This window comes from Lolium perenne, chromosome 4 (assembly GCF_019359855.2).
Source record: "Lolium perenne isolate Kyuss_39 chromosome 4, Kyuss_2.0, whole genome shotgun sequence".
NCBI lineage: Eukaryota > Viridiplantae > Streptophyta > Magnoliopsida > Poales > Poaceae > Lolium > Lolium perenne.
The window spans coordinates 86,047,556-86,119,644 of NC_067247.2; the positions used below are offsets into that span (position 1 = coordinate 86,047,556).

The 72,089-nt window shown below is 44.1% G+C and overlaps 3 protein-coding genes and 2 non-coding genes across 5 annotated transcripts; 1 reads left to right on the top strand and 4 right to left on the bottom strand.

Moving 5' to 3' along the window:
• Positions 1-3,760: 3,760 nt before the first annotated feature.
• TRNAG-GCC (transfer RNA glycine (anticodon GCC)) lies at positions 3,761-3,831 on the bottom strand. The gene has a single exon. It is a non-coding gene; the product is annotated as a tRNA-Gly (tRNA).
• Positions 3,832-5,612: 1,781 nt separating this feature from the next.
• TRNAG-GCC (transfer RNA glycine (anticodon GCC)) lies at positions 5,613-5,683 on the bottom strand. The gene has a single exon. It is a non-coding gene; the product is annotated as a tRNA-Gly (tRNA).
• Positions 5,684-5,792: 109 nt separating this feature from the next.
• Positions 5,793-7,916, bottom strand: LOC127293191 (cation/calcium exchanger 1-like). Its single transcript, XM_051322763.2, has one exon. The coding sequence runs from the start codon at positions 7,796-7,798 to the stop codon at positions 6,053-6,055; it is 1,746 nt and encodes a 581-aa protein (XP_051178723.1). The 5' UTR covers positions 7,799-7,916; the 3' UTR covers positions 5,793-6,052.
• A 30,677-nt stretch (positions 7,917-38,593) lies between these two features.
• LOC127293192 (phosphatidylinositol 4-kinase alpha 1) lies at positions 38,594-58,530 on the top strand. Its single transcript, XM_051322764.2, has 26 exons — positions 38,594-39,500; positions 39,642-39,986; positions 40,061-40,222; positions 41,828-41,998; positions 42,121-42,279; positions 42,368-42,495; positions 43,221-43,521; positions 44,031-44,199; positions 44,388-44,605; positions 45,192-45,350; positions 45,434-45,616; positions 46,168-46,632; positions 46,711-47,070; positions 47,739-47,953; positions 50,266-50,443; positions 51,337-51,473; positions 51,568-51,721; positions 53,260-53,526; positions 53,691-53,768; positions 53,925-53,972; positions 54,424-54,596; positions 54,717-54,912; positions 56,155-56,295; positions 56,927-57,135; positions 57,213-57,374; positions 57,860-58,530. Exons 1-26 carry the CDS (start codon positions 38,745-38,747, stop codon positions 58,116-58,118), a joined length of 5,793 nt encoding a protein of 1,930 aa, XP_051178724.1. The 5' UTR covers positions 38,594-38,744; the 3' UTR covers positions 58,119-58,530.
• A 2,962-nt stretch (positions 58,531-61,492) lies between these two features.
• Positions 61,493-63,234, bottom strand: LOC127293194 (zinc finger protein CONSTANS-LIKE 16). The gene is made up of 2 exons (XM_051322765.2): positions 62,166-63,234; positions 61,493-62,071 (listed from the first exon to the last, which is right to left on the bottom strand). Exons 1-2 carry the CDS (start codon positions 63,108-63,110, stop codon positions 61,796-61,798), a joined length of 1,221 nt encoding a protein of 406 aa, XP_051178725.1. The 5' UTR covers positions 63,111-63,234; the 3' UTR covers positions 61,493-61,795.
• Positions 63,235-72,089: the final 8,855 nt, after the last annotated feature.

Sequence of the window (72,089 nt, forward strand, 5' to 3'; positions counted from 1 at the left end):
AAAAGGGTTGCCGAGGGCCTCATCGGGGAGACGACTAGAGATGCTCTAAGGGCATCTCTAACGAGGCGATCCAAAAGGACGCGTTGGACCGTCTATTTTGGGACATTTGGGTGGTCGTGCGGACACGCGGACAGCGCCCTACGTCCACGTGTCCGTTTGGGTCGCACGCTGCGTCCAAAGCGGTCAGATATGGGTCACGGACATAGAAGTTGCCATTTGTCTTTAAATTCAATATAAATGCATATAAATAACTAAATAAGTTGAAATGCTCAAGATTTATTACATAAGATTGTTGTCCACCTATTCAATGACAAAGTACTTATTCAAATAAAAATGTAAATTTATACAAATGGCCTAGGCATTGTTTTATTCGGGATTTTCTTCATTGTTGTTATTTGTAGCATTGTTGCCAACATGCGCCCAATGTGCTCAACCAAATCAGCCTGAAGCTGGTTGTGAACCGCTTGATCCCGAATTTCGTGGTGCACATGGAGTATATCCTGGAATGATGCCGGACCACCTTGAGGAGCAACCAACTCCCCCTGGCCAGTCCAATCATTATCAAACAATGAATCATCAACAATAAATCATCCCCCTCTACCTCAACAATCATGTTGTGCATGATTACACAAGCGGTCATCACCTTCCATAGAGTTTGCACACTCCATCAACTAGCAGGGTGCCTGACGATAGCCCAACGAGCTTGGAGGATGCCAAACACCCGCTCGACATCTTTCCGGGCTGCCTCTTGCTCTTTGGCAAACATTGCCTCCTGCTCTGAGTTGGAACGACAAATTTTCTTCACGAGTGTAGCCCAAGGTGGATAGATACCATCAGCAAGGTAGTACCCCTTGTTGTAGTGGTGGCCATTGATCTCAAAATCCACATCAGGGACTAACCGTGCACTAGCCTATCAAACACTGGAGAACGCTGCAGCACATTGATGTCATTGTGCGAGCCGGACATTCCGAAAAATGAGTGCCAAATCCATGTGTCATGTGAAGCAACAACTTGAAGAATCACAGTGCACCCCTCAGAATGGTCGTTGTACGCCCCCTGCCAACCAAAGGGGCAGTTCTTTCACTCCCAGTGCATGTAGTCTATGCTGCCAAGCATCCCAGGAAACCCCTGGAAGCGTTGATTGACAACAGACGGGTTGTGTCCTCTGCATTAGGTTGCCGCAGATATTGTTCACCGAACACACCGATCACTGCTCTGCAGAGCTTGTACATCGCTTCCAAGTAGCTCGACTCGCTCATGCGAATGTACTCATCTACGAAATCACCGGCAACACCATATGCGAGCATCCTAATCGCTGCCGTGCATTTCTGATACGAAGAGAGGCCTACCTTGCCAATTGCATCCACTTTGGCGACGACGTCGTAGACTTTGACGCTATCCATTATCCGGGTGAACAACGGCTGGACATTGGAAAACTACGGTGAAACAAGGCCGGCGTGAACAATGCATTACGATAGAAGTAGTCGTGGAAGAGCATGTCGTGGACGCATTCTATTTTGCAATCCAAAGCCGCCGCGCGCCCCGACAAGGACCCCCGGTACACGGGGATCTGCGCGACATTGTGCTCGTGGATGATAAACACAGCCTCCATGAGAAAGTCGTCCTCGGACTCGTCGTATGAGGATGTGTCGATGAAGTTCTTGAAGAAGAACTCGTCGTCGTTGTCCGTCATGATCTACAGATGAAATGGGACAAATTTTAGTTCGCCCATTTCATTGAACACCTCACACGCGGAGGAAATCCAATACCCCCGTAGGGACCTGCAGGTAATGGTCGTCCCGGCCGACTTGCGGCCTGGAGGCACGGTGCACGAGAGCTCACCTCTGGCGGCAACGGCGAAGCTGCTGACGTTGGGATGCCTCGCGATGGCGAGAGGACAACGACGTCGGCGACGGCGTCCTCCGATGCTGCTATGAGGCCGCGAAAGCGCGGGGCCACGTCCTATGCTTCCGCACCGTTTCGATAAGTTCAAAAATATGCACACTTTATTCCAGTTTGTCACCCTTACACTGCTAACAAGATTGCGGAAGTGTTTGTCGACAATGTCTGTCGACTCCGCAGTATGCCACAGAACCTCATATCCGACCGTGACATAGTATTCACTAGTTAGTTCTGGTAGTCCATTTTCAAAGCAACTGGAACAAATTTGAAGATGAACACATCAAATCATCCAGAGACCAATGGTCAAACGGAACGAGTCAATCAATTTGTGGAGTATTACCTCAGGTGTTTCATCAGTGCACATCTTCGTTTTAGTACACCACCAATTGGCATGCTTCGTAAATCTCCTTTTGAGTTGTTGTACGGTCGCCAGCCCGCTACTTTGGAATTACTTCTTCCGATACAATTTCTTCTGGGGGTTACATGAGCGTATTATCATTTTTGACTCAGTACGCCAACACTTGATGAGGATGCAGCAGCGTATCCGCACAGAACAGAGCGGGAATTTGCTATCGGCGAGGAAGTGTTTCTGAAGCTGCAACCGTATATCCAGTCTTCTGTTGCTTGTCGAGCAAATCACAAACTTGCTTTCAAGTTCTTCAGTCCATACCAGATAATTGAGCGAATTGGCAAGGTTGCTTACAAATTGGCGTTACTTGCATCTAGCAGTGTTCACCTAGTATTCCATGTGTCTCAGTTGAAGCCCTGTATTGGCCCGCCGCGTCAGGTATTATCTCAGCTCCCTTCTCCTGATGATTTGTTCTGGTTTCTGTCCGTGTTCTTCAGCATCGTGCTCGGCAAGTGGGACACCGGACAGTCGCTCAGGTATAACTTTTCTGAATACAAAACAGCAGAAAACAACACTGTGGCATCTTGTTAATAGGTTAGTGTCGGAAAATATATAAAAGTAAGTAAAACATATATAAATTGGTCTAAAACAAACATGGAGTATCAAAAATTATAGATACGTTTGCAACGTATCTCTGCTTTAATATCAACACTATATATCTGTAGTATTAAGCAATACATGTGTTTTTATTTCAATGATATTTTTTAAGCAACGTAAAATAAGCAAATTTGAAAACCAAAATTCTGAAACACAATGAAACATGATGATTTACAATGAAACCCAATAAGCAACATTAAAGTGTTGGCTATTTGATATGTTTATCAAAAACATCGAATACAAGTTTTAAAAAATATGGTGAAACACAAAATTTAAAAAAATTAAAAGATTGTTCAATAAGCTGTTTTCAAATAAAAATTTGCTAGGTGTCATAAAGGTTTACCAACTACTACCTCCGTTTTCCAAATGAATAAGGCTTATATTTTTCTAAATAGTCAAAGTATGTAAACATTGACCAAGTATTTTGAATAAATTATTAACATGCAAAATACAAAATCAATATCGTTAGATACATCATGAAATGTATTTTGATATGTATACAATATTAATGTTGTTAATGTTTTTTTCTAGAATTTTGGTAAAAGATTATTTAGCTTGACTTTTCAAATAAAAAAGAATTCTTATTCATTAATGGAAGGAGTATCTTTTTTCAATATTGGTAAAATGTATTCAATATTAATCTTGTTTTAAAGCTCATATATTCAAACAGTTTTTTAAACCGCCTGGTTTAAAATCTACAAAAAAGAACGTTCAAAAAAATCTACAAAAAATAAAATTACTAAAGGAGAGAGTAGGTTGATAGAAATTCTTTTCTACGTAAAAAATGTACGCGAAAGAGATAAAAATTCTTTTCTACGTAGAAAATATACATAGCTTGAACTATAAAACAATTGCACCAGCCGGGAATCGAACCCGGGTCTGTACCGTGGCAGGGTACTATTCTACCACTAGACCACTGGTGCTCATTGATTTTAATTGAAAGATTATTCGTCTACTGAGATAATGTTTAGCTAGAGAATCACTTCATCATTTTTGTCTTAATAACTGACAATTCACAACACACAGCCAACGTTTGGCATTACATATCTATGCACCGATGCACGTAACCACGCGAAGTAGTAACAGCTGATGAAGTCACCAGTGACAGCAGAAGAAGAAGCCAAACAAAAGAAAATAGCTTCAGACAAACAACACGTAATTAAGCATCCATCGATCGATGTACTCCTGTAGTTAGTTAGCCCTACATTCTAGTACTACCACCAGGTCACCACCACCAGCAGCTCCAATCTTCTTCCTCATCCTCCTCGATCTTGTCCCGTCGATCTTTTATTGCTTCAGCATCAAATCTTACACGATCGATCAACCATGCACGCTGACACCGGTCACGTTAAGAGAGAGCGAATTCAAGCTGAAGACGCCGACGGCACTTCTTGTGTGTGTGTGCGTGTGGGGAGGGGGAGGGGGGGGGGGCTCGAGGCGGCGGCTAGTGTTCCCTCCCATGTGGCTAGAGGAGGGCGACATAGGGGTCGAGACTTGGTTACAACCATATTGAATTATTGTTAGGCGTCAATTTCACAGTGGAGGCTACAAACAAATTATTTCCGAGTTTATTTTCTCAGTTTTATTAACCAGGTTGACTCATGTTTGACTACGCAATTAGATAACCAACCGTGATGCATTATGTTCAACCCTCCTTCTTTAAATAAATCATAAATATTCTCATTGCTGATGCAAGTTTGAAGGATTGCTCAACTTCGAGCATCTCTACCCCTCCCCCTCCCCCGAACCAGAAGAAAAGAAGCAATCCCCCTTTGTTGGGGTAAACATTGATCCATCCCAGAGTAGCCACCGACTAGGCGACAATGAACGAGTGGTGGTGGTGGGGAGGGGGGGCGAGGGGACTCCTCAAAACGATATTTGTGTGTCAATATAGAGGAATCCGAAGTGCAAGACAATTTGCAGAGGCAAGCTTTGAAGGAAATAGGCAGGCAGAGGTACTGCAAGCATTCGAGGCTTCTCCTTTTGTGACCACAAAAGCAGAGCTGGTTAACGGAATTGTGGCTAATTTTGAGTTTTAGCTGACATTAAATAGGTATCTCCATGTCAGCCCCTTGATAGGGCAACGAGGCGCTCTTGAAAAGAGGAGAGGCCATCTTGCAATGCCAACCACAAACTCCCTATCGTACTTACTAATCTTAAATGTGATCTTGATAACCCCAAAAAAGTGAAGACCACTCTCCATCCATATTTAGAATGTTCAGTCGGGTTTATAAGGAATAAAAACCTATTTGTACACAAAAGTGTTCGTCCTGTCCAAGCAGCTGAGCATATCTAAAAAAGAGAGCTAATCTTTGTAAGTGTATATGGTGATGAGACCATTGCTTGAAAATTCCCAGCTTAGAGCGGAGACGCAATAGATATTGCTTGTAATTGTGAAGTTTGTAACGGTAACTGTTTGACATAAAAAATAAACTACAGGCAACTACAATATTTGTTATCTACAAAAAGAACTAATCATTTGTAATGTTACTAATGTATATGGTGATGAGACCATTGCTTGAGAATTCCCAGCTTAGAGCGGAGGCGCGATAGATATTGGTTGTAATTGTGAAGTTTGTAACAGTAACTGATAGACATAAAAAAATAAACTACATGCAACTACAATATTTGTTATCTAAAAGAACTAATCTTTGTAATTGTAAATGTTGATGAGTGATGATACTCTTAGTCCGCACTTAAAAATTGCACCAGCCGGGAATCGAACCCGGGTCTGTACCGTGGCAGGGTACTATTCTACCACTAGACCACTGGTGCTTATTGATTTTATTTTAAATATTATACTACTACTACATATAACCTTTTTGCTAGAGAATCACTTCATCATTTTTGTCTTAACTGTCAATTCACAACATATACAGCGAACAAATTACACATTTGGCATTACATACTATGCATATTGAGAAGTCACCAGTGACAGCAGAAGAAGAAGCCAAACCAGAAAAAACAGCTTCAGACAAACCACACGTAATTAAGCATCCATCGATCGATGTACTCCTGTAGTTAGTTAGCCCTACATTCTAGTACTACTACCAGCAGCAGCTCCAATCTTCTTCCCCCTCGATCTTGTCCCGTTCGTCGCTTCACCGTCAGATCTTACAGCGATCGATCAACCATGTATGCCGGTCACGTCACGGTATTCTTGGCAAGAGAGAGTGAATTCAAGCTGAGGACGCCGACGGCGTCGGCCAGCCTGACGGCGAGGAAGCAGAGGTAGAGTGCGAGCAGCCCGCCCCCGAGCACGGCGTCCAGCCGCATCCCCCGCGCTGGCAGCACGACCAGCGCCCACGCCAGCCCGGCCACCAGGAACCCCACCGTCACGTACGTCGACGCCTGCACCGGCACCTCGTACGGCTCCGGGTACGTCCCCGCCGCCGCGATCGCCATAGACAGCCCCAGCCCCACCACCATGTTGAACGCCGGCCCCGCGTAGCAACCCGCCACCGCTGTCTGCGCGCCCGCCTTGCCTTCTTGGGTTGCCATGGCCACGTCCGAGACCAGGTCGCCGAGGGAGTTGCCCCACGCGAGCACGGTGACGCCCAGCACGGAGGCGGGAATGCCGGCGATGATGCCAGTGGACACGAGCAAGGACACGAGCTCGCGTGCGAGGACGTAGGACCAGAGGACGGACATGAGGAACCCGCCCACGAGCCATACGAGGCGCGCGTACCGGCCGCGAGGGGGTGCTGCGGCGTCCGTGGTCGAGGCCGCTGCGATGGCGAGGAGGGCGCCGGTGAGGGCGGCGCCGAGGAGGAAGGTTGGGGTGAGCGGGCAGGTGACGGCCGCGAGGAGGAGAGGGGCGAGGAGCGCGGAGGTGACGGCGTTGGCACGTGACCAGCGGTGCGCGGCGATGTCCGGGATGGTGAGGCGGCGCGGGAGGTAGAGCGGCGCGGCGAGGAGCTGGCGGGCGAAGGCTGCTAGTTGTTGCGTCTTATTATTCTTGGAGGAGACAACGGGGAGAAGCGGGGCGGCGAGGTCGTCGGAGTGATCGGCGCTGCTGGTACTGTTGTCTGCGGCGGAAGTGGCGGCGCAGGGGCAGCAGTGTGATGCCGACACGGCAAGAACGTAGACGGCGTAGAGGGAGAGGAAGGCTGCGGCGGACCAGACAGTGACGTTGCCGGCGAGCAGGATTGCGAGGAGGTAGCAGAGCGCGACGAGGAGGAAGCCCACGTCGCGCACGAAGCCGCGCCGCTCGATGACGACGGCGTCCTCCACGCCTCCGCGGCGACGAGCCGAGACGATGGAGACGAGGCCGGCGACAACCGTGGACACGAACAGCGCGCCGCCGAGCGCGCCGCTGAGCCCCACGTCCCCCGCCCCGTCCCCGGCGCCTCCCGACGCGAATGCGACGACACTGGAGAGCACGTCGGGCGCGCCGTTCCCGAGCGAGAGCAGCGTGACCCCGGCCACGGCCGGCGGGAGGCGGAGCGCGGCGGAGAGGCCCTCGAGCGAGGCGCAGAAGTACTCGGACGCGGTGTCGCCGAGGAGGTAGAAGAGCAGGAGGAGCCAGAGCCCGATCGTCGCGCCGCCCAGCCACGGCGACCACCAGAGCTCCATCTGGCCGTCGCCGCACGCGCAGTAGAAGAGCACGAGGTAGTCGACGTACCCCTGCGGCCCGCATGGCGGGTGGCTGGACTGGAGGTACCGGCATCGCGCGGCGCGGCCGTCCAGCGCCAGCAGCTCCTCCTCGCAGATCCCCTCCTCTGCATCTCCAGCACCTACGCCGGAGCCTAAGAAGATGCCACCCCGCCTCCCTCGAGCCCCGCCGCCGGAGAGGGAGAGGACGAGCAGAAGCAGCAGTATCAACGAGGCGCTCCCGGCGGCGGCGGCATTGCGGCTGCTCTTGTTGTACAGCCTGCGCAAGACAGCCATTTCCTTTTCTTGAATGTCTGGCAGCAAAGCAGAGTAGAGAGATGTGTGGAGCTCGATCGGCTTCAGGCAGTGGTGTAGGCTGCCGTGACGATGCTATCACCATGGGCCATGCTCCAGCGATGATGGAGCTATGTACTGTTTGTTCTGTGACGAGACGCGGCCGTGATCAATTTTGTTTTCGTATCATCATCTATGAACACGTGGAAGGTCGGCAGGTCCCCTTTAGGAAGCTGAATCATTACCCTTCTCCGTCGTGACGGTGCAGCCATGTCATACCTGCTGGTATTTTCAATTGCTCCATGCCATTAGCTTAGTCACAGATGGAACGATGACGACGATGATGAAATTGTTGTATTTAGGCAGAAAGTATCGATCGGTGGCACGCTTGGACATCTAGTATTTCGGATAGCAATTAGAAGTCGTTTGGAGACAAGGCTTTCATTTCGTTTGTAGCATTTTGAAATGAACACATGTATTTATTCTATTTACATTGTAATTCTAGAAATGGACAGTTGTTTGGTTGCCACAGGAATTGCAATGACAACAGAATTCAATATTGAATTTGTAAATAGCTTCCATACACAAACGCAAATGACATGTTTCAGCTTGGAATTGTGTTTACCCATGGCGTTATTTTGCTGGATTTCCTAAATGAAATGACGGCCCAATTCTGTGACAACCAAACAGCCCACCTATGGAATTTCAAAATAAATTTCAGAATAGATACCAAACGACTTCTAATATCATTTTTGGTTTATTTAGGTCCGGCCGTGGACATGTGTCTGTTTGGATGGAGTAACTTGGGCACGATGCATTTTGTCCGCCCTGTATGTAGTAACCCTTCTTCCAAACAACCTTGAAGTACTCCAAAGAACATGCCGCAGACATGTGTCTGTTTGAATGGGGTGTCTTTTGGATTGAAATTTAACCGCGGTCACTATAAAATTGGAAGGGAGAAAGTCGCTGGAGCTCGTGGAATTCTTGGGTAACCTTCCTCCAGTAAAAATTGCCTTTTTGCTCAACACCCTAAATGGGATCTTCGTTAATTGCAACCTAAGATTTGCAAAGGCACTAATCCTCTTTTCCAGTGTAGTGTGTGGTCCTTTGGCTTACCTTCTTATTTCCATCGGTGGCGTGGCCAACGACTTCCTCGTCGCCTAGGCCAAGGCCATCACCATCGGCATCGCCGTCGCCCTCGGCATCGTCATCCAACGTGGTATTTTGGCCTGTTGGCCGGCCATATTGCCTGAACAATGGCTCCACATCGATGTTGTACCCTTGAGTCGTTCCCTCCATCCCAAGGCCATCGTCCGGGATGAAGCCGCCACCTTTGATCATCGCGTGAATGTAGGCATCACCATCTCGACATAGTACACCTTCCGATCATTGGACATCACATGCCATGTGCGTATGATATTGTACGAGTAACCAAATGGGTTGAGGGTGTACCTCATCGGCTGGCGTAGGGGCGTGCATTCCCTGGAACAGCTTGCAGGGCACGAGCATGCTCTCCGGTGGTATTGCCCGTGTCTTCTTGCTAGGCGCCAGTCTCAAATCACCGCCAGCAGGCGTGCAATTGAGGTTAAGAACAGATGTCACAAGATCACACTGGTAGAACGGGAGCTCAGGGGACGGCAACCGCGACCCACCAAGCCGGGAGTGCGGAACTTAGGTGTACGTGACTGGGCACGGTGTAGCCGGCTGCCCATTGGGCGTGTGACGTACCATAGGCGGCCTTGCGGCCTTGCGGCCTGGGACATCACTGAGCTTGTTGAAGAGGATCAGACGGCGGCCTAAACCTGGGCGAGCGCTTCCTGCTTGATTACGAGGATGGCATGCCGTGGCGGTTGTAGAGGTCATAATCTTGGCGTCGGCGTAAATGACCTTGGACAGCTCGGCGGCGGCCTTAGCAGAGGCATCGGCTGCTATCTCGGCCTTCCTTTACCTAGCGACGGCGCGCCCTTAGATGCGCTTCTTGGTCTCGATGACCCTCTCCGCCGGCATCATCTCTTTCTTCGGTGTTGTGGCCTTCTTCTTGCGGCCGGAGGCAGGGGCCAGTGTGGGTGCGGGTGTGGGGAAGGTAAGGGTGGCGGATGGGGCGGCGGGGTTGACGCCTATCACATGCTAGGGGTTTGGCGACGACGAATTTTAACTTTTTCGGTGATGGGAGATGATGTGACACTGTTAGGTGGGCCCTGGGGTATAGGAGGGGAACACGCGAGGATTTGCGCGGACAAGCTTATTGTTTCCGTTGACGCATTTTATGCCCAAAATTTAGACCGCGAATGAACCTCCGCGGACAGTCCATTTATGTCGGATGCTCGGCTGGGGTTTTGCTTCCCTCGTGTTCACGCGGATCAAAATAGACAAACGCGGTCGGCGTCAATCCGCTAGAGATGATCTTAAAACTCATGATTAACATGAGAGCAAGCAAGTTTCATCGTCCGTGTCATGACCTTAAAACTCATTTGTTGAGTAACGTGCAGGCAACGAACTCGGTCTCGATTCACATGAGAGCAAGCAAGCTTCACCGTCCGTGTCATGAAGATGATGATTAGCCTAGTTTAATTAACACGATCGACTTCACGCGTGAGGCGCGCACAATTTATTTCGGTCAGAATACTTACCTTAGTACTACTACTGTACGTACCGGTAGGCGGTAGCCAGCTGGTGAACTGCTGATGAGGCCATGCACGCCGACATGACTGTATATATAGTTTCATTTCGGTATCAAGATTGTACTATGTACAGTTTTAGTACTAGCTCGATCAATCTCAGAAATCAATTAAGGAGAGTTCAGTTATAGCATATCTTCTGCGACTTGGTCCAGAATCAACCCTCTAGCCTTACACCTAATTAATTCAGTCCCAATTTCTTTTCAGTTTTAGGTCCGGCCGAAAAGGAAGTAGGCGCTGACGGCGGCATTTCGCCACCTCGCTCTTGGTCATGGAGCGCAGGATGGCCGGCCGGAGCGGATCAGCTCGATCAGCAACTGGGGTGTGGCGCCATGGATGGCTGCGATGGAGCTTAATCTGTCTTCTACTAGTAGCACTTTTCCTGTCACTTTGTGATCAAAATTACTTTTGTCTTCGGCAAACTTTGTGTGCAATATTGGCTGCAGGACGATGAAGGGAGCACGTGGCAGCTCAGCAGGTCCCCCTTTTTGGAAGCTGGATCGTCTAGAACAGCTGACCAGCCTTCTTCTTCCTAGTGACACAGCATACTTTTTGGATTGTCTATCATGGTCGAATGTTCCGTGTCATGAGCTCGAGTAGTCAGGTGGAACGACGATCGATGGTAATGCTACTTACGCAGAAAGCATCCCACTAACGACACGCACATGCGTTGCAAAATTGCAATGCACATATGCTCATGATCTCTTTCACTGACCAGATAGTTCAGTCATGGTTTGCAAACAAGCGCTCTAATCGATCCATCCATGTCAGATCAGGAGGACTCGTGACTAGCTTGATGCTGAGATAAGGACACGATAAAAGAGTCGACAGGTGCGGTGGGCACAACTATTATTTCAGACAAGCTAGGGTGGTACTGCTAACTAGTCCTAGGAGTACCGGTGATGCGTGTATCCGCATCTACCGATTAAAGCCGGCTTAACCTTCAATCATGCAAGGAATAATATCATCTAAGACCAGGTGGCAGAGGTACTATGAGCGGATCAGCGAGCAGATTGCAACACGAGCGTACCACAAAAGTGTATCTTCATCTCCCATAAGATGATCCGCACACGCGAAAAGTTGACTCCAATGATCCTGGTCGGAGAACAAGGTGATGCTCTCATGTCCTTGATCTTCCCTGAATAATTGTCTTAAGGAATCACAGATTAGATAGGGTGGTTTTCTGGCTGTGCAGAACGTCGCATATTTTCTGCTTGGGCCTCATTTTGCAACAATCATTTTTGTTTTTGTTGGAACACATGGATGTTGATATCTTGTTGCTCTGTTATCCTCGTAGTGAAACCTGGCCTGACCGATAAGGTGTTCGTAAAAGATACAAAGAAAGGCATGGCTGGCAAATTGTATATGTAATACAGAGTAGTAAAAAAAATTCTCGCAAAAGGTCTTCTTAATTCGCAAAAAAACTCTTCGCAAAAGGTTTCATCATACAAAAACATGTCTAATTTGCTCCTGTTTTTCTGAGATATTGCGATTACATAGGCTTTTCACCACTTGGATAAGCAAAATCATCTTGGATAATTCATTGACCTACGGACTCTCATTTCAAGCATCACCCTTGACCCCGGGATGGAGGATGGTATCATTTGGAGACTTACTCCTAGTGGGCATTACACGATAAAGTTGGTGTATAACTTGCAATTTCTAGGGTCAACTACCTCGCCTATGGATAAAACAATTTGGAAGGCATGGGCCCTGCCTAAGGTGAAATTCTTAGCATGGCTTGCCAATCAAGGTAGGGTTTGGATGGCTGATCGTTTGGCCAAACAAGGTTGGCCCAATTGTGGTCTTTGTCCTATATGCAAGCAATTTACGGAATCTATTGATCACCTCTTTGTCCATTGCCGCTCCACTACCCGCCTTTGGGGTCTTGTCAAAGAGTGGATGGGGATCAACGACCTTCACCCCACGCAATGGACATATATGCCTGGTTGGTCGAACTTTATGGCGGGAGGGGGCATGCCTAACCGCAAGGCCATGGCATCCATCACCTCTTTTTTGAGGGAATGCCACATGCGGCATGCTTTATTGATTTGATAACAAAGTTACATCGTTTGTAAGAGCAAGAAAAATAAAACTAGAAGGTTCTTCGAACCAATTACAAGAAGAATTCGAAATAAAAGCATGCTTAACCAGCTCATGTGCAACAACATTGCCTTCCCTATTGCAGTACTCCACCTACACTTCATCAAAGCCACTCCACATGATAGAACAGTCATCATATAGATGGCCGCCGCCGAGGTCACCGAGAAACCTACATTGATCATTGTATCAACAACCTGCACATAGTCTGTTTGGATAATGAATTTATTAAACCCCAGAGTTTGTGCTAGAGATAACCCATCCCGAAACGCATATGCTTCCGCCATTGGAGCATCAATCACATAATCAAGTTTCTTGTTGGCTGCCCCAAACAAGTCCCATGATCATCTCTGATAATCACACCAGTTGCTCCCGTGCCTGAGTTTTCATCAAAGGCCGCATCCACATTGATAACTATCTTTCCTTCCAATGGCTTCCTCCAACCTTCTCTTACTTTAGCCTCCTTCTTCCTACTTGAAATAATATAATTCAGAGTTGTTGTTGCCACACTAGCTAGCTCTCCACTTAGCTCACGAACAGAGGTAGAAGAAGGCAACGGAGACAACACAGAGATTTTCCGGCCGGCGACGAACGCCGCCACGGGCGCACAGACGCCCTAATCTCGTTGATCTTTTCAATGTCTACATGGTGCTCAACTCGGGTGTTTACAAGAGTATACATGAGGGAGCTTTATACGCAGCTCGCACACACGCCGCTGCGCGCCATGCGCTCATGATCCGCTCGCCCCGGCCACGCGTACACACGACCAGCTTCTAAACAGATCAACGCACTCACCCCGCTACTCTAGCTAACAGCCTAACCGACTGGTCCTGCGCGACTCACGCACACGACCTGCTCCACTCGCCATGGCGGGACGACGCGCACGCACCGGAACAGCCCAACCAAGTCCTGCGCTAAGTCAAGATTACGGCTAACATTTTCCCCTCTAATCTTGACTTGGTGTTGCCGGAGTTGTTGCACTGCCGTCGTCTTCATCGTCACCGGCCGCCGCTACAGCCTACCGACGGTTGATGCTGCACTCCTTCATGATCGACATGCCCTCAGCTCACACCCATGCCGCGCACTGACGCAGGCAACGCGGCCGCTCGAGCAGTTCGATCTTGTCATATCCTCCTCGATCATCCCGCGATCCGCACGCCCCAGCTTGTTGCCATGATCGCACGCCGACGCGATCAACACAGCTGGCCCTGCGTGCCCAGGACGCGGTCTTCTTCCTCGGCGACACACGTCGAGCTTCTTCTCCACTGGTGACACACGGAACAACCGGAGCGCGCACACACGCTGATCGCCACCGTGCTCACACCGGTCGCCGCTTCCACGGCCGTCGCATGGCGCCGCTACGGCCTCCGGGGCCGCGCAGCTCCTCCACGCTGCCGCCATGCCGCGCCACCGCGGCCTCTGCTCAGGCCCATGCCGCGCACTGACGCAGGCAACGCGGCCAGCCTCTGCGCTCACCGCACATACGGCGCACAGCGAGACGCCTCCACGTCCACCGTGCTCATCGCGGACTTACCGCGAGCCACGGTCCGAAACTTGAGGCTCTAATACCACTAGTTGTTGCCAGACTAGCTAGCTCTCCACTCAGCTCACGAACAGAGGTAGAAGAAGGCAACAGAGACAACACAGAGATTTTCCAGCCGGCGACGAACGCCGCCACGGGCGCAAAGACGCCCTAATTTTGTTGATCTTTTCAATATCTACATGGTGCTCAACTCAGGTGTTTACAAGAGTACATATGAGGGAGCTTTATACGCAGCTCGCACACACGTCGCTGCGCGCCACGCGCTCATGATCCACTCGCCCCGGCCATGCGCACACACGACCAGCTTCTGAACAGATCAACGCACTCACCCCGCTACTCTAGCTAACAGCCTAACCGACTGGTCCTGTGCGACTCACGCACACGACTTGCTCCACTCGCCATGGCGGGACGACGCGCACGCACCGTAACAGCCCAACCAAGTCTTGCGCTAAGTCAAGATTACGGCTAACATTTCCCCCTCTAATCTTGACTTGTTGTTGCCGGAGTTGCTGCACTGCCGTCGTCTTCATCATCACCGGCCGCCGCTACACCCTATCGACGGTTGATGTTGCACTCCTTCATGATCGACATGCCCTCAACTCACGCCCATGCCGCGCACTAAAACGTCTCCAACGTATCTATAATTTCTTATGTTCCATGCTACTTTTATGATGATACACACATGTTTTATACACACTTTATGTCATTATTATGCATTTTCCGGAACTAACCTATTGACAAGATGCCGAAGTGCTAGTTTTATATTTTCTGCTGTTTTTGGTTTCAGAAATCCTAGTAAGGAAATATTCTCGGAATTGGACGAAATCAAGGCCCACGATCTTATATTTCCACGAAGCTTCCAGAACACCGAAGAGGGACCAGAGGGGAGGCCCAGGGCCCCCACACGTGGTGGCGGCGCGGCCAAAGGGGGGCGCGCCCCCCTGGTGTGTGGACCCCCCAGACCCCTTCCGACTCCGTTTCTTCGCCTATATAAGTCGTCGTGACCTAAATCTTCGACACGGATTGACGAAACTTCAGAAAACCTTCCAGAGCCACCGCCATCGCGAAACTCCAATTCGGGGGGACAGAAGTCTCTGTTCCGGCACCCTGCCGGGACGGGGAATTGCCCCCGGAGTCATCTCCATCGACACCACCGCCATCTTCTTCACCGCCATCGCTGCTCCCATGATGAGGAGGGAGTAGTTCTCCCCCGAGGCTGAGGGCTCTACCGTAGCTATGTGGTTCATCTCTCTCTTTGTGATCAAGTTAAATATCATCTATGTGCTACTCTAGTGATGTTATTAAAGTAGTCTATTCCTCCTCCATGATGTAATGTTGACAGTGTGTGCATCATGTAGTACTTGGCATAGGTTATGATTGTAATCTCTTGTAGATTATGGAGTTAACTATTACTATGATAGTATTGATGCGATCTATTCCCCCTTTCATAGCTATTGTTGACAGTGTGTATGCTATGTTAGTACTCGGTATAATTGCAATGGTCTATCATGCACTCTAAGGTTACTTAAATATGAACATCAAATGTTGTGGAGCTTGTTAACTCCGGCATTGATGTGCTCTTGTAGCTCTACACAATGAATGGTGTTTGTCATCCAACAAGAGAGTGTAGAGTAGTTTCAGTTATGTGATCAATGTTGAGAGTGTCCACTAGTGAAAGTAGGATCCCTAGGCCTTGTTTCCAAACATCAAATCTCCGTTTATTTACTGTTCCACTGCATGTTTACTCGCTGCCATATTTATTTCAGATTGCTATTACCACTCATATTCATCCATATTACTTGTATTTTACTATCTCTTCGCCGAACTAGTGCACCTATATATCTGACAAGTGTATTAGGTGTGTTGGGGACACAAGAGACTTCTTGTATCATGATTGCAGGGTTGCTTGAGAGGGATATCTTTGACCTCTACCTCCCTGAGTTCGATAAATCTTGGGTGATTCACTTAAGGGAAACTTGCTGCTGTTCTACAAACCTCTGCTCTTAGAGGCCCAACACTGTCTACAGGAATAGAAGCGTGTGTAGACATCAAGCTATTTTCTGGCGCCGTTGCCGGGGAGGTAAGGTAAAAGGTATTCACATCCTCCGACTACTAAGCTATTTCCTAGCATTGTTGCCGGTGTGTGAGTGCACGAAGCTATTTCCTTTAGATCCTGCAATTGCATCTTTTTGTTTCCTGTTTTTATTTTCACTAGTTAGGCATAATGGAAAATAACAGTGAGCTTTTTAATCTATTTCCTGAGTTAAGACATGGATTGTTTGATGTGAAAATTAAAAAACCTATGGAACCTTATTTGCATGCTAGTAGCAATGATATTAGTATGAACGCTTTGAACACCATTGTTGCTAATGATATAGAAAGTTCTAAGCTTGGAGAAGCTGGTTTTGATGAGCATGATATTTTTAGTCCCCCAAGCATGGAGGAGAAAATTTTCTTTGATGATACTTTGCCTCCCATTTATGATGATTATAATGATAGTGGTCTTTTGGTGCCACCTACTATGGAGGATAAATTTTATTATGATTATACTATGCCTCCTACACTTGATGAGAATAATAATGATAGCTACTTTGTTGAATTTGCTCCCACTACAATTAATAAGAATGACTATGCTTATGCTGGGAGTAGTAATAATTTTATGCATGTAGCTCATGATAAGAATGTTTCATTTGATAGTTATATTGTTGAGTTTGTTCATGATGCTATTGAAAATCTTTATGAGAGAGGAAAATATGGTTGTAGAAGTTTTCATGTTACTAAAACACATCTCTTTTTGCTGAAAATCTTGAAGTTGCGCTTGTCTAGTCTTTCTATGCTTGTTGCATTATGCTTCATGAATTTTTTTATTTACAAGGTTTCTTTTCATAGGAAGTGGGTTAGACTTAAAAGTGTTTCATATTTGCTTTTTGATGCTCTCTTTTGCTTCAACTACTATTTCTTGCGAGTGCATCATTAAAATTGCTGAGCCCATCTTAATGGCTATAAAGAAAGCACTTCTTGGGAGATAACCCATGTCTTTATTTTGCTACTGTTTTGTTGTGTCTTGGAAGTTGTTACTACTGTAGCAACATCTCCTTATCTTTATTTTATTGCATTGTTGTGCCAAGTGAAGTCTCTAATAGAAGGTTGATACTAGATTTGGATTACTGCGCAGAAACAGATTTCTTGCAGTCACGAATTTGGGCAGGGTTCTCTGTAGGTAACTCAGAAAAATCTGCCAATTTACGTGCGTGATCCTCAGATATGTACGCAACTTTCATCAGTTTGGAGTTTTCTCATCTGAGAAAGTTTAGTGCCCCAGAAAAATTCGTCTTTATAGACTGTTATGTTTTGACAGATTCTGCCTTTTATTTCGCATTGCCTGTTTTGCTATGTTGGATGGATTTCTTTGTTCCATTAACTTTCAGCAGCTTTTGGCAATGTCCAGAAGTGTTAAGAATGATTGTGTCACCTCTGAACATGTGAATTTTTGATTATGCACTAACCCTCTAATGAGTTTGTTTCGAGTTTGATGTGGAGGAAGTTTTCAAGGGTCAAGAGAGGAGGATGATATATGATCAAGAAGAGTGAAAAGCTCTAAGCTTGGGGATGCCCCCGTGGTTCATCCCTGCATATTTCAAGAAGACTCAAGCATCTAAGCTTGGGGATGCCCAAGACATCCCCTTCTTCATCGACAAATTATCAGGTCACCTCTAGTGAAACTATATTTTTATTCCATCACATCTTATGTCCTTTACTTGGAGCGTCTGTTTGTTCTTGTTTTTGTTTTGTTTGAATAAAATTGGATCCTAGCATTCATTGTGTGGGAGAGAGACACGCTCCGCTGTTGCATATGAACACATATGTTCTTAGCTTTACTCTTAATGTTCATGGCGAAGGTTGAAACTGCTTCGTTCATTGTTATATGGTTGGAAACAGAAAATGCTACATGTGGTAAATGGTATAATGTCTTGAATAATTTGATACTTGGCAATTGTTGTGCTCATATAGATCATGTTTAAGCTCTTGCATCATGTACTTTGCACCTATTAATGAAGAAATACCGTAGAGCTTGTTGAAATTTGGTTTGCATGATTGGTCTCTCTAAAGTCTAGATATTTTATGGTAAAAGTGTTTGAACAACAAGGAAGACAGTGTAGAGTCTTATAATGCTTGCAATATGTTCTTATGTAAGTTTTGCTGTACTGGTTCATACTTGTGTTTGTTTCAAACAACCTTGCTAGCCTAAGCCTTGTATTGAGAGGGAATACTTCTCGTGCATCCAAATTCTTGAGCCAAAAACTATGCCATTTGTGTCCACCATACCTACCTACTATGTGGTATTTTCTGCCATTCCAAGTAAATACTTCGTGTGCTACCTTTAAACAATTCAAAAGTTATTACCTCTTATTTGTGTCAATGTTTTATAGCTCATGAGGAAGTATGTGGTGTTTATCTTTCAATCTTGTTGGGCAACTTTCACCAATGGACTAGTGGCTTCACCCGCTTATCCAATAATTTTGCAAAAAGAGCTGGCAATGGGATTCCCAGCCCCAACTAATTAACTTTCATAATTTTACAAAAAGACACTCCTCCATGGTATGTGATTGTTGGAAGGCACCCGAGGATTCGGTTAGCCATGGCTTGAGAAAGCAAATGTGGGGAGGAGTGTCATCTCTAAATAAAAACTAAAATAAATAGACACTCCTTCATGGTATGAGATTGATGGAAGGCACCCGAGGATTCGGTTAGCCATGGTTTGTGAAAGCAAAGGTTGGAAGGAGTGTCACCCAAAAATAAAAATTTCATGGGAGCCGCTCTTTGAAAGTTTGTCTGGCAAGGGGGTTAGAGTGCCCACTACCATTCGTTGACAACAACAAACACCTCTCAAATTTTTTACTTTTATTCTCTCTATATGATTTCAAAACTTGAAAACCTCTAGCACATGATTTATCCCTGCTTCCCTCTGCGAAGGGTCATTCTTTTACTTTTATGTTGAGTCAGTTTACCTATTTCCTTCCATCTTAGAAGCAAACACTTGTGTCAACTGTGCATTGATTCCTACATACTTTCTTATTCGCATTCATTATATTTACTTTGTGTTGACAATTATCCATGAGATATGCATGTTGAAAGTTGAAAGCAATTGCTGAAACTTAATATTTCTTTTATGTTGCTTCAATGCTTTTACTTTGAATCTATTGCTTTATGAGTTAACTCTTATGCAAGTCTTATTGATGCTTGTCTTGAAAGTACTATTCATGAAAAGTCTTTGCTATATGATTCAGTTGTTTAGTCATTGTCTTTATCATTGCTTTGAGTCACTTCATTCATCTCATATGCTTTACAATAGTATGATCAAGATTATGATAGCATGTCACTTAAGAAATTATCTTTGTTATCGTTTACCTACTCGAGGACGAGTAGGAACTAAGCTTGGGGATGCTGATACGTCTCCAACGTATCTATAATTTCTTATGTTCCATGCTACTTTTATGATGATTGATACGTCTCCGACGTATCGATAATTTCTTATGTTCCATGCCACATTATTGATGATATCTACATGTTTTATGCACACTTTATGTCATATTCGTGCATTTTCTGGAACTAACCTATTAACAAGATGCCGAAGTGCCGATTCTTTGTTCTGCTGTTTTTGGTTTCAGAAATCCTAGTAAAGAAATATTCTTGGAATTGGACGAAATCAACGCCCAGGGTCCTATTTTGCCACGAAGCTTCCAGAAGACCGAAGAGGAGACGAAGTGGGGCCACGAGGTGGCCACACCCTAGGGCGGCGCGGCCCCCCCTTGGCCGCGCGGCCCTGTGGTGTGGGCCCCTCGTGCCGCCTCCTGACCTGCCCTTCCGCCTACTTAAAGCCTCCGTCGCGAAACCCCCAGTACCGAGAGCCACGATACGGAAAACCTTCCAGAGACGCCGCCGCCGCCGCCAATCCCATCTCGAGGGATTCAGGAGATCGCCTCCGGCACCCTGCCGGAGAGGGGAATCATCTCCCGGAGGACTCTACGCCGCCATGGTCGCCTCCGGAGTGATGTGTGAGTAGTCTACCCCTGGACTATGGGTCCATAGCAGTAGCTAGATGGTTGTCTTCTCCCCATTGTGCTTAATTGTCGGATCTTGTGAGCTGCCTAACATGATCAAGATCATCTATCTGTAATTCTATATGTTGCGTTTGTTGGGATCCGATGAATAGAGAATACTTGTTATGTTGATTATCAAAGTTATGTCTATGTGTTGTTTATGATCTTGCATGCTCTCCGTTACTAGTAGATGCTCTGGCCAAGTAGATGCTTGTAACTCCAAGAGGGAGTATTTATGCTCGATAGTGGGTTCATGTCTCCGTGAATCTGGGGGAGTGACAGAAACCTCTAAGATTATGGATGTGCTGTTGCCACTAGGGATAAAACATTGGTGCTATGTTCAAGGATGTAGTCACTGATTACATTACGCGCAATACTTAATGCAATTGTCTGTTGTTAGCAACTTAATACTGGAGGGGGTTCGGATGATAACCTGAAGGTGGACTTTTTAGGCATAGATGCATGCTGGATAGCGGTCTATGTACTTTGTCGTAATGCCCAATTAAATCTCACTATACTCATCATAATATGTATGTGCATGGTCATGCCCTCGTTATTTGTCAATTGCCCAACTGTAATTTGTTCACCCAACATGCTGTTTATCTTATGGGAGAGACACCTCTAGTGAACTGTGGACCCCGGTCCAATTCTCTATACTGAAATACAATCTACTGCAATACCATTCTCTTTGTTTTCTGCAAACAATCATCATCCACACTATACATCTAATCCTTTGTTACAGCAAGCCGATGAGATTGACAACCTCACTGTTTCGTTGGGGCAAAGTACTTTGGTTGTGTTGTGCAGGTTCCACGTTGGCGCCGGAATCTCTGGTGTTGCGCCGCACTACATCCCGCCGCCATCAACCTTCAACGTGCTTCTTGACTCCTACTGGTTCGATTAAACCTTGGTTTCTTACTGAGGGAAACTTGCCGCTGTGCGCATCACACCTTCCTCTTGGGGTTCCCAACGGACGTGTCAACCACACGCATCAATGATACACACATATTTTATACACACTTTATGTCATTATTATGCATTTTCCGGAACTAACCTATTGACAAGATGCCGAAGTGCCAGTCCTATTTTCTGCTGTTTTTGGTTTCAGAAATCCTAGTAAGGAAATATTATCGGAATTGGACGAAATCAAGGCTTACGATCTTATATTTCCATGAAGCTTCCAGAACACCAAAGAGGGACCAGAGGGGAGGCCCAGGGCCCCCACACGTGGTGGCGGCGCGGCCAGAGGGGGGGCGCCCCCTGGTGTGTGGACCCCCCAGACCCCTTCCGACTCCGTTTCTTCGCCTATATAAGTCGTCGTGACCTAAATCTTCGACACGGATTGGCGAAACTCCAGAAAACCTTCCAGAGCCGCCGCCATCGCGAAACTCCAATTCGGGGGGACAGAAGTCTCTGTTCCGGCACCCTGCCGGGATGGGGAATTGCCCCCGGAGTCATCTCCATCGACACCACCGCCATCATCTTCACCGCCATCGCTGCTCCCATGATGAGGAGGGAGTAGTTCTCCCCCGAGGCTGAGGGCTCTACCGTAGCTATGTGGTTCATCTCTCTCTTTGTGATCTAGTTGAATATCATCTATGTGCTACTCTAGTGATGTTATTAAAGTAGTCCATTCCTCCTCCATGATGTAATGTTGACAGTGTGTGCATCATGTAGTACTTGGCATAGGTTATGATTGTAATCTCTTGTAGATTATGGAGTTAACTATTACTATGATAGTATTGATGCGATCTATTCCCCCTTTCATAGCTATTGTTGACGGTGTGTATGCTATGTTAGTACTCGGTATAATTGCAATGGTCTATCATGCACTCTAAGGTTACTTAAATATGAACATCGAATGTTGTGGAGCTTGTTAACTCCGGCATTGAGGTGCTCTTGTAGCCCTACACAATGAATGGTGTTTGTCATCCAAACAAGAGAGTGTAGAGTAGTTTCAGTTATGTGATCAATGTTGAGAGTGTCCACTAGTGAAAGTAGGATCCCTAGGCCTTGTTTCCAAACATCAAATATCCGTTTATTTACTGTTCCACTGCATGTCTACTCGCTGCCATATTTCAGATTGCTATTACCACTCATATTCATCCATATTACTTGTATTTCACTATTTCTTCGCCGAACTAGTGCACCTATACATCTGATAAGTGTATTAGGTGTGTTGGGGACACAAGAGACTTCCTGTATCGTGATTGCAGGGTTGCTTGAGAGGGATATCTTTGACCTCTACCTCCCTGAGTTCGATAAACCTTGGGTGATTCACTTAAGGGAAACTTGCTGCTGTTCTACAAACTTCTGCTCTTGGAGGCCCAACACTGTCTACAGGAATAGAAGCGTGTGTAGACATCATGCACTGACGCAGGCAACACGGCCGCTCGAGCAGCTCGATCTTGTCATATCCTCCTCGATCATCCCGTGATCCACACGCCCCAGCTTGTTGCTATGATCGCACGCCGACGCGATCAACACAGCCGGCCCTGCATGCCCAGGATGCGGTCTTCTTCCTCGGTGACACACGCCGAGCTTCTTCTCCACTGGCGACACACGGAACAACCGGAGCGCGCACACACGCCGGTCGCCACCGTGCTCACGCCGGTCGCCGCTTCCACGGCCGGGGCATGGCGCCGCTACGGCCTCCGTGGCCGCGCAGCTCCTCCACGCTGCCGCCATGCCGTGCCACCGCGACCTCTGCTCAGGCCCATGCCGCGCACTGACGCAGGCAACGCGGCCAGCCTCTGCGCTCGCCGCACATACGGCGCACAGCGCGACGCCTCCACTTCCACCGTTCTCGTCGCGGACTTACCGCGAGCCACGGCCCGTAACTTGAGGCTCTAATACCACTTGTTGTTGCCAGACTAGCTAGCTCTCCACTCAGCTCACGAACAGAGGTAGAAGAAGGCAACGGAGACAACACAGAGATTTTCCGGCCGGCGACGAAGGCCGCCACAGACGCACAGACACCCTAATCTCGTTGATCTTTTCAATGTCTACATGGTGCTCAACTCGGGTGTTTACAAGAGTATACATGAGGGAGCTTTATACGCAGCTCGCACACACGTCGCTGCGCGCCATGCGCTCATGATCCGCTCGCCCCGGCCACGCGCACACACGACCAGCTTCTGAACAGATCAACGCACTCACCCCGCTACTCTAGCTAACAGCCTAACCGACTGGTCCTCCGCGACTCACGCACACGACCTGCTCCACTCGCCATGGCGGGACGACAAGCACGCACCGGAACAGCCCAACCAAGTCCTGCGCTAAGTCAAGTTTACGGCTAACATTTTCCCCTCTAATGTTGACTTGGTGTTGCCGGAGTTGTTGCACTGCCGTCGTCTTCATCGTCACCGGCCGCCGCTACAGCCTACCGACGGTTGATGCTGCACTCCTTCATGATCGACATGCCCTCAGCTCAGACCCATGCCGCGCACTGACGCAGGCAACGCGGCCGCTCGAGCAGCTCGATCTTGTCATATCCTCCTCGATCATCCCGCGATCCACACATCCTGGCTTGTGGCCATGATCGCACGCCGACGCGATCAACACAGCCGGCCCTGCGTGCCCAGGACACGGACTTCTTCCTCGGCGACACACGCCGAGCTTCTTCTCCACTGGTGACACAGGGAACAACTGGAGCGCACACACACGCCGATCGCCACCGTGCTCACGCCGGTCGCCGCTTCCACGGCCGTCGCATGGCGCCACTACGGCCTCCGTGGCCGCGCAGCTCCTCCACGCTGCCGCCATGCCGCGCCACCGCGGCCTCTGCTCAGGCCCATGCCGCGCACTGACGCAGGCAACGCGGCCAGCCTCTGCGCTCACCGCACATACGGCGCACAGCGAGACGCCTCCACGTCCACCGTGCTCATCGCGGACTTACCGCGAGCCACGGCCCGGAACTTGAGGCTCTAATACCACTTGTTGTTGCCAGACTAGCTAGCTCTCCACTCAGCTCACGAACAGAGGTAGAAGAAGGCAACAAAGACAGCACAGAGATTTTCCGGCCGGCGACGAACGCCGCCACGGGCGCACAGACGCCCTAATCTTGTTGATCTTTTCAATGTCTACATGGTGCTCAACTCGGGTGTTTACAAGAGTACACATGAGGGAGCTTTATACGCAGCTCGCACACACGTCGCTGCGCGCCACACGCTCATGATCCACTCGCCCCGGCCACACGCACACACGACCAGCTTCTGAACAGATCAACACACTCACCCCGCCTGCGCGACTCACGCACACGACCTGCTCCACTCGCCATGGCGGGACGATGCGCACGCACCGGAACAGCCCAAACAAGTCCTGCGCTAAGTCAAGATTACGGCTAACATTTCCCCCTCTAATCTTGACTTGCTGTTGCCGGAGTTGTTGCACTGCCGTCATCTTCATCGTCACCGGCCGCCGCTACAGCCTACCGACGGTTGATGCTGCACTCCTTCATGATCGACATGCCCTCAACTCACGCCCATGCCACGCACTGACGCGGGCAACGCGGCCGCTCGAGCAGCTCGATCTTGTCATATCCTCCTCGATCATCCCATGATCCACACGCCCCAACTTGTTGCCATGATCGCACGCCGACGCGATCAACACAACCGGCCCTGCGTGCCCAGGACGCGGTCTTCTTCCTCGGCGACACACGCCGAGCTTCTTCTCCACTGGTGACACACTGAACAACCGGAGCGCACACACACGCCGGTCGCCACCGTGCTCACGCCGGTCGCCGCTTCCACGGCCGGCACATGGCGTCGCTACGGCTTCCGTGGCCGCGCAGCTCCTCCACGCTGCCGCCATGCCGTGCCACCGCGGCCTCTGCTCAGGCCCATGCCGCGCACTGACGCAGGCAACGCGGCCAGCCTCTGCGCTCGCCTCACATACGGCGCACAACGCGACGCCTCCACGTCCACCGTGCTCGTCGAGGACTTACCGCGAGCCATGGCCCGGAACTTGAGGCTCTGATACCACTTGTTGTTTCCAGACTAGCTAGCTCTCCACTCAGCTCACGAACAGAGGTAGAAGAAGGCAACGGAGACAACACAGAGATTTTCCGGCCGGCGACGAACGCCGCCACGGGCGCACAGACACCCTAATCTTGTTGATCTTTTCAATGTCTACATGGTGCTCAACTCGGGTGTTTACAAGAGTACACATGAGGGAGCTTTATACGCATCTCGCACACACGTCGTTGCGCGCCACGCGCTCATGATCCGCCCGCCCCGGCCACGCGCACACACGACCAGCTTCTGAACAGATCAACGCACTCACCTCGCTACTCTAGCTAACAGCCTAACCGACTGGTCCTGCGCGACTCACGCACACGACCTACTCCACTCGCCATGGCGGGACGACGCGCACGCACCGGAACAGCCCAACCAAGTCCTGCGCTAAGTCAAGATTACGGCTAACAAGAGTTAGGGTAGCAATCGCCATAGCTGACGTGTAAGGAGTTTGCAATATTTCACCATTTGTTATTTGCATTCTCTCCCACCATAGATACCATCATGCTGTTAGAACCAATTCCTTGAACCCAATATCACCAAGATAAGATACTTTCTCCGCTCTCATAATGATCTCCTTGATGATTAACGATCGGTATGTTGCTGCAGATCATTTACTTTTTCCATCAGACCGAGGTACCTCCACACTTTCTTGTTAGTCTCTTGCGAGGTTTGGAATGAAAGTAATGCTAGGGTCTTCCGCTAAAAAATGTGCCGACGCAAATAGTCTTCGATATGATTAAACGTGAGGCACGTGTATGGGTAATAGCGAGTGCTATGAATTTGGAAAATTTGATGCTGCGAGAGTAAACCGTGTTGTAATAATATACGTTTGTAAGACTAGCCACAATGGGAGTATCATAGGTAGTATCATGCATTCCATGCATGCAAAATGCTGATGTGGCAGTGCAATTAAGGATGAGAGAGAGGGTACTAGTATCATAGGTAGATACTGTATCATAGCACATAGTACTAGAAAAATTAATGTCAAGTAAATCTTGTACATATATTTGCATTGAGATTCTACAAAACAATTAATATATGAAGACTATGATACTAGTATATGATACCATGCATTGTGGAGATAGTAACATCTAGTAGTATCATATGCATGATACTTCTATATGATACTATGCATTGTGACTAGTCTAAGGCATGTGCTTTTCATGCAAAAAGCAGCTTCTTAATTAATAGATTGAGGCAAAGCTTTTACCCCCTTTTAAAAAAACTAGAATTTTTTAACACGATATCCTATGTATTTTGCTTATGTCGCATTGTATTATATGGAAAAACGATTGATGATGTATATTACTACCTCCGTTCCATAAAAAAGGCACATATTTTCAATCAAAAGTCAATGTCTTATATGTTTGACCAATCTTATATAGAAAAATATAATATACAATATAAACAAATAGTCAACAAAATATATTCCAAGGTAAATATATTGACATGTATTTAGTAATGTAGATATTCATAATTTTCTTTATAGGCTTGGTCAAAATTGCAAGTTGTTGACTTTTGACTAAATATATACGCATTGTTTTGTTGAACAGAGGTAGTAAGTAAGATATAACCGTCATAGGCAAAGTACATTGATAGCCCAAACTCATGCATGGATGAATGTCCTCAAAATAATTCAATCACTACTAGGAAAAGAACGATCGGGCGTGTGAAAGTGCATAGATCTCTCATGTGTGGTTTTGGTAATTAATGACAATCCCTATGAACTAACAGTTGCATTGAGTTATATTTGTTGGAGTTATTCATAGGCAATGGTTGACCCATATGTTGGCTTCAAGGTTGCAATAAGATGAAACGAGGTGCAAGTTCAAGATAAGCTAACTCGGAGAGATCATATGCTTGAAACTTTCAATTCATATGGTGTTCACGGATATGTGAAGATGCACCAAAGAAGGAGTGTGGGGGAGCAATCCACAAGACTTCATTAAGCAAGCACAATCAATAATGGCGTCCCATCTTGTTGTGGTCAAGATCGTCATCATCAAGCTCAAGTGAAATGCGCATGGTTAAGGTTTGGTCTTGATAGGGTTTCTTTCTTACCGGTCTCGTGGTTTAGTTGGGAGACCGGGTTATAGGTTAGTTGCCGCTCTATCAAGGGGCTCTCGAGTGAGTAAGTCGATCATATCATTCGGAGAGAGGTCAAACATTTGCATCCTTGCATCGTCTTTTTTTGTTGTTATTTGGATCTTATCTATATGGTGTTTTAGAGTTTGTGCTTATTCTCATGACAAACTTTAGTTCATCGAAAACGGATTCCACATGAAATACTTGTTGCATTTTCGATATTGGAGTTTTTCCCGGTCCTTTGTATTGAGAGGTTTCACCTCTAAATTCATGGAAAAATCTATCCCACATGTTCTTAATATTTTATCTCCTTGTGGTTTATCTCTTGTCAACCTCTTTCCAACAAAATTAGGTTCACCTAAATCCAAGTTTCCTAACTCAAGTTGTCGCATTTTCCCTATTGGAGGTGTGACCGATTTGGCTCTTATAGATAGGTTAAATCTTTCCCCATTTTATATTATTCTAAATGGTTATACTATGATGGTTCTCTGCATGATCTTGTAGATCTCTTTCTTGTTATTCCAAGGAGACCAAGTTCATCGAAATCGGAGTTCGTATGATGTTTTTGGTGTGCGGTGCATTGCCGGCCGGAGTGGTCCTGCCACGGGCCAAACTCAGTCCGAACGGATTACCGCGAGCACGAAAATTGTGTCCGGAATGATCCGAACTTGGTTGGACGAGTCCGGCTGGACCACTCCCTCTGGCCGGCCAGAGTGGTCCGGCTGGGGGCTGTTTTTGGGTGCGTTCTCAGCGGTTAGATTCCATTTTGGAGGCCATATATAACCCCCTTCTTCACCATTGAGTTGGTTGCTTCTCCTACTCTCTGTACTCCATTGCTGACTTTGAGAAGCTTCCTCTCCCTCTAATCCCTCCATGATTCTTGCTCATATTTGAGAAAAAGATATATGCGATCTAGATCTACATCTTGACCAAACAAGTTTCTCTCTTTGTGAGGGAAATCCACTCGATCTAGATCTTGGAGAAATTTGGTGTTCCTCCTCCTGTTTGTTCTTTCTCTCTTATTCCCCCAATAACTTTTGTAGCTTTATTGGAATTTGAGAGAGAAGGACGTGCGCATCTTTGTGGTGTTCTTGCCATTGCATTTGGTGCATCGGTTTGACTTCTCCGCGGTGATACGTGGAGGTGAAAGTTCGTGAGATATACACTTCGGGAGCTTGTTCCCGGAGCTTGTTCCTCTTGGGTCTTTGGATCCTAGATGGCTTAGTGTTGTTTGTGGTGTTCTTGGGGCCTCCAATTAAATTGTGGAGATTGCCTCAAGCTTTGTGCTTTGCGGCTTAGTGGTGTTCTTGGGACCTCCATTTAAGTTGTGGAGATTCCTCAAGGGCAAGGCCTTTGTGACGATTTATTGGGAGCCTCCAATTAAATTATGGAGATAACCCCAAGATTTGTGCGGGTTCGGTGACCACCCTAAGGTTCCATATATAGTGGATCGAGGTCTTCCCCTTTGGTGGGAAGGGACGAGGAGAATACGGTAGACCTTCGTGTCGTTTGGAGTGACTTGTCCTTCACATTGCTCGAACGGAGAGTAGCACTTGCAAGAGTGTGAACCTTTGGGATACATCCGCGTCACCTCGGTTATTCCTATACCCGAGCTATTTACTTATGCATTTTACTTTGTGACATCCTTCGTGCTTGAAGTTATATATCTTGCTATCACATAGTTGATTGTCTTGCTTAGCATAAGTTGTTGGTGCACATATGTGAACCCTAGTTATATAGGTTTTATGCTTGAAAAATTAAACGCTAGTTTTATTCCGCATTTGTTAAGCCATATTCATAAAAGTTTTAAACCTCCTATTCACCCCCTCTAGGCGGCATCCGTGTCCTTTCAGCGTGGCAATATGGGCCTTATCGGTGTATGTTTCACGCTGCCGATATCTCGCCGCTGGTAAACATTATCGACCGTGCCAGCAACCAAGTCATTTATCAGAGGAATATTGGCGGCGTGCTAACTCCCACGATGCTCGTAACGTTTCTACTAATGGTGTATCATACCACTGGCTTGCCGCTAATTATTTTTGGAAATAAAAAATGCTATTTTATTTCATTTGACAACAATATCAAATGATAGTATGTTGTGTAGTAGCAACATCATATCACATAACAGTACTAAAATATTGATAGAGTATTAGTAGCACATTATTAAGAACATATAGCTAGCTAGGTAGCTACTCCACGGCCGGTTCTGGCTCCACAAATGAGTAATGGATAATAACTCAGTCAGCATCTCTTAGGTCTTGACATTCATCACTAGACGAAGAGGAGTCTGCACGGTCTTTGTAGTTGAAGTAGGTGTTGTGAAATACACCGTCGAAGTAGAAATCATACCTCATCCCTGGCTCCATCATGTAGAACTCCGTAAGCTCTATCCAACAAGGGCCACTGAAACATGTTCGGTTTGTCTCATTGGTGACTTGAGTAATGAAGGTTTTTTTTTGGGTATGGGCAATGAATCCTGCTGCATGGTGATAAACTGTCTCGATTGATTAATGTATCTATGTATATGCTTCATGAAGTCACGTGTTACGCTACGAGAGATGGTCTGGGTAAAATTACACGAAATAAGCAAAAAATAGATCAAAGGCGCACTTGAAGGCAACTATATATGAACAACTTAGAGGCACAACATGTTGAATTTAAACATATCATCATAGTTTCAAGGTCATACATGAACATGAAAAAAGGCGTATCCTCGTGCCTAACTTGGCCATAGTATGCGCACAGATACATACTTAGCTGCATGGTCAGTTATATGAACAAGATTATAAAGGTTAACGACGATATATTGGATTCTAAACATAAAATTGATTCCAGTTTCAACAACAAGGTCGCTGCAGTTTTCTCCAACAACACTTACTGCAAAACAATTATTGGATATATGAAGTTAAAAGAAAGAAAAAGACTTATGGTCCTTCGATCTGCTTTTTTCTCATTGGTCCATGTATTTGCATCGGACTTGCTAAATCCTTCGAGCGCTTCATCCAGATCCGAAGATTGGGCGAGATTTTGTTGAGCTTCCTTTTGGGAAAAAAGAAGTGGAAGATATTGTGCATGCTTTGCCCAATGATAAATCTTCTGGGCCTGATGGTTTTAACAATTAATTTATCAAATACTAGTGCTTGGGGCGCCCCATGGGGCGCCTCCTCACTGGTCTTTAGCGGTCCAATCAAAGAGCAACAAGAATGTCCAACGTCAACACTATAATAGCATAAAAAGGCAGCCTAATACATTTCATCAACCACGACACCAACACACAACCAAACCAAACAACAAGGATGTGTAATTTCAGACACAAATCTCGTTTACAACATTAGAGGAAAAGGACAATACAGTGAGGTTGCTCTTTGTTTCTAGCACATATCTACAATCGGAGACTGAGAATGCATACTTCTATTTTTCCTGTGGTTGCGAATGAAGTAAGCGACCGCAGGCTTGATGTTGGATTTGGGGAGCGCCATGGGCTTCTCTTCGGGTAGACAGCCTGCCAGATCTCGAATACAGCCCACGCCATCCCCATCTCATGGCCTGTAACGCCGAGCCCTTCGTTCGTCCCTGAAAGAGCTTTCACTTCGCACCTTTAGGAGAAGAAGCAAGGTGTAAGGGAAGATTTTTGGAACTTTGATCCAAGGAGGAGCAGAAATTGCGGTAGAATAACAAGTTACTTGTGAGACACAAGACCTGTCGATGATGTTCACACCGCATCCTTCCCAGCCACTTCTACAACATCACAAATACTGCATGTTGACACCGGGTAAAGATAAATAAGTTAGCTTGATGGCGTAATCGAGTACCGGAAGAAGTTCATTGTTACTTTCAAGGAGGATATTCAGGCACACAGATATTCCATACAACTAACAGGGAGAAAACAATGTATCATCTGATTGATTTGACAATAGTAAGTGCATAACACCATGTGCTCTGAGGAGATCATGTCTACTTAATACGCTTATCAGATTTATGGCATGAAACATTCCATGTGAACAGGGATCCTAACTTTTAAGATTTCATGAAGTATGGTGGCTTTTTGTTCACCCCACTATATCGAGGTTTGGGATTTGAGAGCAGAACCACCAAAGTTTCCATCACATGTAACAAATATAAATCACATCAAATTTTACAATGGTTTCCATCAGATACCTTGATATAGATCAAAAGAAAAGGACTGAAATCAATACTCATGGTTATGATTCAGGGTTTGGCAACGTAGAAAGCAATCAGTTATCACCATCTTGTTCTGTAATAGTATTCTTAGTTCCATGCAAGATTAAAGCAGTTCGCCATTCTTCAACTGTTCATGGACCTCCGATGGTCAACACTAAAACCCAAGTAACTGCATAATCAAGACTAAACTGCAAACATCAGGATATTTTGATTATTTAGAGGTAAAACTAGCACAAAAGTATTACAAAATATAAGAAGATGCATTGAAAAAAAATATTATGGAAGTGTACCATCAAGGAGTTTTTTCTAGTATTGCAATATGATTTCTTGATCTTCTTTCCATACACGACAGTAAACATTGTGTAAAACTGATGCAGTGCTTGCCGCAAACAAAGCATTGTGACAGTGGTAACCTCCAATCGATGAAAACATATCTCAACGAACCCGACAGTTCAATGTTATAGGCCCGTATAAGCATACAAAGAATATTTCGTAGCTTACCTCAAATCCAGATGGGCTTAATATGGGCGGAGAAAAAAAAAGAAAGCACCATTAATCAACTACTCGATTATTTTTTAGAAAAAATCTAGAGTAATCACCAAAATAACCACAACATCCAACCTAGAAAATGAACAAGAATAGTGGCTTCGACAATATTGAAACTATACATTCAATTGTAAAAGTGACATGGGAAAGAGGCATTACCGATACACATACAAGCATGGATATATCAATTAACGGGAGAAAAGAGCTAGTAAACCAATTTGAATAGAAATGTCCAAACACACATAAAACAGACATATATCACACTGATATCAAATTTATTTATAACTAATACCACTGTTTAAATATATCAACTGAATCAACACAAAAAAACTGAAATTCCAATCCCCTTCAGAAATTTCATACAGAAATAGAAGTAATTAGCTCGCATTTGGCAGGGGCCTCGATGGGGCAAAGATATTGTTCATGATCTTATTCAGTTTGGTAGGGTTAGAGGATCTGTTGGTGTAGGAGAAGATAGCCCCAACATGAGACTCCAAGAACAGCAAATTAACATCTTGAAACGACAAATTTGAGGCAGTAAAAACATCTACAAGCGAAGTTAACATATGACGGTAAAGGTAGGGGGAAAAGGAGGAGGGACATGCAAACATGAATCAACACAACCCCTTAGTCCTGCTGCCGAGTCAATTTGCGTCGTTTTCCTCTCCTACTTGCCGGATGCACGCGCCCTAACACTCCACCTTCTCCACAACAACATCCCTGCTTCTCCCGTGGAAACCCATGGATGGAGATGTCCTCATGACCAGCATAACAAAGCTTAAATAATCGAATAGAAGAACTAAGCAAAGCTGGGCAGTGGTAATCTGCAGAGTAGGTAGGAAGCTGCAAGTGAGACTACCAACTGATCCATCCTATCGCTGGTGTATTTGAAAACACTGATGTAAAGCTCACTCACATACATGTTTACAATTAGCACGAAACTAAAAGTAAGCACAAATTGTAGTCTAAACTATGCAGGAGATTTATACAATGAAAAATCAAATATTATTGTATGGTTATCTGAATAAAATAGTAAGGAGATTGAATTATCTAGATGAACATTTTGCAGTTGCTAACCTTTTGATATTTAATTATGTTAATCCTGTTAATCTGATGAAAGGTAAGTTAAATAAAAATGCATATTAATAAATTAACTCTGCGAAAGGAGTAAGCTTTACCACCTTTGGAACCCATCCAAAGTTGCACATGACCAATATCCTCCCACATTCTCACAGATGATCCGAGTTGTGATCCTTAGTACTTACTCAAGTAAATATTCCAAGTCTAACAACTATTTGGAATTATTAGTGAGAGGGGATGCACTCCAAACATATTTCAAGTGCTAATCTTTACCTGGGGATGATACAGACAAATACCAACTATAACACCCGACAACCACACTGCAAGATATGGAGGAAAACAGCTATGTATTGAATTTAACAACATTGGGGCACACCTTGTCCTCCTGTTAATAATTAATCACCACTTATCATGCATCAACTAACATGCCACCTTATATTTTTCCTGAGGTACTCCTGCTTCAACCACAACAGGATCTCCAATTAACCAGCAGTCCTCAAGCTTAACCCACAACCAAAAGCGCGAGCACAAGCAGCCCTTGTACACCAACGGAAGCACTCGAAAACAGCACATCATTGAGCTCACATCAACTCGTATACCACCTCCAAATAAAATAGAAAATCATCTCATCGCATGCCTCCCCACACCATACTGATCACTTAAATTATACTACCCGCCAGAGAACTAAGAGCACACCAACATCACATCCAATCTCATCACACAATTCTATCATCGCCAGGAAACTACTTACAAAGATATAGAATAAAAAAAGCTCAAACCTTTGTCATCTTGAGCGCTCAAACACAATTCAAGCCTGCCATCAGCAGGCAAGCTATCAAGCAAATATACAGACAAGCATCAAGCATGAAAAAGAATGTGAAGGAGTATAGTGCAAGGAAGCAGACATCGAAGTAAAGGAGATGTCTAGGAGGAGTGGGGAGCATTTTACCACTGCCGTTCCCACAGGCGGAGATGGTGGAGCCAAGCTTGGAGCCCGAGGACATCCATCAGTCACCCAGTAATTAATGGTAGCCGGATTCAGCATCCCGTCAGCGACGTGCAGTCCTCCTTCTCCCTCTGCTGCCTCATATCCTCCCTGTGCTGATTCCCCTCCTTCCCCATCTTCTATCCAACCCGCTCGCAGACCGACCGACAGAAAACACCTACATCGGCAGCGTCCCCCGTCGCTACTCAGCGTGGCAAGAGACATGATCCGTGCTAGCGGCTAGCGCCAGCGAGGGGCAAGGAAAAGGGGGTCCCTTTCTCGACAGTGGGAGAGGCGGCCGCATGGGGCCCTGACCTTGTCGTCGCGATGCGCCGAATCCATCCACACTTGACGCGGGCTTGACCACCGACAGAGCAGCAGCCCACGGTCTTCACTGCTTCTCCCGCCTCCTATGGAAGAGAAGATCACATGGTGGCGGCCCCGTCGATCTAGGGTTAGGTATGGCTGCAGGGGAGGAACGACCTAGGGCTAGGGGAGAAATCACAGAGGTGGGCAACGAGGAAGAGTGCCTATGAGGTGGAGGAAGAATGAAGGAGGAAGAGCCTACCAGCGCCGCCGGGGTGTCCTGGACGCGTTGAGCCTCTCCTCTCGAGAGCTCTCTCTTCGGGAGGGGAGGCATGAGTGGGCGAGGAAGCAGTGTCGCTAGGGTTTTCGTCAACGATTTTGTTTGACAAAGGAACATCTCATATCGATGCGGGATTTGTTTCCAGATCGGACGGTGCGGAGCGGCCTTTTTCTCCCAACTAGCAATCGCCAAGTGGAGCGCCCTGGCATAGGGCAAGGGTACTCGCACTTCATGTTTATCAATTGCTGGTCAGTTATTGGAGATGACATTTTCTCTCTTATCTCTAATTTCTACAATGGGACAATAGATCTAGAAAGCACCAACTTTTATTTCATCACTCTTATTCCAAGGATAGATAATCCTCTGAACGATGGGGACTTCTGGCCTATTTCCTTGATGAATTCAGTGTTAAAGATAATCACAAAGATCTTGGCAAATAGACTGCAAGAAATCATTTAAAGATTGTGCACAAAAACCAACAGCGAGGTCTATTCAGGACTGCCTTGGATGGCTTTTGAATATTTGTTTCAATGTCGCAAGTCAAAGGAAGCAATTCTCATTCTCAAGTTGGATTTTGCAAAAGCTTTTGATACAATTGAGCACTCGACCATTCTGAAAATTCTTAAATCAAAAGGATTTGGTGATAAATGGATCCACTGGATAAAGTTCATTCTTCAATCTGGTACCTCTGCAGTCCTGCTAAATGGTGTGCCTGGCAATAAAAATTATTGTAAAAGAGGAGTTACACAATGTGATCCTTTATCCCCTTTGTTTTTTGTGTTAGCTGCAGATCTACTACAGTTCATACTAAATAAAGCTCTACACCAAGGTGTGATTACCCTCCCTATCAATTGCCCATCTTGCCCAGACTTTTCTGTGATCCAATATGCTGATGATACTTTAGTAATTTGTAAGGCAAATGCTTCTCAGCTTGTTTTCTTAAAAGCACTTCTCCACTCTTTTGCTGATTCTACTGGTCTAAAAGTAAATTACAACAAATCAAGCATGGTTTCAATTAATCTGAGTGAAGAGATGTTACATCATTTTGCATGTACTCTGAGCTGCAAGACCGTGAGTCTCCCATTGACTTATCTTGGACTTCGCCTTGGTCTCACGAAACCATCCATTGAACACTTCATACCTATGGTTCAAAGAGTGCACAAAAGATTACGTGGGATAACAGAGTTTCTGAATTATGGGGGAAAATACTAATGGTCAAATCTGTCATTGCTTCTCTTCCTATTTTTTCGTGTGTTGTCTGGATGTCCCCATCACAATAAAAAAGCAAGTTAAGAAATGCATGAGACACTATCTATGGAGAAAGAAGAATGATGATGTACAAGCCAAAGGGTTTGCTCTTGTTGCTTGGAAATTTTTTGTAGACCCAAACAACAAGGGGGTTTGGGAGTTCTCAATTTGGATATTCAAAATAGAGCTTTGCTGCTAAAGAATGTTCACAAACTCTTCAACAGCGTAGGCACACCTTGGGTAAACCTGGTTTCGAATTCTTATTATGCAAATGGTGTTGTTCCTAGACAAGGATCCTTCTGGTGAAGAGCTCATTTAAAATTACTTGATAACTACAAAGCCCTTGCAAGATGCAATCTGGGAGATGGTAAAACTGTGTTATTCTGGAATGATCTATGAGATGATCAATGTTTGCACCAAAGAATTTCCTCATATGATTACTTTTGCAAAGAAAACAAATATTTCTGTCAAGGAAGCAATTCTGACCGAATACAATGAGGATTTATTCAACCTTTCTTTGTCCCAACAAGCTTATGAGGAATTCAATGAGTTAGAAATTATTTGTCAAAATGCCTCTGGGAAAATTTTATCTGGACAGAAAGATGAATGGTCTTATATATGGGGGAACTCAGAATTTTCTTCACAAAAGGATTATAAGGTGTTGATTGGATCTCAACCAACAATTCCCCATTTTTCTTGGCTATGGAATTCCTCTTGCCAATCCAAGCATAAATTTTTCTTCTGTCTCTTGCTCAATGATAGATTAAATACAAGAAATCTTCTTGGCAGAAAAAGAATGGTGCTACAATCTTACAATTGTGCCACTCTGGAATGTGATAGGGAAGAAACACTCCAGCATCTTTTTTGAAAAAGTCCTTTTGCTTAAATGTTGGGATTTCAAATGTCCTCAAAGACATAAGAACCTTTCAGTTCAAGAGTCATTCCAGGACCTAAGAGATAAACTGAAGTTGCCTTACTCAATGAAAACAATCATTCTTGCTTCATGGGCTCTCTAGATATCTAGGAATAATAAAATCTTCAGAAATCAAAGACTAAGCTTTCAAGGATGAAAAGCAATTTATATGGAGGAGTTGAGAATGCTCTCTTATAGAATGAAGAAGAAGCATAAGATCTCTTATGATAATTGGCTTAAGTATCAGATTTAGATATCTCCTTTTCTGCTTTTGATGTAAATATCCATGTACATTTTTTATGCTTAATATATAAAATTATAGCGGGAGCCTTTCCCACAGTTTCTCTTAAAAAAAGTAGTCCAGCTGCGGTATATCGTACTTAGGGAAAACAAGTCCAAAAACCTAGATTAAAATAGAAGCTCTGATACCACTTATTATAAACACAACATGAAGAACGAAGAACGAATAAAGCAAACCCAACTATTAATCATAGTCGACGTCTTACAGAAGGTATAAATATGCGGTGATGATGATCCATACCGCAGGGGGCGAAGCCCCCCCCCCCCCACAAGCGTACCGGTTACGGACCTCGCTACGCTCGCCGATCGAACAAGGTCTTTTTCGTCCCGGTGCTCACCTTCCTCGGCGCAGAGGAGCGAAGACCACCACGCGCTTGTTGATATAGATGTCGGATACTTGATTCTTCACGGCCATGATCGCAGTGTGGGTGTTGTGCCCGCTGTCATCGTCTTCCGGTTCCTTTCTAGGGTCAACCAAGTTCTTTCCGCTGATGAGCTTTTTGGTATAATTAAAACCTTCGCACGAATCCTTCCACTGCAGGGGCATGCCATCACCAGCGACATCCAAGGAAGGATGATCTATATCAACTCCGATGTCGACCATCCCGATTACGACTCCATCTCCGTAGTTGGAGTCCTTCTAGATGGAATCGGGCAGGATGTCGGTTCCGAGCCTAAATAAAGCAGGCGTGCGTGTCGTATGCAGGTAGCGCAAGCTGTTGGGGATGGCACCGACGAATATTTTGGTTGCCTAGAAGTAGTAGTTGAGTAGCATCAATGAGATATCCTATATATGTGATTACTTCTGGCCGCCAGGTTGTTATTACTGTTATAAACTGTAGTGAAAATGTAAATAGTGGTCTCATGGTCCTTTGTTGCTTGATAATTTAGTATGTTATTTTTCTTTCCTTACGGTCTATATTCTTTTTGAGGGTAATCTATATTTTTCTTCTGAGACGAGGCTATATCGCTGATTAGTATTTCATGTAGGGACGGAGCTAGTGGGGGGCATGCCCCCCCCCATGCTGGATTTTTTTGTGAAAAAACACCAGTAAACTATGTCCCCAAATTTGCTAAGAATTGGCTATATGGCCCCTCCATGTAATTGCATGCTTATTTGCTCCTAAATATAGGACATTGTGGCAAGTTAATTTGGCTTGCCAAAACATCTTATATTTGGAAATGTACATCTAGGAACGGAGGGAGTAAGAGCATGTAATTCGTCGCAAACACAAATTATATACAGTAGTAGGACATGTAAAACTGGTGTAACAAAAACATTCCTCGCATGGTTCTCGCTTTCTCGCGCATGTGGGCTGCCGGCTGCCGCCCACCCACCCATTTCGGCCCAGCGGAGTGACGCGACCAGAAACTAACGGAAGAGGCACCAAAAACTACTACCCCAGGGACGTCTTCCTCGTCGTCCTCGGCTCCACCAATTACGGTCGCGTCAAAGAAAAAAGAGAGGCACAGCACAACATCTCCGTCTCCGCCCTCTTCTTCCGCGTCCTCCCTCCTTCCCGATCTGCGTCGCGGCAGCGGCGACTCCCCCATGATCTGACCGCATTGCCGCCGCCCAACCCCATGGAGGCGCTCAACGAGCTCTGCGACCTGGTGGCCGCGCACCCGGATCTCCTCCTCGCCGACAAGCTCACCTGGCTCGCCTCCCGCTGCGCGCCCGCCGCCTCCGCCTCCTCCTCCTCCTCCTCGCCGCACCGCGCCTCGCGGGCGCACCTCCACTCCCTCCTCGCCCTCGCGCGCCTCCTCCCGGCGGGCGCCGCGGGCGCCCCCCTACCGCCGCCGCTCCTCGCCTTCCTCACCTCCCGCGCCTTCCTCTCCCCGGCCTTCTGGCCGCAGTCCTTCGCGCCCGCGCCCTTCCTCGCCAAGCTGCTCCCGCTCCTCGCCTCCGCGCCGCCCTCCCCCGTCCTCTCCTCCGCGCTCTCGGGCGCGCTCCTCGCCGCGCTCGACGTCGCGGACCCCGCCTCCGCGCCGCTCGCGCGCGCCTTCCTCGCCGCCGCGGCCGCAGCCCCCCCGCCGCTCCTCCCCGCCGACGCCGCGCCCGTCGCCCAGCGCCTGCTCCTCGAGTTCGCCGGCACCGACGAGGCCCCGCCCAAGGCCAAGGGCAAGGGAGAGGACGCGGCGGGAGAGGAGAGCGGGGGGATCAGGGACGTGGTGCAGAGGTTCGAGGCGGAGGAGATCGACGCGCTCGAGCGGAAGGAGGTCGCATTCAGGCTCATCCTTCAGGTGCTCGGGGGCGAGGCGGGACTGGAGCCCGACAAGGTTGCCAAGGTCAGGAATGCCGCCGCGTGGCAGGTCCGTTCGCTCACGGATTTTCTCAAGGTGAGCCCCCGTGCGTGTCTTCTCTCTATTCCAGCCCGTATCGTGTTTTGCATGCACGCCTTGTTGCTACATGTTCGTCTGTGAGGTTTCGTGGATGTTCGGTTGTGGTCTGATCACGCCTGAGATGACGATGGCCTGCAGATTAGGAAGCGGGACTGGAAGGAGCAGGGTGTACAGCTGAGGGCAAGGATAAACACCAAACTATCCTGTTGCCAAGCCGCAGTGGTGGTTCTGGTCCGGACCGTTTCGGTCATGGACGCAGCGGACAGCAAAGCTTCCAAGGATATGCTCCAGCAGACACTTGCCTGGTTCATCGAAGCCACCAAGTCGTGCATCCTCTCATCCTGGCGGAAGCTGAAGGTTTGCGAGGACCTATTTTGCACTCTGCTCAACGGGATCAGCCAGATAACCGTCTCGCGCGGGGGCCAGCTCCTGCCGGTGCTGCTGATTCCATTGAAACCGCTTGTTGTGAGCACGTGTTCGCAGGTATGTTTGTTTCATGCTTTTATTTTGTCTTTATGGATGCGTTGTCTAGTGTGAAACCTATCATTCCCGTGCAGGCTGACATGACGGGCTGTAGCCCTGGCGCGTTGTTCGAGGCAGTAGTGAAGTTGAGCTGTGAGATTATAGAGTTCGGCTGGACAAAGGATAGGGCTCTGGTTGACACATTCATTATGCGTTTAGCTGCATATGTTCGTGAACGGAATGATTATGAGGAGGAGGTAGTCTTCTTAACTTTTTGTCACCACATGAAAATTTTATGCTCTAGCAAGATTTATCGCAAACCAGGTGCCCTTTAGTTGGAAACTGCAACCACAGTTTTGTACCATTACATTAGGACAGTACTGCACAAGCCAATCTTACTTGATTTTACTTTGCCGAAACGTAATCACTATATTTTAAATTGTTGCCAATCAGCATCTGTACATCACATATAATGATTTAGTATTATATAGCGAGTTACTATGCCAACACATTGAAATGAGAACCAAAAGGTATTTATTTCAACCTCATTACCTCAGCAAACAGCTAGAAGATTATGCATTTGGTGCTCTTAATCTGCTATACAATCTAGGAAGATTTCAAGATTCCACGACGCATCATTAGTACTGTTTTATGACTTTTTCTTCTGAAGTTAAGTTAGGATATCCAATATTAATGCTCTATTCTTTTTTTATGAGGCCATGGCCTTCTTTACTTGTGGAAGACACACTGAACCTATGCGTTTTCAGTTCATCTTTCCATGTGCTCACCCAGTCCAAAAATTAGTATTGTTTCTTTACTTAAGCATGTGTTCTCCAGACTTTGTAATTTTGACTACTAAACTCATGGTTGTATGGTAGTAAAAGTAGTTGTAGATTTATTATTAGGAAAGCGATTTTGATCATGAACATTCTGGTGTCACTTTCTTGTGGAAAGTTGTCAATCTAGATATTGAGCTTTTGGTGCAACTCTGTTTACTGAACTGGAGGAATTAATAATAATATGTGAACCAGATAAACTTATATTCTGATGGCATGGATTCTGTTAATTACTAAGATGAAAAATAACGAGAAGGCAAACCTTACCTTAGTCATAGGTTTGCATGACTTCCATGATTCGTGATATAGCTAAATCTGACAATCCAGCTAGCTTCCAGAATTCGATATAGTTAAATATGATAGGGTCTGTTTGCAGTAAAACTCTAATCACTTATTTCATGGACCAGGATTGATTCTTTTGTTTCATTTTTCTTCCAAAATTTAGGCTCATGGGTGTTTCAGTTCTGTAAGCAAACAAATAGATTAGCATTGTACTAATTTAATCCAACCACATGAATCGAAAAACAACACATCCTTATTTATTTGAACTTAGTAAAGTACTGCATATTTTGGGTACATATTGAAACTTGCAGTGTCGTCACATGATGTGCTGGTAGGTTATATATGAAGACAATATTCCCCATATTATCAGAATAATTCCAAGAAGTAAGCAGACCAAGCTACGCGGTCTTTGTTTTCTATTTTACTAGTTGAATCTTTTGCGATAGAGCTAGCACATGTTGCATCTCTTCATAGGTAGAGTTGCCAACACATGATGTGGCAGACTACAATCCTCCTGTTACTTTATTTACCATTGGGGTGGGTGGTGGGATCATTCTGAAATTGTAAGTCATGGAGCTGATTGGAAGAATGCGTTCTATAGAAAATTTAAGCTTCCCTGCTGCTGGCAGTCTTCCTTCATGGAGCTTACTCTGTTTTTTATTGTAGCAACTAAAGATATGTATCACAGTAGCATGAGTAACTTTCAATTGTTGGTTATTTACTGTAAGTGTGAATCTATTGCAGGATGGTAAAGGAAAAGACGCAGTTCCGCTGATGCGACTTAATGTAGTACGCCTTCTAGCTGAGTTATGTGTATGCTTGAAAAGATGGGAAGTTGTAGACATGGTTTTGCCCCTTTTCATTGAACATCTAGAAGAGGGTGACGCTTCATCTCCAAGTTTATTGCGTCTACGAGTATGTAATCTTGTTCTGTCTGTTACTCGTGAACATACTTAACCATGAATCTATTTTGATGGTATTGGTTTCAACTATAAACAAAAGCATCTTTGGTAATCAATTGGTTTAAACTACTGCAGTTGCTAGATGCAATATCCCGTGTGGCATGCTTGGGTTTTGAAAAATCATATCGTGAGAGCATTGTCTTGATGACAAGAAGCTACTTGGATAAAGCTAAAGCTGTAGGAGCTGCAGAGAACAACACATTGCCATCTGAAGCAACAATTGAGCGAACAGAGGTCTGTGATGAGTCAAATGAATTTATGCTATCATACAAAGTTGTAATTTGATTCATGTTCCATGCTAACCGTGTCAACAAAATTCTAGACTCTTCCTGCAGGTTTCTTACTTGTTGCTTCCAACCTTACTAGCACAAAACTCAGATCTGATTATCGCCATAGGCTGTTGTCGCTATGCTCTGATGTGGGGCTAGCTGCTGAATCTAAAAGTGGGGGGTAAGATGCTTTGTGATGTCTATCAATCTTATTATTAAGCTTAAATAGTATATAGTTTTCGAGTCTTTGAATGGTGTACACAATATTTGCTGGGTGCCAACATATTTTCTTGTATGTCCAGGGCTTTGACTCGGATAGTTTTAGAGTCCGGGGTTGAAAACTAAACTTTTGCGAGAATTTAGAGTTGACAGATTGGACATGTTTTAAAGTTAAATAACACCTATTTTGGAGGTTGTATTGTGATATATTTAACCATCACGTGAATGAGCAGTTATGAGCTTCTTTCTCTGTTCATTTGTACTTTTCTGTGAGTTCCCTTTTTTTTCTGGTTTAAAGCTTACATTTATTTTGCTAGATTCTATGCATTGAGTATACACTGTTACTAGATATTTTGTTTGGAAAATATGTTTTATGTGCTATGTGGATTTTAGTTTGAGACAGAAGCTGTAAGGGACCCTCACCATCGAAAATAGAAAAGAATCTGAATAAAAATGCCTAGACCCTGTAGCTTTCTGAGTGAAGGTTAAATGGCTCAACAATGTATATCAGTATATCCACCTACTAATTTGTAATACTCTGTATCACACTATCACCTGATGCTCTATGGAGTATTTTTTGCTTTCCATATATCCTCGTCATTCATTTGACACAGTTTCACTTCATCTCTTATACTTCTCTTAATTAAGTTAATTGCAGTGCTTAATGTAATATTGTCATTACTGTAGGAGTGGTGCGGATTTGATGGGCCCATTACTTCCTGCGGTTGCTGAAATATGTTCAGATTTTGATCCAGTGTCGTCTGTTGAGCCATCTCTATTAAAATTGTTTCGCAACCTGTGGTTCTATATTGTCTTGTTTGGGTTAGCTCCTCCGATACAAAACAACCAGGCACCTACAAAACCCGCTTCTGCTCCATTAAACACAACGGAGAGCTCTGTAGCCCTTCAAGCTGTTGCTGGACCCTACATGTGGAATAGCCAATGGTCTGTAGCAGTGCAACGTATTGCACAAGGAACTCCTCCGCTGGTAAGCTTTTTGGGACCATAAAGTTGGGAAAATAGTATGGTTTTTGTGCAGTTAGGAATTTGAACTTGTCTGAATTCATTTCCTGCTACTTAGCGTAGCTTCTTATGGAAAAGGGGACAGATGGGGTTTGTATATTGTATACCCTCTATTACAGGGCTTTATGCTCCGCATATTATTGTTGCATTTCAAATTGATATTTTCTCAGGCAGATGTATGGATAATATTGTTTTACGTTTGGAAGGACTATATGGGAGTTTCGGGAATAAACTTGAACTGTAAAGTTGTAATTAAGATAGTTCTTGTCTACTAACAGTCTTCGCAAATCTTAGAAAATAAACACTTTCAGTAACAAATAGGCCTGTTTTATTATATTTTGTGGATACTAACAGTATTTGGTAGGATCATGATATACAGGATTGTATAAATTAAATGATATATAATACTGACTGATCAAAATTTAGAATTACCTCATGACTTCGTTTCTGTCATGTATGCTTTTGACATTTCAGGTTGTCAGTTCAGTGAAATGGCTTGAAGATGAGCTAGAGTTAAATGCTCTGCATAATCCAGGTAGCCGTGGTGGCAATGGTAATGAAAAGGCTGTTGTTGGACAGAGAACTGCACTTGCTGCTGCTTTGGGAGGTCGAGTTGAGGTAGCAGCAATGAGTACAATTTCAGGTCAATGTTTATTCTCTGTTGAGTGCTTTACAGCTTATGTAGATTGTTATCTGATTCTAGAAAATTAAAATTGGTCTCCATCAAATTTAACCATGGAACTCTTGAAATGAGTGGCTTTATTTACGTGAATGATACACACGGAAAATGGAATTTTATTGAATTATCCAACTAATTTGTTTTTTTTTCAGGTGTGAAAGCTACATATCTCCTCGCGGTTGCTTTCTTGGAGATATTGCGTTTTAGTTGCAACGGTGGCACACTTTCATCTACCTCTACATTGAATAAATCAAATAGTGCGTTAAGTTGTGTGTTTGAGTATCTGCTTACTCCCAACTTAACACCAGCAGTATCCCAGTGTTTGATGGCAGTTGTGCATAGAGCTTTTGAAACAATGTTGTCATGGCTGGTATGTTTCATACTCACAATCTGTTGAGAATACGTTATCATTTGTTATGTTGTCTTTGTTTTCTGTTGAATCAAATTACTCCCCATCTGGTGGCAAGTGTCAACTCAGATCTTGTACCAAAGATACACAGCTTTCTGTTGTAGAGAATCACACATTCTACGACATTGTTACAGCTTTGAAAGCTTTTGCCACACACTTACATTTCCTTATGTTTCAATTGCATGTTATCATATCTAGGGTTCTTTTTGAGATAACGAAGTTCTTAGAAAAGATGCACAACTGGCTGCTTTGTTTAATACTTTGATCTGAATCCCACAAGGAAATGCCTGATGCATTGACAGATAGATGTTTTAGTTATCCTTTGGGCAGTATGGTTGACGCGTCAAACGTTATTTGCATCTTGTGTCCAATATTTGCAATCTGCTCTAGATGTTGCATCATACATTAGGAATTTGATTCACATCTTTTAGTATAACATGGAGTTATTCTCTTACATTCATCAACTTTGCATTGTAGTTACTCTGGCGATTACGTTACTTTTATTTTATTTGTAGAGCACCACATTAATTGTCTTTTATGTTCCCAGGACGATCGCATATCTGACATAGGGGTAGAAGCTGATGTGAGAGAATCTGCTCTGTCCGTCCATGCTTGCTTCCTGATAAAGAGCATGTCACAGAGGGATGAACCTGTTCGTGATGTGAGTGTTAAGTTGTTAACTCAGCTAAAGGAAAAATTTCCACAGGTTAGGTGCTTTGATTTGTCTTCTAATGCTGTAGTTGTGTTGTTTTGAGACACACTGATGACACTAGAATACTGAACTTTCAGGTCCTTTGGAACTCCTCATGCTTGGATTTACTTCTAATATCTGTTCATAACGAGTTGACTTCTGGTCCTGTTAGTGATCCTGCTTGGGTTGCTAGTGTACGCTCACTATATCAGAAGATTGCCAGGGAATGGATTACAAGTGCTCTTTCATATGCGCCATGCACCACTCAAGGCCTAATACAGGTTCAGTCAATATAATATTATTTGGCCTTTTTGAGCACCATTGTTCTTAATTTGCATGAAGCCGATGCATGATTTGTTGTTAGGACATGGTCAGCGTCATTTAAATATTAAGGTTGTCGATCTCGGCTAAAGTTGAGGTTTAGAATTGGATAGATCCTTTTTTTACTTTGAGTGAAAAATCATTTTCTTACTTTATTAGATATCCTAGGTTAGTCAGCTTCTCCTGGCTCCTGCTGCCTCTTTTATCTTTCTTTCTCTCGCCTTGTATATATTATCATCCTGTGACCTTCCTTTGTTTCTAATCTCAGAGTTCACATACTCAATTCTAGTTTCTCAGTAGTAAATAAGTTACATTCTTGCTCGTGAGAAGCGAATGCTGTATTATTTTAGGGCTCAGCATTTAGTCAGAACACTACAATTCTATGTCAGCCTTTCTTGAACTCTTTATTGTGCCAGAGGCACCATTATGCTGGCATATAATGTTCATACTGTTGGTTTTGTTTTCCACCCTCTTTGTGATATATTGATGTTATTTATAATTGTATTGCTAGGAAAATTTTTGCAAACCGAGTGGTGCACAACGAACACAGCATACAGCAGATGTTGTTTCACTTTTATCTGAGATACGTATCTGTACTGGAAAGAATGATTGGAATGGTATCAGAACTGCTAATGTTCCAGCAGTTATGGATTCTGCTGCAGCAGCATCAGGAGCGAGAAAAGATGCACCTGACATCACCCTGGAAGTATTGTCAACTGCAGTAGTGAGTGCTACTGCAAAATGTAACCATGCAGGGGAGATTGCTGGTATGAGAAGGCTGTTCAGTACTATGGGCGGCTTAAACATGGGTGTGCCTCAGTCTGGGCAGGCCCCACAGTCATTTGATGAAGTTTTTCTGTCCAAATTTGTTCGTCTTCTTCAGGACTTCGTTGTTACGGCGGAGAAACAACCAATAGATAATTCGTTATTTCGTGAAACTTGTTCTCAGGCTACAGCATTACTTCTTGATCATATGGTAATATGGTTTACACCTAGGTTGTTTGTTGTTATTTCAATTCTTGGCTTTGAGTGTATTCTAATGGGCAACACACAGGTATCTGATTCTAGAACAAATCTGGAAGGGTTTTCTCAGCTTATACGACTTCTATGCTGGTGCCCCGCTTATATTTCTACCCCTGATGCAATGGAGACTGGAATTTATATCTGGACGTGGCTAGTTTCTGCAGCACCTTCTTTGGGTCCTCTTGTGCTTGCAGAACTTGTTGATGCATGGCTGTGGACAATAGATACAAAACGTGGCTTGTTTGCATCTGATATGAAGTACTGTGGCCCTGATGCAAAATTGAGGCCACATCTCATTCCTGGTGAGCCCGAGGCACCACCAGAAAAGGACCCAGTTGAAGCAATAATTGCCCATAGGCTCTGGCTCGGCTTCTTTATTGATCGGTTTGAGGTTATCACCAAACTTTTTCTTTGTTTATCCTGTGATATTTTTAGCAGTTCTTCTATTTGCCTGCCTAAGATATTTTTAATCTTAAGAGTAATTTATCTGGTGTAGAACTTTTATATATGACACCAATCAGTGTCAAATAATAAATAGTCTAAATGGTTCTACTTCTCCTTGGAAGGAGCATATACTCCACAATTAGTGTCTAGATTTACACTAATACGCTAAGACATGCTTCAAACTGCTCACCATTGTGCTAGATTACAGGCCTGTGAGATGCACATTTTTAAGATATGCTTCAAACGGATCAGCATGTGTTGCCTTTGTAAACCACGTCTTGCCAAGCAATTCTGTTACTACCATTTAATGCACTAGTACGTTTTCATTTGGAACTAGAATGTTAACATCCCAGGAGCAGTATGTTGTTTGTCCTCTATATAATCAATATGAGCTAACGCTGTTATACTATGTCTTGATATCATATTTGTATTTACTAACAGCAATAGAACTGTGATGATATCCTTTATCCTCAGTTTCTAATTGAGGATAACTTGCTTGCATTTTGTTTGTCCAAAATTAGAGTCACCTTGTGATGTTCTATAGGATATGTTCACGTACTTACGTTGTTCTCTTGTTCTTTAATCATCTACCTTATGTGGGTGTTATTTAAACAGGTGGTTCGCCATGATAGCATTGAACAACTTCTACTTTTAGGCCGTATGTTGCAAGGGACAATGAAGTCTCCCAATCATTTTTCTCACCATCCCGCTGCTACTGGCACTTTCTTTACGGCGATGCTCCTTGGTCTGAAGTTTTGCTCTTGCCAGTCTCAGTTTAACTTGCAAAAATGTATTATGGGGCTTCAGTTGTTAGAGGACAGAGTATACCGGTAATAATCATTTCATGACATAGTTTCTTTGTCTTACTATGTTGTTATTCATTGTGTTTTAGGATATTTGTGCTGCATCTTTCAATCATTTTTGGTGCAAGTAGTATTTATTTGTCACGTTACGAGGGGGATGGCAGGATCATTTAGGGGAGGGAAAGGGTGGGAAGCAGCGCCTGATGGGAATGGAGGGTGTAATTGTGAGAGGGAGAGAGAGAGAGAGAGAGATTGAGAAAGATGAGTGGATGTCTCATAAGACCCTCAAGTTGGCTAGATGCCATAACACTTAATATTGTTAATTAAGTGAGATTGTGAGCAACCGTGCAAACATTAGCAAGTTAGGGAGTTGAGAAGATAGTTTGTGAGTTATAGGAGCAAAGTGATACATTTTAGTAAGCTAGAGCTGATTGAGAAAGATGAGTGGATGTCTCATAAGACCCTCAAGTTGGCTAGATGCCATAACACTTAATATTGTTAATTAAGTGAGATTGTGAGCAACCGTGCAAACATTAGCAAGTTAGGGAGCTGATAAGATAATTTATGAGGTATAGGAGCAAAGTGATACAATTTGGTAAGCTAGAGCTGCAGTTATTTAGTCATGGTAAAGCAAAACATGAGTTACTGAATCTACGGAAAATCTTGAATTGGAGGTATAGTTTATAGTATCAGAATTTGAATATATTATCTTAGTACTTAGGCGGTTTGGTCCCAATGTGTATAGTACTATACGGTTACTAAAATTGCTTAGAGTACATATTATGTCAACACAAAATCTTTATGAAGTTCAAATTATTTTATTTTGAACATCAGGGCACTCCAGGCATTTGAGTACTCTATATGCTTTGTTTATATCTTTATTGAGAGTGGATTTGGTGATCACGGGAGCACCCCTTACCCACCGTTAGATCAACTTTGAGATGCAATTTCTGGCTCACGGCCACCATACGGCGTTAATGCACCACCGCTCAAAAACACACAACACATCCGCTCCTCCACTTGCCTCATCGACCACGATCTGTGGCGCTCGTCTAGCGCTGACCACCGGCGATGGCCGGCGCCTTTGAGCGCGCTTCTCCCCACGGACTCCCTGGACCCCGACGCCGCCCTGGTTCCCCGCAGTTTGGTGTGGCTAGGTCCCAGGGCGAAGCAGTCTGCCGTTTCTCCAGCGCCGGCGCTCCCCTCCGAGGTGCCGGCTTCCTCCCCTCCTCTGTAGCGGCGCGCTCGAGCTCGGCTGCTCCAGCGAGCGCTCTACAGCGGTCGAGGTCGACGGTGGTCAGCGGCCACCGGAGTGCGGGGAACCGGGGCGGCGCAGAGGTTGGCCGTCCTCCACCACCGCGCGTCGTCCGCCGCGTGTCGCTGTCCGTCCTCCCCTGCCTTGCCGACCGTCGCCGCATCCGCCGCCCCACCTCCACCTCGCCGGCCCGCCCCCGTTTCACCGAGGCATCCGCACCGCTGGCCCACTGCCCCCGCACGCCGATTCCCCAAAATCTGCTCGATTGCGCCTAAGCCTGATGTGACCTGGTTTGATTTGGGTGGGGAAGACTGAAGAGCCGCGCTGGCGGCAGGAGGAGCGGCGGTGCGGAGATGGAATCCGGCGAAGATTGGGCATGGTCGGAGGTGATGGCGCTGGGGGCTAGCCGGAGGTCGGAGGTGCTGGCGCGAGCGGCTAGCCGGAGGTCGGAGGCGATTCCGCTGCAGAGAGAAGCGCGCGCCAGATGAGCAGTCCGGTGGCCAGGGCTTCGTCTCTTGATTTTTGTTGGAGCCGTGGATATTTTTTTTCATCTGAACTGATCCCTTTTTCATCTGAATTTGGTGCCAACATTTGGGATTAGTCACGATGCAGCGGACAGGTTGATGGTGTGTCTGGTCCGTCTACCAATGCTGAAGAGCAGGATCAGGCTGGAAGCTCCTCTCCAACGCGTTTGTGCCCCGCTGATGTTAATGGGTGAAACAGAGGAGGATAGTGCAGGTCGCCTCGTCAATATCTGCGTCGGGGCGGCTTCAGTACTACGCTCACATGGCACGAGCCACAAATCGAGCGCCTCTCGCATGAGCAGCGGGCGACGGCCAGATTCGTTTTGGAGAGTTAACGGACTATTGGATGCCGTTAGACACGTGCCGAGTAGCTAGGGGGTGCTCACGTACCCCCCTGATCACCGGGCTTCATCCGTATCTTTATTAAACCTGTTTATCTAAATTTGTTTTTATGCTTGCATGCTTACGTAATGATACGCAAGTTTGTATCTTCTGTTTTTCCCTTCCCCCCATTATGTTATGTTGCTAATACAGTTTGCTCGTCTTGTCTTTTCTTGCAGTGCTGCTTTGGGATGGTTTGCTTATGCACATGAATATTATGAATCTCCAAACAAAAGTTTTGCTCAGAGAGAGGCCCAATCTGTTTCAATATTTGTCCACAATCTGCAAAATGAGCGTGCCACCAGTTCTATCGATTCTGGTCCGAAGTCACAGGGACGTGATGGCGAACTTAATACGGTATGATTTGACCCACATGTGTCTCCGCTTCTCTCTTTCTCTCTGCCCACCTCAAGAACATGAAATGCATATCTGAGCTGTCTTGTGCTTGTGATATGAAAAGGTGGATGGCTATGGTTGGCAGGTAGATAAGTCCAGGGTATCTTCGGCCTGTTTCATAGTGATTAGTGAAGGTAATGGGATGGAGAGGAGAGCTGCTGGGAGGAAGAGAGGGAGAAGTTTGGTAGGAAGAGAGGGAGAAGTTTGGTAGGAGGGAAGACGTACCACGGAGATAGGGAGAGATAGAGATGGAGATACATGGACTCCAGTTCATTATTTTCTTGCTTAAATCAAACTATATATGCTGTACCTAGGAGTTCCTTACAGATGACTACCAATTGAATATTGAATACAACTACAGTAGTTGATAACAATGGATTATTGAATGTGGCTAACTAATAGATAACATAATGCATGGACCTAATTTGCTGCTATGCGTAATGCATGTTCCTCTTATGGCTAACTAATAGATAACATAATGCATGGACCTAATTTGCTGCTATGCGTAATGCATGTTCCTCTTATGGGTGATTGGCACTCACTTCTACTCCGTCTGTTTCATATTACTCCGCATATATGGTTTGAGTCAAATATTACAACCTTTGACTAATTACATAGAAAAAAGAAACATTTACAATATTAAATTAATATTATTAGAACCATAATAGAATGTACTTTTACATATTATATACATTTGGTATTGTATAAGTTGATATTTATAACATCACTTGGCCAACATTAAAGAGCTTGACTTTGACTAAACCTTATGTGCGGAGTAATTTGAAACGGAGGGAGTGTTATCTATCTGAAAAGCTTAACATTTCTCTCCCTGTTGTTTTTTCCTTTGGTTACAGGCAGATCAGATCCACCCGGTGTGGGGCTCTGTGGATAACTATGTAACTGCACGGGAAAAGCGTAAACAATTGCTTTTGGTGCTTTCTCAGAATGAGGCAGACAGGCTTGAAGTTTGGGCACAACCAATAAACACAAAGTAATTACTCCTGCTGTGATATTATTACTATCTTTTGTTTCTTATTTGTTTTAGTGGTTAAAACTCACATGCATTGCATATTATATCCGTGCAGAGATATGTCGACATTTCGTGGCAAAATCAGCTCAGATAAATGGATTGATCACTCCAGAACTGCTTTTGCTGTTGATCCTCGAATTGCACTTTCTATGACTATGAGGTTTCCCACAAACCCAGCATTGCAATCTGAAATTACTCAACTAGTACAGGTATTGTTCTTGCATATAGCTGTTATCTTTTCAGATATAGTTTTGCATTGGGCACCTTCTATCTTCACATTCAAGTTCTGTTTGGAAATATCTCTACCTTTTCATTTAAATTCTGGGCATATTCGAATGAAACGTAATATTTATCTTGTGGTGCATTTTTCAACTTAATGTTAGCTCTTTCATAACTTTCTACCTTAAACGATTGTAAAGTAGTACTGGAAATATAATCATGAATGTACCTCCTCTATCCATAACAGAATGTCGCTAGTTTGTTTAAATTTAGATGTATCTAGACACTTTTTAATGTATAGATACATCCGAATTTAGACAAACATTCGACATCCTTTTATGGACGGATGGAGTAGTTCATTTAGAACAGCCACGCAATAAGGTTAGTAATTGCCTTACTAGAGTTGCAAATATTTTAAACGCTTCAGTATGATCTTTCACCCACATGCATTTTGTCTTATTAGTATGTAGTAGGCCAAATGGATGCAAAATGGCTAGTCCGGATACCCCTGAATATTTTAAGTGTAGAGTGCAAGGATAGATATGTGAAAATGATATGTTGACTGCCTTAGCTACAGAGGTAAATTCTCATGTCGTGGTAAAATTAAGAACTAGCAGTTATATGTCTTGTTAATTATGATACTAATGTAAATGTATTGGTGGTTTGGACTGTTATCATTTCAATTTCCATTGGGTGTGAGATCTGGATGCTGATATGGCATGAGAAATATAACAACAATGTAAACCTCCTAGAAGGCGTGTTACAAACTCTACCTTTTCAATGAAATGAAATGCAAAGATCTCTGTGTTTTCTCGGAAAAAAATGGCATGAGAAAATCTCATCTGAGGATAAGAAAGTGTACTGTGTGATGCTTGCAAGCTCAGCATTTTCAGCCTTTTATTTTGTTGCCACTATCTTACCATTGTTTAGATTACTTTCAGTTAATTATTAAATTAGGACCAGACCGGTTCAACCAGAACTGCAGTTCTGGTCTGGTTTGCTAGAAAGACAGCCTCTTCATGAGAACCAGTGAGTGGTCTGACCAAGTGCACTCTAGTACTCCACCATGCAGAAACAATATATGCAACCCGTTGGATTCGAAAACATGTTCTCAAGTTTCCTAAATACACTACTCATGATGAACGTTGCCAACCAAGCAAAATAATTACGCTTATCTTTTGCAGGAAAAAATGCACTTAGCCCATATTTTTCTCTATCATATTAGAAAAAAAATTAATTTATATATGTTGTTGAACCCAGTGGCTGGATCAGTGAACTGGTGGTCAGACCACTTGAGCCGTCGATCACATATTCAGTTTCAATAAATATTTCTTTAAATCTGGAACTTTGTAACCAGTGGATGCTCTCACAGTATATAGCTTCTGCTTCAACTCATGTGACCAATAAATGAAGTGTTTAATGTTGCTTGATTCTGTATTGAGCATCTTTTAAATCTTTCCAACTTTTCAGTTCCAGTGACAAAGGGTGACACATATTGCTGCATCTTATCATTCTTTTGTCTCTGCAGACGCACATACTGGAGCTTCGTACAATTCCTGAAGCATTACCTTTTTTCATCACTCCAAAGGCAGTGGACGAAAATTCTGCACTGTTACAGCAACTCCCGCACTGGGCTCCGTGTTCTGTCACGCAGGCATTGGAGTTTTTTACCTCTCCTTATAAAGGACATCCCCGTGTTATGGCATATGTCCTTCGTGTCATGGAGACTTACCCACCTGAGACTGTCACCTTTTTTATGCCACAGTTGGTACAGTCTCTCAGATACGATGATGGGGTGAGAATTTCTTTTATCTGTGTTTACTCTATCTGTCAGACCAGGAAAAAGTACTAATCATTCAATCTACACATTTTGATTTATCATTCCTCATAGAATCCATATCGCCTTCTTATAAATAGTCATGTGATTCTCTCATTTTTTTCCTTACCTCTTCTCATCAGAAATTAGTTGAAGGATACTTGCTTGGAGCTGCTAGAAGAAGTAATATATTTGCTCACATCTTAATATGGCATCTGCAGGTGAAATTTATTTAGATTGCATTTTTTATATTATAATTATCCGACTCTATGTTTCTTCAATTGAAAATATGGTTTTGTGTATATATTATCTTAACATATTCCTACTGTGAAATTCTTCTCTGACTTGCTTGTTCTTCTGTGAACTTGAAATCGCAGGGGGAATGTGAGGAAGCTGACAATGAAAAGGAACCAGGGGTTCCAAAGGTACAAGACCCAAATTTTTTATGCTTGCTTGATAAGTCACCTGTATATTTTTATGAAGGGCCTGCATATGCTTGTTTACTTTAGACTCGTGCACTTGATGAAATTTAACTAACATCATTCGTGAACTTAAAGCCATTGGTACGAGTGAATAGCTGACGGATTGAACAATTAAATTGTGCAATTTTAGTGTTTATGGAAAGAATTCCATATTACATATTTACATTCAGACTGACAGTAGGTGTGATCATGAGATTCTATGTCTATGTCAGTTGCCCTTTCAATCTGATACTTTTTTGACTAAAATATTGGCTTTGCTATTTCTTATCTTGTAACTTAGTTGTAGTGATGAGCACTGTTTTACGAATGCATTCCAGTATTTGGTTGTTAACTAATGTTGCGAACTTTAAGGTCATGTGTATAATAATGTTTACATTTCCCTTTTTTTTTTCAGACCAGTGCATTCCAATCCTTGCTTCCTGCTGTTAGGCAGAAAATTGTTGACGGTTTCACTCCGGAAGCTCGGGACATATTTGAAAAGGAGTTCGATTTTTTTGACCAGGTCACCTCGATTTCTGGTGTTCTTTTCCCTGTTCCCAAGGAAGAGCGAAGAGCTGGCATTAGAAGGTAATTATAGGAAAATCGTTCTTGCGTTTTGTTGAAGAACTAAGAACAACTAATACAGCTTTGCTGTTCTCATCTGAAATTCTGTTCTCTTGAACTCGTCACTGTGAATTCTTCATGCAGGGAGCTGGAGAAGATTACTATTCCAGGTGATGACCTCTATTTACCAACTGCAACAAACAAATTAGTACGGGGCATACAATTGGACAGCGGTATTCCTCTCCAGTCTGCCGCAAAAGTTCCAATAATGATTACTTTTAATGTGATTGATCGTGATGGGAACCCAAATGATGTAAAGCCACAGGCTTGCATTTTTAAGGTAAATAATGTTTTGTCTTGCAGTACAGTCTGCACAAATAATGTCTTTCATGGGTTGTAACCAGTAGATCTGGGTCATCTGCATTTATCTTATATGGAAATGTAAACCTCAAGTCACATTTCTTTACATAGAAGGAGATTTCTGACTTCATGTCAAGGCTTTAAACCGCTGTGTTCGTGTCTTCGCAGCAAGGACCTGAAAGGGTTTTACGTAGATATTTTAAATTGTGTCATAAGTGGATGACAGGCTTAATTAAAAAATAGAGTTCATGACTTAGTCATAGTTACCACTCCAGAGGATGGGGCTGTTGGGAATGGTCTTCTCATATATGATTAGAGGCTCCTGCAGGAATTTTACAGTTTTGTTTTGTGGTCTTACATTCTGCCAACAATACAAAAACATACAGCTCAAAGTTAGGAAAAAAGTGTGCTAAATCTATTGAGGTATAAAAACCTTGCTTGACCTGAGAAAACATATTCACCTCTACAAAATCAGGTGGGCATTTTCCGAATTGGGGACATAAGTTATCAATGAAAGTTCCCCTCACGTTTCAGTCACATTTTGTTCACTGCTGATAATCTTTCATTTTTAATTTTATTTCATTGCTACTTGAGTACTTCTATGTGCATACCTGCTTATCCTGTAAATCACAACAAATTTTCTCTAAGTAGAAAAAGTCACAGCGATGAATATAAGTGTGCAAGTCCGCCTGAAACACGCGTTTTCTGGATGCAGCTGTACAAAATTTACTTTTTATGCTTGATGGAAGCCTTTTTGTGCTGCTGTCGTGGTTTTGTTAACTAAAAACTAGCTATCAACATGGCTCGTTCTCCCGTTTATTCTGCTGGCAACAGACAGCAATAATTTATGACATGTCAGTTAGTAAAATAGACTCTTACCGTTGCCAAAGTACTTTTATCACCTGGGCTAAAGGTAACATGATGAAATGGCCTACATTAATTATGTCATTGTGATTTACACCATGAACCGTATATTGTAGCCATTATGGTAAGTGTACAGAAAGTACTATCAAGTGCAAACTAATTACAAGCGAGGTCGAATTCATTTTATTTCACTTGTAGTTCAGGACTTCTAACTATCATTTGAACGTGAAAAGGTTGTAACTTGTAGTTCTGTAACATCTTTTAGATAATGTTGTAACTGTTGATCACTGTGCCTGTTAATCTTCTAGTGCCCCCTTTGTTTGACAGTTGACACAAGCAACTTTCTATGCTATGACAGGTTGGTGATGATTGTAGACAGGATGTGCTTGCCCTCCAGGTTATTTCCCTATTAAGGGACATATTTGAAGCTGTCGGATTAAACCTGTATCTCTTCCCCTATGGTGTTTTGCCCACTGGCCCAGAACGAGGTATAATTGAGGTAAGCGTGTAACCCCAATTGTTTCATTTTTTTGTATCTTGGAAAATCGTGTAACTAAACGCTTTTTCCTACTAAGATTCTGTGAGCTGGACACTAAATACTTCAAATTCTAGTTCCTTGATGTTAAACGGCCTAGTAACTTGGCATCTTAAAAGAGAACATCCTTGATAGTGCGAGCTGCTTTAAATTGATCAGTGAATATTATTGTGGGTATGTTTTTTATGTTATACTGTATATTAACTTAATTAAAAATATTATATAAACACGTCAGTTCGAATCATATGTTGTTTTGGACATTGCACAGTCTTGAAGAATTAGTTTTGGCCATTAATATTTGTTAAAGTATGAAAAAAAAGTATCATAGAATCTTAATATCATTGTTTTGAGTGTATTCTAGTGATCTTATTCTTGTGCGGTTAATCTCTGTATGTTAGGAAACGTTGATTGCACATGTACTGCAATGAGTCGGTCTCATATATTTTGAACACATCAGTGTAGCAATTTTATGAAACTTTAGCAACGAATTAAGTCAACAAGTAGTAGTTTTTAGACTAATCATTGTATACTCCTGTGTTAGTATTGGCTGTTTTGTTGGTTTCCTGTATGTTATCTTAATCTGAGCATGCTGTAGGTGGTCCCAAATACTCGGAGTAGAAATCAAATGGGTGAAACAACTGATGGTGGTTTATTAGAGATATTTCAGCAAGATTATGGCCCTGTAGGCTCACCTGCTTTTGAAGCTGCGCGTGAAATGTTTATGGTTAGTAGTGCTGGATATGCCGTTGCCAGTCTGCTTCTTCAACCAAAGGATCGGCATAATGGCAATCTTCTGTTTGATAGGTTTTTACTTAGTCCCCTATCTTTAATTGACCAAGTAAAGCTGGAATTACAACTTAACCATCACCTTGCTTATGCAGCCATGGGAGACTAGTTCATATTGATTTTGGATTTATTTTGGAGATTTCACCTGGGGGTAACATGGGGTTTGAGAGTGCACACTTCAAGCTAAGCCATGAGATGACTCAATTGCTTGATCCATCTGGGACTATGAAGAGTGACACCTGGAATCAGTTTCTCAGGTTCGTATTTTTTTCACAGTTGTACTGAAATGTGAGATTGACTCTTTAATACATGTGTTTGCAATGTATGCAATATTGGTACACTTATTTCACACCATCTAGTACAAAATAAGGGTGAGAGAGCTAGAGGCAATGTAGGAACAGAAAAACTTGGGACCTTTTTAGATAAAATTATGCACAGAAATGTGGGGGCAAAAACAAGTTAATAAATTTAATGCATAAAATTATGCCTAAAAAACTAGGGCGAGAAGCAAGGTGTTGGGCCTTTTTGTACATAAAGCTATGCATACTGTTACTATCCTGATATTTGCTTATTATTACATGTGAGGGAGAGGGCAACCTGATTGTTCACGCTCGAAAACTTTCTGTCGATGTTTGGGAGACAATACTGACCTGTTTATGGAGTATAATTCTTATGAATCCATGGACTGCCCTGGCCTTTCACCTTGCATCGTGCTGTTCTGATTAAAAAATTATCCATTCAGATTGTGTGTCAAAGGATACCTAGCCGGAAGGAGACACATGAATGGCATTGTAACTACAGTGCAGTTGATGGTGGACAGTGGCCTCCCTTGCTTTAGCAGGGGAGAACCTATTGCTAATCTTCGGAAGCGGTTTCATCCAGAGATGAACGAGCGTGAGGCGGCTAATTTTATGGTACGCACATGTGTTGATGCCTACAACAAGTGGACCACCGCAGGGTATGACTTGATTCAATACTTGCAGCAAGGTATTGAGAAATAGTTCATTTCTCGTTTTGTAAATGGTATGGTCGTGTACATCAATTGTATGTAGCACTAACTCCAGCATGTAGAGTTTAAGCATTGAGCGGTCCCATTGTACCGGGAGAACTGAGAGTGCATGTTTTTTCCTACTGAAAGACAGACTTAGCTAGTAAAGCCTAATAGATCACCACTTCACTAGGTCATTTTGTAATAGAGCAACAGATGCAATTCTTTGTCTTCTGCTAGCCGCGTACTTATTTTTTCTTGATTTCATCATGTGGACATCTCTTTATGAGATTCTGCATGCTAGCAGTCCTTTCTTTGTTTGAGATGTATGTGGTGTGGCATCTTTTTCCCTTTCAGAAAGTACATAGGCATGCACGAATGTACTGAAGACAGTCTTCTCTTATAAATATACTGGCTTTCTGGTATCTATTGTTGGTGGCTCTGTTAGACTAACTTATATTCTTAGTTGGTGTATTCTCGCATGGCCGTGTGAACATTCTTTTCTTTCTCCTTACTAATAGTAATAGTGCCAACGCAAACAAGATCGAATCTATTAGGCTGGTGCCAATGGGGGCGGTAGTGGAGGCGGTACCGCCCGGCGCGGGGCGGGAGAGAGGCGGGAGAGGGGCGAGAGGGCAGCGCCGGGCGGTGGCGCTGGCGCCGGGCGCTATCGCCCGCTATCGCCCGGCTACCGCCCGTGTTGGAGGCGAGAGCGGGGCGAGAGGGAGGCGATAGCGGTGCTAGTGGGGGCGGTAGGGAGGCGGTAGGGAGGAGAGAGGAAGTGAGAGCTGGCACTATAGCCCGTGCACTAGCACCGTGGGGTGAGAGCTGACGTGGCGAGGCTATAGTGGGTGATGCATTGGCACCAGCCTTATGTCACGTTAAGGTTTGAACCTTGCAAGCAAGTGGTTCTCGAATGTTGGTCCGGTGGCACGTTGGTATATTAGCACGTGCATATCGCTGAAGAGTCTGGAAGGTGAGAACAAAGTAGCTCTGCTCGAAGAGAGAAACCTGGACAACATTTCAATGTGTTGTCATGGGATCAGACCTGACCCAATTAGAGGAGACGCAAACTTTAAACTTTTACTAAACAAAGAATCAATGACAATATATGTATAACTACTTTTCGTAGTTATATTTATATAGTCTATACTAATGGTGTTTTTAAAAAATTTATAAGACTGGACAAGGCAGTTTGGCTCTGGGTGCAAATGCTCCCTTTATTTCAAATACGTTTTGAACACATATTAAAATGTCAGAAAATTACAATGAAAAATGTTGCAATACATCTTCACATCATATGCGATTACAAAGTTAATCCAAGAAAAACTGACATTTTGGGCGGCCTCTGTGAAAAAGACAAACTTTAGTGGTAAAATAAGCCTTTTCACGAGGCTTTTTTTTTGCACAGACCATGAAAAATGTCGGTATCTCATAAAAAATTACGTGAGCACATATAATATTGAGGTACATGAGCAAATATTTTTTCCTAAATTTTTGAACATTAGAAAAATTTGTTTTGCATATGCACCCCAGATCAAAACTGCATTTCTTCAATTCTTAGTTTTCTCTCTTATGGATGCCCATAATTAGGTTAATGTGCAGAAATCCTACCGAATAACTCAAATATAGGGATATTAAAGTTTGGAAGAAATCACATGCGCTTAAACCTCATGCAAATTTTCTGCACGCCTCGCGTGAACCTATGTCATTTTTCTTGTTCAAAAGGAGCATCCAAAGCTAGTTTTGCAAATTTAGATACTGATGATGTATCTAGACGCCTCCCTCCGATCCAAATTAGTTAACTTATAGACACGTTTGTTGACTAGATATATCTGTATCTAGATAAAGTTAAGTCAAATAAGTAATATGAACCGAAGAGAATATAATTATCTCAACAAAACAGTCATGATGAGAACTCCAATCACGCAAGGTAATGCGTCATCTGTAAGCCCACTCCAATTATACAGGTGACTCGTAGTCTTTTTTTCTCTTATGGATGCCCTTATAATTAGATGAATGAGGTTTGCGGAAATCGTAATGACTAAACACAGGAATATAAAAAACGAAAGAATTGTAACTTTTTTTTTATAGAAATGGGGGAACTCCCCGGCCTCTGCATCCAAAGGATGCACACAGCCTTTTATTGCATCATCCAAAAAAAGTAAATAGTTGTGAATACAAAACGAACATAGGAAGCCTCATGCAAATTTTCTGCAGGCCTTCTAGTGAACCTAGCTCACCCTTCTCAAATTCCTGCAGAGCTAAGTGGAGCATCCAAAGATCTAGTTTGCAAATTCTAATACTCCTACATAATTGTCTCAACGAAACAAATACCAGATCTCCAATTACTTTATGTCAAGCCCGCAAAAGCCAGAAGCTAAAATGTCAAGCCTGAACCCGGCCCAAACTGGCAAAAGCCCGGCCCGAACCTTACCTAAATTGCGAAAAATGCAAGCCCAAGCCTGGCCCGGCCCGACATTCGGGCTCAAAAATCAGGCCCGAGCCCGGCCCGAAATGCAAGCCTGACCTAGGATTTTCGGACTGGGTCGTCCGGGCCAGGCTGCCCATGCACAACTGTATGTAAGTGTAAATTAACCAAAAATCTTGAAGTCATGATTGTCATGCCTTTTCTTCTCATAGTTAGTATGTACTACTCCCTCCGATCGGTTTTAATTAACACAACACCACCCTACTCGTATATGCATGCCATGAATAATTTCGCGTCAATTAAAACTGATAGGAGGTAGTAGTTATGAAGCTAGCAAACAAGTCCATATTTGGTTCATGAATACAAGTTCACAACGTTTTATGTGTCAAACTTTGACTAATGATTTATTCAACTAAATATAAGTTATATGTCATTACAAAATGTACCACTGGAAAGTTCATTGAAATGTGCATCCATGATATAGTTTTAAATGACATGTAACTCATATTTGGTTGATCCAATCGTTAGTCAAATTTGCCTCAAAAAATAAAGAGTATCACCAATTCACCATGCAAAAAATCACATAGAAGGTACTCCATCCGTCCCATAATATAAGATGTTACTACCACATGGAGGGAGTAGAAGTTTTTGATTGAAAGAGGAAAGAAAGTAAACATCTAACCTTACTTTTCTAGACAACCCTGTAAATATGAGATTGGTAGCATCAAGCACATTGTGGTTGTGCCCCGCGATGGAGGCTAACCCAACACAGAATGGAAGGGACGGGTCGACATACAAGTGACAACTAGCTAGGCTCTCGTCTCTCGATCACCTTCATCTGCTTACAAGACCTTCGAATCTTAACCCTATCGTATGTGAACTAGTAATAAGTACTAATGTACTTCAATGTTGTGAGATCAATAAATACAGTAGTGCATCTTTCTTACGAAAAGACGAAAGTACCAAACCTAACCATATATACAAATACAAGGGACCCCTATGTACAAATACATATTTAATCAGGCTAGTATAACTTTGCACATGAAATGCTGCAAGTATATTCAGAGTACGTAGTGAGGGCGTCCTAATTCACACAGGATTCTGCTTAAAAACTAACGCTACACTCCCAATTTTGAAAGTAACTAAAGAAAAGAGAACATCTACATACGTGAAGTATTTATTAGCGGATCATTCAAGCGGCGGCGAGGATGCATGCAGCTGCGTCCACGGATGATGATGGATGGATGGAGCGCTTGCTTTCAAAAACGGAAGCGCCCGTGCGCCCCGCCGTGGCCGTGGGGCGCGACGACCATCATCGGCGGCCGCGGCGGCAGCGGAGGCAGCGCGGTGCGCTTGACGAACCGGCCCTTCATCCGCGGCCGCTTCTCGGCGTTGAGCTTGCGCACCTCGTACCGGATCTTCTTGGCGAACAGACGCGTCCGCCGCTTCTCACGGTACCGTGACACCCGGGCCTCCCGCTCGCCGCCCGTCACCGGCGTCACCGCCGCGCCAAGTCCGAATCCCCGGCTACCCGACTGTCCATGCAAAGCAACAGAGCTTAATTAGACGACAATTCAGGTTTATTTAGAAGTGATAGCAGCACTGTCGGAACAAGGGAGGTTTAATTACCGTGAGGTCCAGCCAGGAATCATTCGGATCGAAGTGAGGGCGCTCGCCGTGGAACCACGGCGAGCCTCCGTCACGGGCCCACGAGTCGATGACCCCCTCGTAGTCGAGCTTAAGAATCTTGTCCGAGTCCGGCCGCTTCCTTTTCCTGTCCTCCTGTTGCTCCGGCGCCGGCGCCGCGGTTGTTTGGTCATCGAAGTCCATGTCCATGTCGAAGTCGAGGTTCATGTGGGGCTTCTCCTCGTCCAAGAACCGCAGGTCGTCGAAGCCTTCCTCGACCCCTCCCATGAGCAGGCTCTCCATGTCCGCGGCGAAGCTGGCGAGCTCCATGTCCGGCACGACGTCGAACCCGGAGAACCCGTCCGCCAGGCCGGAGGCGCACTCCGCCGACGGCTGGTCGGCAAGCGACGCGAAGCAGCATGCGGCGGGCTTCTGCTCGAGCAGGTCGGCGCCCTCGTCGGCCGGCACGGGGTTGTAGAGCTCGGCGAGCATGGGGTCGAACACGGGCACGCGGTACAGCAGGTCCTCGTCGTAGACCTCCTCCTCCTCCTCCGCGCGGACACCGTCGTTGTACCCTACTATGCCGGACCCGGAATCCTCCGCCTCGAGATCGGGCACGGCCACCGTCGCGGCGGGCTCGTCGTGCTTGCTCGTCATCCCGGGCTTCGACCGCGGCGTGCGCGGCCGGCGCTTGAGCCCGTGCACCCACGCGGGGTCGTCGGGGTCGACGCGCGGAAGCTGGGAGGAGGAGGTGGACGACGAGGCCGTGGAGAGGCGCACCCGGTGGTGCCGCCGCGCGAGCGGGTTGGCCGAGTGGACGGAGGCGTCGCAGGCCTGGCACAGGTAGGCGTCGTCGGCCGCGCAGTGCCACCGCGCCCGCCGCCGCATGCAGCCGTCGCAGGCGCGGGCCGTGCGCGCCCCGAGCGCCGCCGCGCCGGCGTTCGTCATCGCGTCGAGCACGATTACGCAAGACTCGACTGACAAGCTCGCGCCGCGAAGCCCTGCCGCACGTACTAGTGTGAGTTAAGCGAGTGCTTAACTCAGAAAGAACAGTGCCGGGGTGAGCTCCGACGCCATTTTCCTCTATTAAATCGCGAGCCCTGATAGCGACGCCGGGCCCATGTTTCAGCGCCCGTGGGCTCGTGTTAGGTTTGATTCGGGCAAAGGAGGGAAAGTGGGCCCGACAGTGACTTTGCGACTACGTGGCGTCATGGGAGTGGATGTGAGGAGCGGTGGGGCCCGCGGAAGAAGGTTATCTTGAAGCTGATTGGATGGCCGGGCGCGCGGAATCCGGAGAGGCAGAATGCTATTGGGCGGGCTGTCACGCCGTTTGGATTTCCAGCTGGGCCCACGAGGGATGGGCAAGCCGCTGCTTGTGAATGGTGATGATCTCTTTGGTGACTCATCATCAACTGGCTAGAATATCTCTGTCTTTTGGAATCTTTTCTTTCGAAATGATCAGCCCCTCTTCATTTCTCAATGAAAAAAGGAATTAGTCTCTCTTAAATAATAATTTGAAACAAAGAGGAAATGAGAGAGTATTATGAATGGTCGGTTTAACTATTGCTAGTTTTACCTATGAGTTCAGAGCTTAATTTACACATGGATTTCAACGTATAAGCCTCTGCGGCGGATCACATACCAAATGAAACACGCAATTTGTAACCACGTGAACATGATACTATCTGTAGTTACTTAGTTGGGAGGGCAGGCAAGATCGATGTTCAAAGCAAGCGTGCCAAAAGTAGGCTAACTTTGATTCCGCCGACACAATTAGCATTCATATTGATTGGAATATTTGGACGAGTGCTATATCTATTCGTCTGTGGTTGTTGCCGACCAAACTAAGTTTTCTACTTCAAATATGCCTAAACCCCAAACAATTATTATTTTCTCTATCTTTTGATTCTGAATTCTATAAACAAAAAATTGAAACCTAATGTAGACACACGCTCTTGAAGTGTCGGCTAAGTTGTGTGCATGCTAGACAATTTGAACTCGTAATCATATTTTTAGTTACTCATCAATGGGTAGTAGAGCAGCAAAAGTTGGTGTAACAATGGAACAAGATGGCAATGGGAGACCCTCCACTTCGACGAAAAATCAACAAGGTTTTCCCAGTGCCTGGCCGGTCCCAGACCCAGTCGAGCCGGCACCGACGGACGGCAACAACGCAGATTCAGCGCATGTGCCATCCGGCAGAATCCAGTAAAAGGCCGGGCGTTCACCCGGTCAGCGTCCGGTCGCTGGCCGGTTTGGACCGCCCATCCGGTCCAGGACCCTTGGACCGGATTCTGAGCAAACCATCCCCGGCGCCCAACCGGAGTTTGCACTTGTGCCATCCGGGCATGATCCAAGAAGCTCGAAGCTCGTCGGTCAAGACCCGGTCCAGCTCCGGTTGAAACCGGCCGTCCGATTGGCTGAACCAGATTCCCGGACCGGATCAGGCGCTGTGCACGATCGGTGCCAAATTCGGTCGACCGGGTTCCTCGAGGAAATTGATGATGTGGCAAGTTGCAACGGCCAGATTTCGAAGAACACTATAAAAACCCCTTCTCCTACCTTGGAAGGTGTAGGCAACACACTACAAGCTGTTCTTGAGCTCTCTCTCTCTTACTCCATTATTAGAAACACCAAAAGCCTCCGATCTCCCTCCTCCTCCACCCAAACTCAAATCCCTCCGGGGAATCACTAGAGTAGGACCCGATCTATTGTTCTACCAAGCCAAATCTCATTCCCCCTTGTATTCATCAAGAAGCTTGCTTCCTGGGGTTCCTTGGAAACCCTAGGTGGGCAAGAGGAGTCCGGAAGCATCCGGGCTGTGGATTTGCTCCGGGCAAGATTGTGAAGGTTTGGAGGCTACCTCAAAGTCTACCACAAGTGAGTGAGCTATTCCTTCGTGGGATAGGCTCCGGAGAATAGGGTGAGCCTTCGTGGCGTGGGGAATCCTTCGTGGGACCCCCACCCCTCCAAACGTGACATACCTTGTTGCAAAGCAAGGGAACACGGGAATACATCCTCGTCTCCGCGTGCTATCGGTTATCTCTAACCGAACTCCTTACTTGTGATTTAAACTGCCTGAGAGAGCCTTCGTGCTCGAGATAGTTGTATCTTCATATAGGGTGCTTCACCTAGTTTGCATTAGGCTCACCTTTATATTCCGCAAAGCCTAATATTGCAAAGAAAGGATTAAAATCTGTAGAAACCTATTCACCCCTCCCCCCCCTCTAGGTTTACCATCTCTATACTTTCAGATATGTGTTTATTCTAGTGCCATCTATTGAGATATTTGAAATATACCAATGTGGAAACATAAAAATGTAAAACCCACCTGTCTACAACACACAAAGTAATATAAAGACCAGGTTTTCTTATTTTGTTCTTATATGAAAGAAACTTTGATGAAAGTAAATATATATTAAAGGTTTACCTTATTTCTATTTTCTATAACAACATAATTAATATTTCACATTATTTTTTATTGCAATACACGATCCAATATATTGGAAGTACCATTCAGATAATAGAAATAAGTAAAATAATATGTATTTATATCAATTAGGGATATTGTATTCTACAAGAAATTCTATCACATCATCAAGACATATACGATGCTAAAATTTGAAATATAAAACTAATTAGCTAGACATACCCACCTTGAAGAAGTGTCAAATTAAGTCTTGTAAGAAAATTTTGCAAGAAGAAATATAGGTTTAAAAATATTTTCAATTTTTTACCAATAACTTAACAAATCTTACTAATAAAATATTCATTAGTGGTAAAACAGATGGTGCGCCCTTGATCCTATGAAGAAGAGATGTAAGACTTTTTGGGGCCCAAATTGTCTTGTTTCACGGGCTAAAGAAATTGTGGGCCCTTGATACTACTTCATTTGTACCTGGTTGCATATTTTGATTTGGTTAAATGTACACAAAATACAAATATCTATAAATTATGTGGCCCCTCCCGGGTCATTGTACCCACCGGTAGCCGCTCCGGAACCTTCTAGAAACCCTCCAGTCAAATATCGGAACATTCCCAAATTTGCGAAACTCCGAAAGTAACTTCCCATGTATGAATCATATTCTGCGGACTATGATGAACCTCCTCGTGATGTTACGGATCCAATTCGAGACTCCAAACAACATTCGGCCTCCAACCCACATTCACGTATCTATCATAAGCGACATCGAACCTTAAGTGTGTCACCCTATGGTTCGCAAATGATGAAGACATGATCGAGACACCTCTCTGATAAATAATCAACAACAAGACTTGGAGATCCATAATGGTTCCTACACATTCAAAGATGATCGAGTGAACCATACACATTGTGATGAATTCCCTTGTCTCACGATACTTTATTTATCCGAGATTCAATCGTCGGTATAAACTATAACTAGTTCAATCTCGTTACTGATAAGCACTCTTTATTCTTCCCGTGATATTACATCAATTGTGACCTAGTCACATTCTTGCAAGATAATTAGATGTTATCTCATTAAGAGGGTCTAGAGTATATCTCTCTGTCATTTGGATGGACAAATAACATTCTTGATTCATGAGCCTCACCTATCACTTCGGAATACCCAGTGCCACTTTTATAATTACCCAGTTACGGTGTGATATTTGATGTGTAATTAACACAATCACATGGTCTAAGAATTAGGTTACTATACATTTGAAGGCTACAACAAAAAAGAACTTGATGACATGATCTTATTGCTATGCTTACTGTGGGTGTATGTCCATCATATCATTTTTCTAATGACATAATCATGTTATTAAGAAAATCCAATGTTCATGACCAGAAAACCTTGATCGATCATCGACTAATCAACAAGCTAGTTAAACGAGAGGCTTACTAGGGACGACTCCGGCTTATTTACAAAACACACATGTATTAATATTTTCGGTTAATAAAATTATAGCATGAGATGTAAACATTTGTCATAAACACGAAAATATAATAATGATCACTTTATTATTGCCTCTCGGCTTATTTCCAACAATATATGGCTAAGATTTAGAATTATTTATTACCTCACACGTTCTTACTTGTGTAAAAAAGCATGCAATATACTCTATGATAGTCCACTAGCAAAAACAAAAGTGCCTCACCTGATTTTTGAAACACCAGAATGGCAAGGTGTTGCTGCATACAAAATAAAATTGGTGCTATGTTAATTTGGAAAACTCGGCGAAAGCCACATAGAAAGGGCATGAAGTCCTCATCGTTACACAAAGTGTCGAAAACTATAGATATAAAGCACCACCAGACACAACGACAAACTAAGTAAGTGTGAATGGAGAAACTAAATACTCATGAGTCCATTACACGTTGAATCCACCATCAATCTTGCCACGTCCAAAGCCATCTTCACTCGTAGGGCATTGAATCTTGAAAAGGAACTTTGAAGTGATTCACCACATAAACGTGTGAGGGATGGGCAAGCAGTTGCTTGTGAATGGTGATGATCTCTTTGGTGACTCATGATCAACTGGTTAGAATATCTCTGTCTTTTGAAATCTTTTCTTTCGAAATGATCAGCCCCTCTTCATTTCTCAATGAAAAAAAAAGGAATAAGTCTGCCTTAAATAAATAATAATTCGAAACACAGAATGAATGAGAGGATATCATGAATGGTCAGTTTAACCATTGCTAGTTTTACCTATGAGTTCAGAGGCTTAATTTACGCATGGATTTCAACATATAAGTCTTTGCGGTGGATCACGTGCCGAATGAAACACACAATTTGTAACCACGTGAACATGACACTATTTGTAGTTACTTTGCTGGGAGGACGGGCAAGATCGATGTTCAATGCAAGCGTGCCAAAAGTATGCTGAATTTGAAATTCCGCTGACACAATTAGCATTCATATTGATTTTTTCAAGAATATTTGTACGAGTGCTATATCTATTCGTTTGTGGTTGTTGCCGACCAAACTAAGTTTTCTACTTCAACTATGCCTAAACCCCCAAACAATTATTATTTTCGCTATGTTTTGGTTCCAAATTCTATAAACAAAAAATCGAAACCTATTGTAGACATGCGCTCTTGAAATTTCGGCTGAGTTGTGCGTACGCTAGACAATTTAAAGTCTTAATCATATTTTTAGTTACTTAATGGGTAGTAGAGCAGAAAAGTTGATTACAAATTACGCAAACAAGATTGCACCACCACCACCACATGTTCTTATTTTTCTATAAAACACAAAGTTTACATTTGTATTCAACCAAACACATGTACTACCCCTAAAATTTTACATATACTAGATATGTGTTTATTCTAGTGCCATCTATTGAGATATTTGAAATGTAAAGCCCACCTATCTAGAAAATACAGAGTAATATAAAGACCGGTTTTCTTATTTTGTTCTTAGATGGAAGACACTTTGATGAAAATGAATATAAATTAAAATTTTACCTTCTTTCTCATTTTGTTTTCTACGACAACATAATTAATATTTCACATTATTTTTATTGCAATACATGATCCAATATATTTGAAACACCCTTCACATAATAGAAGATACATAAAATAATGTATTTATATCGACGAGCGATCTCGTATTCTACAAGAAATCTTGTCACATCATCAAGACATATTCGATGCTAAAATTTGAAAAATTGAAAATAATGAGCTAGAGATACCCACGTTGAATTATGAAGTGTCAAATTCGTTCCTGTGAGTAAATTTTGCAAGAAAAATATTGGTTTAAAAATATTTTCAAATTTTGCTATCAATAACTTCACAAATCTTATTAATAAAATATTCACAAGTAGTAAAAGAGATGGCGGGTCTTTGATCCTATGAAGAAGAGATGTATGATTTTGTTGGGCGCAAACTAAATTGTTGATCGGATAAAAAGGGGAGTTCATTTGTGTCACTTTAGCAACTTTTATATATAAATAACCATTGATCAGTTTGTATAAAAAAAATTAATGTTCGTGATATTTTAGCATGCTCACACAATAAGCAGTTAACATGGATTACATAGTTCTGGGGCTTGTATTTCTATGTTTTTTTATTTAAATTGTATGTGTACTAACTCCAATCATCTGTACTTAGTTGCATATTTTCTCGATGTGGTAATAACCATGTAATAATTTATATATATTACCATTTGGTGTACATTTTACCAAATGAATGCTACCTTTGTTTCTATGAATAAAGCGCACACGTATTTCAAGGTGAATTTGACCAAACAAATTGGACAACAATATCTCGACTAGTACCCAACTAGTATTGTTAGAATCGTATTGAAAACCAAGCATATGCCCTGAAAATTATCATACAAACATTTTATTGGATAAATATTAATTATTTTATTTCAGCTAAATTGGTACAAAATTTAGGAAAAATTAACAACCCTCACTTGGTGTCAGCCTCACGTCACCGGTCAGCCTTTCTCTCCCATCTCACTTCTCTTTCCCCTCGTTCTCTCCTTCCGAGCTAGAAAATATATATGGCTAAGGTTTTGAATTATCTATTACCGCACATATTCTTGCTTGTGTAAAAAAAAATTCTACTCTACCATAGTCCACTAGCAAAAAACAAAAAAATGTCTCACCTTATTTCTGGAACACCGGAATGGCAAGGTGTTGTTGCATATATAGTAAAATTGTTGCCCCGCTAATTTGGAAAACCCTGAGAAAGCCACATACAAAGGGCATGAAGTCATCATCGTTACACAAAGTGACAGAAACTATAGATATAAATCACCACCAGACACAACGAAAAACTAAGTGAGTGCAAATGGAGAAACATGATATTTCATGAGTCCATTACACATTGAATCCACCATCAATCTTTCCACATCCAAAGCCTTTAATCTTCACTCGTAGGGCATTAAGTATTGAAAAGGCAACTTAAAGTGATTCTCCATCACTTATCATGAACATATTCATGTCACTCTTAGCCACATCATATATTGTTATATGGATGATCGTTGTGTCGCCATGCATAACAATGACCTTATCCCAAAGACCCTTGGCCAGGTTGATGAGGAGGACTCAGCCATAATGAGCACCGGAAAAAATCATGTTGAGAGCGGTGGCATTGAGTTGAAAATTAACATGCTCATTGGGCGTCAAGCTATTTTGGAACACCGGGATTGTATCCCCGTGTAGAACCACTTCCCATGCATATATCCACACAAAAACTATGAAGTCTTTGAGACTCCCTAGAAGTTTTCCAAAAATAAAATGTGTTATGATCAAGTGGTTCATATGAGGCATGAATATTGGAGGGGTACTGTTGGTAAACTGAGCCTCATTGTAAGAAGGAGCATCAGGCCTCATGGATGTACCGTGAGAGTGGAGGTCTCCAGGAGGATCTCCACACCAGGAGTAGCGTAGGAAGTACCACCGATAGACAATTGTGACATGGCATCGACTACTTATTTCTTGATGGAGTATTGCATAGAGGCCTTGAGTTCAGATTTATAATCTAACATCATGCATGTTATCAAGATTTTGGTTGAATACAACTTCAGTGCCACCTCCTCTACTTGATAGAGATTGATTACCACATTCCTCAATGGTAATGCCGTAAATCCCTTAAAAAGAGTCATGCGATCTTTTTTATACCAATTCAAGGATTGAGATTGATTACGTAGAGGAGAGTGAATATGTTTCTATAAAATTTATTGTTTTCTTCACAAGAATCTAGGCTTTGAGGATGACAAATGTGATCCTAATGCAAATATATGAAAGCTACCTATATGATGCTAAATAACTTAAAGCCCGAAGTCTACCTCAAGATAAAATCACAAGTAAAATAATTTCGATAGGAATAACTAAGGCACGTAGAGACGACGATTTATGATAAATGTTTTGGTGGGAGAGTGTTGGAGATATGTCTGAGAGGGAATAATAAAGTTTTTATTATAATATATTTGTGTTTATGATAAATGTTTATTTCTTATGCTATAATTATATTAACTGGAACGCTACTACACGTGTGTCTTATAAACAAACCAGAGTCCCTAGTAAGTCTCTCATTTAATTAGCTCGTTTACTAAATGATGATCAAGGTTTTCTGATCATGAATATTGGATGTTTTTAATAACGGGATCATGTCGTTAGAAGAATGATATGGTCTACATACACCCAATGTAAGCATAGCAATAAGATCGAGTCATTACTATGAGATCATGTAAATCACTAACACTTGAGGAGTTCTTTGATGACATAAAATTTCACACCGTAACAAGGTGATTATAAATGTGGCATTGGGTATTCTGAAAGTGATAGTTGAGGATCATGGATCAAGAGTGAGATTTGTCCCTCCAAATGACAAAGAAATATACTCGGGGCTCTCTCGGTGAAATCACATACACTAAGCTTGTAAGCACATTACTAGATCACGGGGATACAATATCACGAGAGTACTTATCAGTAACAAGACCGAACTAGGTATAGATGATACGGACGACTCGATCTTGGACAAGTAATGTATTGCGAGAACAAAGGGAGTTGGTCACAACGTTTATGGTTCATTCGATCACAAGGTCATCATTGAATATGTAGGATTCGTGATGGATCTCCAGATACCGCTGTTGGCTATTGATCGGAGAGGTTTCTCGATCATGCCTGCATCATTCGGGAATCCTAGGGTGCCACACTTAAGGTTAGTTTATGCTTAGGGTAAATACAGGAATATGAGTTGGAGACCGAATGTGGTTCGTAGTCTTGGATTGGACCCAAGGCATCACGAGGAGGTTCAGAATAGTTCGAGGAATAAGATTCATATATGGGATGTCTCTTTCCGGGTTTGTGAAAAGTTTGGGAATTTTGTTGTGTCGCATCAGAGGGTTTCTAGAAGGTTCCTTGATGGACCATAGTGGGCCCATTGTCCCGGGGAGGGCCACATGAGGCGAGGGGGTGCAGCCTAGCCCACATTGGCCAGTCACACTTTGC

Excerpts from the sequence above, each read along its gene's own strand:
- LOC127293191 (XM_051322763.2), bottom strand. The coding sequence starts at position 7,798 with ATGGCTGTCTTGCGCAGGCTGTACAACAAGAGCAGCCGCAATGCCGCC.
- LOC127293192 (XM_051322764.2), top strand. The coding sequence starts at position 38,745 with ATGGAGGCGCTCAACGAGCTCTGCGACCTGGTGGCCGCGCACCCGGAT. Across the intron at positions 45,351-45,433 it reads TAAAGGAAAAATTTCCACAG|GTCCTTTGGAACTCCTCATG; the intron begins GTTAGGTGCTTT and ends CTGAACTTTCAG. Across the intron at positions 45,617-46,167 it reads CCACTCAAGGCCTAATACAG|GAAAATTTTTGCAAACCGAG; the intron begins GTTCAGTCAATA and ends TTGTATTGCTAG.
- LOC127293194 (XM_051322765.2), bottom strand. The coding sequence starts at position 63,110 with ATGACGAACGCCGGCGCGGCGGCGCTCGGGGCGCGCACGGCCCGCGCC. Across the intron at positions 62,072-62,165 it reads ATTCCTGGCTGGACCTCACG|TCGGGTAGCCGGGGATTCGG; the intron begins GTAATTAAACCT and ends TTGCATGGACAG.